At 45.0% G+C, this 70606-nt stretch overlaps 5 protein-coding genes across 8 annotated transcripts; 1 reads left to right on the plus strand and 4 right to left on the minus strand.

Annotated features, from left to right (window-relative positions):
* Window positions 1–10684: 10684 nt before the first annotated feature.
* Window positions 10685–32328, plus strand: ncam3 (neural cell adhesion molecule 3). Of its 4 annotated transcripts, none has more exons than XM_046315638.1 (16): window positions 10686–10886; window positions 12758–12829; window positions 16014–16208; window positions 16787–16924; window positions 17357–17494; window positions 17636–17753; window positions 18092–18246; window positions 21626–21768; window positions 21900–22038; window positions 24100–24267; window positions 24514–24634; window positions 26509–26638; window positions 26765–26930; window positions 30456–30660; window positions 30792–30917; window positions 31340–32328. In XM_046315638.1, exons 1-16 carry the CDS (start codon window positions 10826–10828, stop codon window positions 31377–31379), a joined length of 2115 nt encoding a protein of 704 aa, XP_046171594.1. In that variant the 5' UTR covers window positions 10686–10825; the 3' UTR covers window positions 31380–32328. The 4 variants fall into 4 exon arrangements, with proteins under 4 accessions (XP_046171595.1, XP_046171594.1, XP_046171592.1 ...); XM_046315636.1 differs by having other exon boundaries at window positions 10688–10886; window positions 17354–17494; window positions 30459–30660; XM_046315637.1 differs by having other exon boundaries at window positions 10690–10886; window positions 17354–17494; window positions 24514–24633; window positions 26511–26638.
* Window positions 32329–45313: 12985 nt separating this feature from the next.
* LOC124005196 (IgGFc-binding protein-like) lies at window positions 45314–53691 on the minus strand. The gene is made up of 12 exons (XM_046314199.1): window positions 53644–53691; window positions 51924–53150; window positions 51395–51735; window positions 50703–51276; window positions 50006–50610; window positions 49273–49843; window positions 48525–49123; window positions 47888–48431; window positions 47530–47726; window positions 47180–47318; window positions 46704–47032; window positions 45314–46583 (listed from the first exon to the last, which is right to left on the minus strand). The coding sequence occupies exons 1-12, from the start codon at window positions 53687–53689 to the stop codon at window positions 46005–46007; spliced, it is 5751 nt and encodes a 1916-aa protein (XP_046170155.1). The 5' UTR covers window positions 53690–53691; the 3' UTR covers window positions 45314–46004.
* Window positions 53692–63942: 10251 nt separating this feature from the next.
* Window positions 63943–64748, minus strand: LOC124005197 (IgGFc-binding protein-like). Its single transcript, XM_046314200.1, has 2 exons — window positions 64543–64748; window positions 63943–64404 (listed from the first exon to the last, which is right to left on the minus strand). The coding sequence occupies exons 1-2, from the start codon at window positions 64739–64741 to the stop codon at window positions 64226–64228; spliced, it is 378 nt and encodes a 125-aa protein (XP_046170156.1). The 5' UTR covers window positions 64742–64748; the 3' UTR covers window positions 63943–64225.
* On the minus strand, window positions 64741–65246 carry LOC124005991 (alpha-tectorin-like). Its single transcript, XM_046315642.1, has 3 exons — window positions 65064–65246; window positions 64792–64943; window positions 64741–64753 (listed from the first exon to the last, which is right to left on the minus strand). The coding sequence occupies exons 1-3, from the start codon at window positions 65244–65246 to the stop codon at window positions 64741–64743; spliced, it is 348 nt and encodes a 115-aa protein (XP_046171598.1).
* Window positions 65247–67259: 2013 nt separating this feature from the next.
* Window positions 67260–68024, minus strand: LOC124005992 (IgGFc-binding protein-like). The gene is made up of 2 exons (XM_046315643.1): window positions 67663–68024; window positions 67260–67513 (listed from the first exon to the last, which is right to left on the minus strand). The coding sequence occupies exons 1-2, from the start codon at window positions 67775–67777 to the stop codon at window positions 67260–67262; spliced, it is 369 nt and encodes a 122-aa protein (XP_046171599.1). The 5' UTR covers window positions 67778–68024.
* Window positions 68025–70606: the final 2582 nt, after the last annotated feature.

Consider the following 70606-nt stretch of genomic DNA (forward strand, 5'->3'; position numbering starts at 1 on the left):
CCTAGTTCTACATGTTTTGAACGGAGCATGCTTATTGAAGATGGTGAGGAAGGCACTTTTAAAGAATAACCAGGCATCCTCTACTGACGGGATGAGGTCCTTCTGTAGCTCAGTTGGTAGAGCATGGCGCTTGTAACGCCAGGGTAGTGGGTTCGATCCCCGGGACCATCCATACGTAGAATGTATGCACACATGGCATATATTAGGATACCCCGGCCACGTCAATTGGTGGCAGAAGTGTTTTCGGGAGCGTTTGACAGTGATGAGGGGTGGTCGTTTGACCACAGACCCATTATGGATGCAGGCAATGAGGCAGTGATCACTGAGATCTTGGTTGAAAACAGCAGAGGTGTATTTGGAGGGTGTGTTAGTTAGGATGATATCTATGAGGTTGCCCGTGTTTACGGATTTGGGGTTGTACCTGGTAGGTTCATTGATAATTTGTGTGAGATAGTGGGCATCAAGTTTAGATTGTAGGATGGCCGGGGTGTTAAGCATGTCCCAGTTTAGGTCACCTAGCAGCACGAGCTCAGAAGATAGATGGGGGGGGCAATCAATTCACATGTGGTGTCCAGTGCACAGCTAGGGGCAGAGGGTGGTCTATAGCAAGCGGCAACGGTGAGAGACTTGTTTCTGGAAAGGTAAATTTTTAGAAGTAGAAGCTCGAATTGTTGTCGTACAGACCTGGATAGTAAGATAGCCTGCAGAGTTCTATCTCTGCAGTAGATTGCAACACCGCCCCCTTTAGCAGTTCTATCTTGGCGGAAAATGTTATAGTTAGGGATGGAAATTTCTGGGTTTTTGGTGGTTTTCCTGAGCCAGGATTCAGACATGGCTAAGACATCCGGGTTGGCAGAATGTGCTAAAGCAGTGAATAAAGCAAACTTAGGGCGTAGGCTTCTAATGTTATTAACATCCATGAAACAGAGGCTTTTACGATTACAGAAGTCAACAAATGAGAGCACCTGGGGAGTAGGAGTGGAGCTAGGCACTACAGGTCCTGGATTAACCGCTACATCACCAGAGGAACAGAGGAGAAGTAGGATAAGGGTATGGCTAAAGTGTCATGTTTTGTCATATATTGTCTTGTCCTTGTGCTTTCCCTTCTGTTCGTTTCCCCCTGCTGGTCTTATTAGGTTCGTTCCCTTTTTCTATCCCTCTCTCTCCCCCTCCCTCTCTCTCTTCTCTCTATCGTTCCGTTCCTGCTCCCAGCTGTTCCTCATTCTCCTAACTCACTCATTTACTCTTTTCACACCTGTCCCCTATTTTGCCCTCTGATTAGAGCCCCTATTTCTCCCCTTGTTTTCCGCTTCTGTCCTTGTCGGATCCTTGTATGATGTTCGCTGTTCTGTGTCCTTGTCTCGCCCTGTCGTGTTTTGTCTTCTTCAGATGCTGCGTGTGAGCAGGTGTCTTAGTCTGCTACGGTCGGTGCCTTCCCGAAGCAACCTGCAGTCAATGGTCGAGTCTCCAGTCAGTCCTCGTTACTACGAGTGGATTTAATTTTTTTCCTGTTTTGTTTTCTTCTTGATTTATCCAGGATTATTACTTTTGTCATATACTGGAATAAAGACTCTGTTTTCGTTAAGTCGCTTTTGGGTCCTCATTCACCAGCATAACATAAAGGCTATAAGAACTGTCCGTCTAGCACGTTCAGAACATAGAGTAAAGGGAGCAGGTTTCTGGGCACGATAGCATAGATTCAAGGCATAATGTACAGACAAAGGTATGGTAGGAAGAGAGTACATTGGAGGTAAACCTAGGCATTGAGTAATGAAGAGAGAGAGATAGTCTCTAGACATGTTTAAACCAGGTGATGTCATCGCATATGTGGGAGGTGGAACAACATGGTTGGTTAAAGCATATTGAGCAGGACTATAGGCTCTACAGTGAAATAAGACAGTAATCACTAACCAGGACAGTAATGGACATATTGATACTAGGGAGAGGCATGCGTAGCCAAGTGATCGTATGGGTCCAGTGAGTGGTTGGGCTGGCTGGGGACACGGCGATTCAGACAGTTAGCAGGCCAGGGCTAGCAAGCTAGCATAAGTGTCATGCTCGTCGTAATGAACAGAAACTCAGCAAAACAAACAAGCACAACCATATCAGGCCAACATAGACATACAAAAAACCTTGATGACCCACCCTAGTCACTATCACGCTCCAACCAACATAGAGAATAAACAGCTTACTATGGTCAGGACGTGACAGTACCCCCCCAAAGGTGCGGACTCCGGCCGCAAAACCTGACTCAATAGGGAAGGGTCCGGGTGGGCATCTACCGTCTGTGGCGGTTCCGGTGCGGGACGAAGTACCCATTCCACTCGCAGATCCGACGTCTTCCTCCATGGTGGCTCTGGTGCGGGGATCATCGCAGGAGGAACCGGACCGTGTTTTGTCGCTGGGGGCACTGGACCATGGCTAGGAGCCGGAGGTACTGGACCGTGGATCGTCGCCGGAAGAACCAAACCATGGATCGTCGCAGGAGGCTCTGGACTGAGAACCCCTGCTGTTGGCTCTGGACTGAGAAACTCTGCTGTTGGCTCCGGACCGCCGACCGTCGCAGGAAGCTCTGGACTAGGAACTGTCACCGGAAGCTCTGGACTGTGAAGGCGCACTGGAGGCCTGATGCGTGGGACCGGTACAGGTGGCACCGGGCTGATGACACGCACCTCAGGGCGAGTGCGGGGGGAGGCACAGGACGCACTGGATTATGGAGGTGCACTGGAGGTCTAGAGTGCAGAGCTGGCACAACTCTTCCTGACTGGATGCTCACTCCAGCCCGGCAAGTGCGGGAAGCTGGCACAGGATGCACTGGGCTGTGAAGGCGCACTGGCGACACAGTGCGTAGAACCGGCGCAGGATATCCTGGACCGAGGAGACGTACTAGAGACCAGGAGCGCTGAGCCGGCACAATCCGTCCTGGCTGAATGCCCAGTCTAGCACGGCATCTGCGGGAAGCTGGAACAGAGCGCACCGGTCACACGCTTTCCACGGTAAGCACGGGGAGTTGCCTCAGGTCTGAACCCTGACTCCACCAATCTCCCTGTGTTCCCCCCAAAAAACATTTTTTTGTGCTGCCTCTCGTGCTTGCTTCCTTGAGCTATCTCCTCGTATCGTCGCCGTTCCGCTTTCGCTGCCTCTATCTCCTCCTTCGGACAGCAATACTCCCCGGCCAGCATCAAGGGTCCTTTACCATCCAGGATCTCTTCCCAAGTCCACTCCTCCTGTACACGCTGCTTGGTCCATATTTGGTGGGATGTTCTGTCACGCTCGTCATAATGAGTGGACCAAGGCGCAGTGTGAGTAGCTCCACATATTTGTAATATACCGAAACTCAGCAAAACAAAACAAACAAGCACAAACGAACCATGAAGCTACTGGTGCACACAGGCAACTATCCATAGACAAGATCCCACAAACACAAATGAGGAAATGGCTACCTAAATATGATCCCCAATCAGAGACAAGGATAAACAGCTGTCTCTGATTGGGAACCATCTCAGGCCAATATAGACATACAAAAAACATAGATGACCCACCCTATTCACTATCACGCCCCAACCAACATAGAGAATAAGCAGCTTACTATGGTCAGGGCGTGACAATAAGGGCCTTAGAGAGACGTCGCAATGGGGGGAAAGTCTGTTTTTGCCTCCTCGTGAGGTGACGTCAATAGAACGGTTGTGGAATTAGTAGGGTTCCAAGTAGCAGAGGGGTCCAAGTCCAATTGGCAAAATGGGTATAGTGGTCCAAGAAACTGCCAGGTGGATCAGCTAAGTCCAATATGCTATAGATAGCTAGCTGGCCGCGGTTACCAGAATGGGCCTTCAGGGGACGTCGTGCCTGAAGGGCCTGTTGGGATCCTTGGCAAGATTATGTTGGTATTCCAGTCGTGAAGGATCGGCGGGGTTCCGTGCCCCGTACCGGCAGTAGAAGGGGTCTGGATATTTTAGCCGAGGATTGGGCTTCAGGAGTAGCCCAGGAGCCCTAGCCGGGAGATGGGTCTAGCATGGGCTAGCCCCAGGCTAGTTGGTGCTTGCTCCGGGACGGAAACGTTAGCCAGGAGTAGTCAACACGGGTTGCGGTTAGCTAGCTGCCGTGATCCAGATAAAAGGGTTCAGAGTTTGCGGTAGGAATCCGGAGATATGGAGAGAAAAATAGGTCCGGTATGCTCTGGTATGAAACGTGTTGAACGAACTGGTGAGAGCTTTCCGAGCTAAAGGTTAGCTGACTGATAGCTGATAGCTGGTAGCTAGTTAGCTTGCTGCGGAACCAGGACCATGAGGTATATGGAACTCAACTAGTGACAAGGTCAACAGTTGAAGAGAGAAGATACTGTTAGAAGGTGGTCAGCAGGGGCCCACATTGAAGAACATCTGATTACAGTCCTATCTCACACATACATACTCACTTCCACGATCATGAGGGTCCTAAAATTAGACAGGGCCATGACAATACCAGTAAGAGGAACCTACTGTGTTTCTGCCTAACACCAAAGAAGGATTGGTTATCTTAGACATGCGAGGAGGTGACTCCACCTAGTTGGAAGGTATAAAGATGTGATTGTGTGACTTGTATGTTGTCTTTGCAGCTGTATGTGTCACGCGGGATTAGGTGTGTGTGCAGGAATCAGACGCAGAGAGAGAGAGTAACGGAGAAAAGTGCTTTACTATTGCACACCAAACTGATAAGCCCAATAAAATACAGGGCACAGGACACTATACCAGACAACCCAAAACCACAGGGTGTCCAGTATAGAAAACAAAATACACCACGACCTAATATGTACACACGTAACAAAAGACAATCCCGCACAAAACAAGGACGGGTCAAACTACTACATATAGGGAAGCTAATTAAACCAAAATACACACAGGTGAAAGTAATAAGACAAAACCAACAGACAAACAAAAAAGGGATCGGTAGCGGCTAGTAGGACGGTGACGGCGACCGCCGAGCACCACCCGAACAGGCAGGGGAGCCAACTTCGGCAGAAGTCGTGACAGTATGGGTTGAATAAACTTGGTTTGAGCTTTTTCTCTGTTCGTTCAGAACAACCTAATAATACAATTCAATAAGACACATGCAATACTATGTTCTCTGCTGTTCACAATCCACATTTAAATACTTTGACTCTGTATGTGGTGCCATGTCCCTACATGAAAAAGCATCCATCATTTTGGCAGTCGTTCAATAAAGTCATTACACCCCCATTGTTAGATGACACTCTTTGTCTGTCCTTCTATTAATTGGCGACCTCCATTACCCGTTTGAAGTCCTTGGTTTTTATTTGCACGTGTTTGCTAGTAATTACAGGATACCTTTCCTCCTGTTGATATTGTTTGTAGTCTTAACATGAGAGATCAGACAATACTTAGATCAAGGCCACATCCCTCTATTTAATTAATTGCAACATCCACCTTTGTTTAAGCTAGGAATGGATCGTAATCTCTTCAAAACAATAATATAGATGTAATGTAAGTTCAAGGGGGCATGAACTTAATGCCAACAAAGATTAGGTGTTTTTTTGGTCAAACCTGGACTTCATCCAGGATCTCTATTTCAGTTTGTCAGATGATGTGTAGATCTGAGTTAACAGGGCTTTGCAGCATGTAAGGTTCTGTATTTATTTTCTTAGTCAACCTTGTGTTCTGTTTCTTTGTGTTCTAGAACGTAGCCCTGTCTTCATTGATTTCACCTGTGTTAGTTACTCACCTGGTCTCATCAGCTCCTTATTTTGTTCAGTTTATTCTGTTTGTGCCTTTGTTAGGTTTTGTTCATTTTGACTCTACTAAGCCTTTTCCTAGCTCGATTGTGAGAACCATTTATGGCCCTGAGTCCTAGTTTTGATTCACCTGCCTGTTTCCCTACATGTGTATGACAATTGCCTGCCTGTGACCATGATTCCTGCCTTCTGTGAAGGCAAAATAAACACCTGCTGCGCTCTCCTTGACTATTCATTACCCAGCAGTGCTACCAGCCGTCCACTACCTAGGATTCTCTCCAAGCTACTATGTGAACCTAACAATTTAGAAACGTTATTGTTGCATGTAAACAGTCTTACACTATTTGTTTTATGTTGTGTCTGTATATTGTATGCATTTGTCTATGGACCAATATAAACAGTCCCCTTCTATTCTTGTCCTATCCCCTAGGTCTCCATACCTCTTTTTTTCTTTAAGAGATTTCTGGCTCACAAGGGGGACTCTTTCCTTCCTCTCAAATGTATAAATATCTTACTATCTGAATATAACTAACAATATTCACATGAACCAAGCCAAGAATGAAGACAAAGGACTGTGAAATGTTCCTTTGTGATTGTTGCCCATAGATTTGCTGATGTGACAGAGGATGAAAGCTGTGCTTTTACACCTGCATTGTTTGCTGTTTGGGGTTTTAGGCTGGGTTTCTGTACAGCACTTTGAGATATCAGCTGATGTACGAAGGGCTATATAAATAAATTTGATTTGATTTGATTTGATTTGTTTGCTCTATCAAGATACATTTTTAAGAATAACCTAAATCTTCCCAGTGTCAAGTCAAAGTACGTATAATAGTCTAGTCCAGAGAGTCTGAGATAATACATTTCTATATGTCACTCACCCACACAAATAGCATCTAAGAATAAAGAGGAGTGATGTTTTTCTTGAATTCAACAATAACATGATTTAATTACCTTGTCTATTATTAACAGGAATGTGGTTGGAGTTGCCAAAGCCTGTGGTCGGTCTCAAGGTTCAATCCAGTTTATTGTTATGATGCTTGGGCTATAAAGTCATTTTCTGCTGGAAAACCTTTTATACATGTTCATTCATTAACCTCAGTATTAGAGTTGTCCCTACTCGTTACATATTTCATTCTAATAGGTTCTAATTTTCACAGTAAATAACTCACGGACACTAGAGAAGTTGAACCAAGTTTAATTCTTCCCAAAGGGTCTATACAGCTGTAATTCAGACACAGACATGGCTTCCCCTGTGGTAGTATTCATACCCCACTTTGGGTGGAGTCTCCTCCTTATCGCTAAACATTGCATCATTATTGCTAAGCAGGGGGCTAAGTAACATGAGCCTTCAAGGGTTTCTCCCCTTCCAAGTACAGCCAAATGCCATCGTGTTCCCTGCACTCTGCCCCTCCCAAGCTTCATTATGGCACCCCTCATGTCTCTTTTGGAACTAATGTTTCTATACTTCTGAGTATAACAATGTTCAAAGTTTCACCCAGAATCCAACAATGCCCATGGAGGACTGTAACACACACCCTACCCTCAGCAAGTCAAGGCATGTTATGCTACACATTCCTATAATTTTATCTGATCGAAAGGGATCCAACGGGGCAAAACCAAAGCCCCATAGCCTCCTTAGATCCTTTCAAAGACTTATTTGACATTGTAATTGTAATATAAATCATTTCAGAGTTCATTCACAGGCTGACAGACAAGTGAGAGCAAGCAACAAGGGGGAAAAAGGAAAACTACCAGCTGTTATGTTTCTCCAGACTCTCCTAAGTTCCTTAACCCTGACTCAACTTTGTAGTTACAGAATTGTTCATAAGCATAATTATGACTCTACATGGGAGATATCTTCCACCCCAGCCTCCAACCCCCAATCCAGTCCAGCCATCTACAAGGCAACAGGAGGGTGTGTGGCAGAAAATGTAATGTAAATGTAAAAGGCTGGTTGGAGGTGCTATAGGAAGACAGGCTCATTTTAATGGCTGGAATGGAGTCAATGGAACAGAGTCAAACGTGGTTTCCATATATTTAATGTGTTTGATAACGTTAAATGTATTCCATTCCAGCATTACAATGAGCCCGTCCTCCAATAGTTCCTCCCACCAGTCTCCTCTGGTGTGTAGCTCTTAAATGTCACGAGAGCCCTTTGGCGTCTGTCCCAATTTCCTGCAGTGTCTCTTCACATCTGGGATTTCTGTTTAAGAATGTGTGTGTGTGCAGTGTACAGTATGTGAGTGGTGGTATTTATGTTTTTATTATCTAAACCAGCGCTGCAATTCTGGCACCAAAACAACACCCCATTGTTCATCTGGCCATTGTTTGTTTACCAGTATGAGAGGAGGACAAAGAAGGGAACGGTGGCTGGTCTACACTTTGGGGACTGGCGTCATGTGGCATCCCAAAAACATGAGGGTGTGGGGTCCTTGTTTTGGGGAGTGTGCCTTGACTAGCCATTGTCACCTGAGACTGATGGTATTTTACTTATTCATCAACAAAGATCTGGACCCAAGATAATTCAGCTAAACATATTTATATTTGCATATATTTCTCTTCTCAGTCAGTGCTAGTTCATATTCCTTTTCACCTAAAAGGATAGTGGTTTTGGTAGCTAGCTGCATTACCAAATGTCCCTGTACTTCTCTGAATCAAGGGATGAACATGACAGGAAGGAGGAGTGAGAAAAGAAGAGAGAGGAGGAGGGAACAAAGATAATCACAGCTGGGACCGCCACTTTTTCCCCATTGTGTGCCAACTTTCATAAAGAGCACGCTCCCCTATAATGAGAGAAAATGAGAGGCTGTTGATAATCGCTGTGATAGGCAGCCCTGATGGAAGGGCTGTGTCTCCATTGGCTGAGTGGACCACAGTCCGGAGCCTGCGATTGATTCACTATCAGCGTTGTGGTGCTGGGAAGGGCTGGCTAGCACTGGGGCCCCATGGCTGATATGATGATATGGCTTCAGAGGTGTGGCGGCCTGGTTGAGAACACGAGTGATACTGAGCTCCTACTGGGTGGCGGGACAGATAAAAGGAGGGTGATGATGCTGTGTATGTGTGTGTGTGGGGGGGGTTGTGTGTGGACGTGGATAACTATACTTGTGGGGACCAGATGTCCCCACAAGAAAAGTAAACAAACCAAAATTTGACAAAGTGGGGACATTTTGTTTGTCCTCACAAGGTCAAATGCCTACCTAGAGGGTTTGGGGTTAAGGTTAGAATTAGTGTTAGGGTTAGAATTAGGTTAAGGGCTAGGAATTAATGTTAGGTTTAGTGTTACGGTTAGGTTTTCGGGTTAAGGTTAGGGTAAGGGGTTAGGGAAAATATGAATTTAAATTGGACTGAATTGTGAGTCCCCACAAGGTTAATAGTACACGTGTGTGTGTGTGTGTGTGTGTGTGTGTGTGTGTGTGTGTGTGTGTGTGTGTGTGTGTGTGTGTGTGTGTGTGTGTGTGTGTGTGTGTGTGTGTGTGTGTGTGTGTGTGTGTGTGTGTGTGTGTGTGTGTGTGTGTGTGTGTGTGTGTGTGTGTGTGTGTGTGTGTGTGTAGCTCAGATATTGCTTGCTAAACTGTGATTACATCACCTACCACATTTTTTTAGATAGCTGTCATGCCAGAGTGACAGGCCAATGCTTTAACCTATATGAGTATGTGAGTGTGCACCTTAAATAGACAAGTCTTGTACCAAGATGAAAAGTAGGTAGGTTTCCAGCTTGGCTTGAAACTGAATTGTGTTTTCATAGGATTCTGTGGAAAAATACTTAATTTGCGTCCCAAATGACCTTCATGCTCATTTTACGATAAACACCATGCCCTAGTTTCCAGGATGTTCACAATCAAAGGGGCAGATGCGGTGCCGGAGTTCGCAGATTGTTAATTTGATTGCAAGATTTATACTGAAATGTGTGTACATAATCTCCTCTTAACTCTACATTTGAAGTGAGGGATCCCACTGGGCACAGACGTCAGATCAAAGTCTAGTTCTGATTTACATTTGGTTGAGTTGTCAACTAACGTGAATCCAACGTGAAATCACCATGTCATTGGTTAAAAGTTTGGTGAAAAGAAGATGAAATGCCCTCACGTTGATGACTTTTTATTTGGAAATGTAGTTGTTTGTTAACCAATTAAAAACATTTTATTTTACTTTTTTTACGTCCCCGGAGAAACCTTATTGTTGCTCTCCCTAAAAAAGTATTAAATACGACCTATGGTCAATTAATCACGTCTCATACTGCATCTCTCAGCTATGTCAGAATTACTGTAATGTGAAACGAATATATACCTTGTGCAGCGCACAAGTAACAGTTTATTTTGGAGTTGGATAATTAAATAAGTGCTCTCCATAAAATAAGTGCTCTCCATAAAATAAGTGCAACTATGTACAATCCCTGCATCTTGAATATTTTTATTCTGAGACATTATTTTTCCATTTATAGCACACTGTAATTTCGGCTACTTTGATTTTATTGTTTTCTCTTTTTTTACCTAGTAATTTATGCTGAAAACATAAATTATCAACACTTTACATGAGCTTTCCAGAGAAATCGGACACAAATTGTGACATTTTCTACAAACAGAAATTATGGGAACAGAAAAAAGTCAAGAAATGAAAAAGCTTTATTAAATCAAGAATACAGGTTTTATTTGCATAGCTTAATTTCATCACATTATGAATTCAGATGAACTTGCTCTTTAACTAAAACTGATGGAGTCGAGTGATAAAAATATCTTCTTCCATCTCGTCCCTGGGGGAGTGCAGAGTTCCTTTTATCCGGTGTTTTGGAGCGGAGGCAGGGGCCTGCGGTGGCGCCTGATAGGGTAGGGAAGGCTACTTTCCAGCATTATTTTTCCCCGGTGCATGATCTGAACCGAAAATGTTAAGGGGTGTGGATTTGAGCAGGGGAGGGCAGCATGCAGAGATTTTAGAGATTGTGGGGTCCCTGTCTGCCTCCCTGGTTCTCTCCTCTTGCCTATAAAAGCATGAAATATATGTTTCCACCACTGTTGTTTTCGCGCGCAATTGCATGCAGCAGGTGTCAAGGACTACCTCGATCCATTCATTGAGGATAGTGACAACATTGAAGTAGAAATGGCTGAATCGATGCTCATCTTGAGAATGTGTTCCATAATGCTGGTCCTTGGTTTTTCAGGTGAGAATACAAAATCCTAAACACTTCAAGGTTTGAATATTTCTGTAAATAATCATATTAATTAGGCCTACTTTTATATTTGTTGAGAGTGGGACTATTTTTTGCTTTTAATTGTATTTATTCGATTATTTATTTGTTTATTTGTTCATTATTTGTCAATATGCATTTGCCTATAGTTTAAATAATATAGACACATATAGACAAAACATGTAACTGTTGGAGTTCATTTCTTTGAATATGTGGTATTTATGCTTCAGTGTAATGACTTTCTTCATTAAAACCCTTAAAATCAGTATATCAGAGCTGGTATAGCCTATATCTGATGATCATATCACTGCTACAGATGTAGAATCTTAATTTGATCAACCTGTTGCAGGAGAACTTTCCTGTGATGTAGGACATTTAAAACTTGGTGTGTGTTTAAAAATCCTTCTGAAGTTTGTAATTTCGACTTTGACATTTCAGACTTGATTTTCCCTTAAAATACATTTATCAACCCACAAAAATGTAAATTCATTATAATCCACATAATAATGCACATTTCCTGTTGCTGCAGGAAATTATTTTCATTTAGCAAACTGGCTCAAATTAAGATCCTGCATCTGTAGGGTTCTCCTCACAGGGAACATGGTAAACATGTTCACAGAACACAGAACACAGTTTGTGTTCTGTCATGAGATGCACTGTGCTTGTTTCTTTTACTTTTCATTAACATGTATTTAATCTTACCTAAGGGATTCAATCCAACTTTACAGAGCTAACTAAAGTGAACATTTTCCTTGCCAACTTTCCCTACATGTACAATATATAGCACTTTCAACACATTCCTCAAATACATGAATGTGGTGCTACAGCTATACAGCATCCCGAATGCTAGGACATAGGGGAAAATACTGAGTTTGTTTATCTCTTATGTTAAAAAATAGATTTCCTTTATTCTATCTCTCAGTGTGATGTGTACCCAGAGCAATGTCCAAGCTCATCTGTTCCTGAGGCTAAATTGTAATAGGAGATAAATGCTTTTTGAATCCATCCCAGCCCATAATTTGGCAGTGATCTTTAAAATGCCAAAAAAGAGATGCCAACTAACTACTCTTATTCTAATTCCACCACATCTAAACTCATCCTAATGAACCCAGCCGTGATTGTTAAGGCTACATCATCCCTCTGCTGTAATTTGTTTTAGGCTCCAAGAGCCCCCTGACCTTGTTTTACAACAACATTGATGATAGGGGAAAGGAAAGCAAAAGGTTGGAAGTATATCCAACCATTTCAACTTTCAGTGGCCAACAAAGACAAAAGACAGAAAGAAAGTAAGTTATGAGGGGAAGGAGATGTGGCCATATAAGAGCATTGGGACGCAGACATAGAGCCTGTCTCAGCCTCAGTACAGGAAGGAATAGTGTGCTGCTCAGGAAGTCCATCACTGCCAAGGTCCCTGCTTGTTTTTTCCTGGCCGCCTGTCGGCATGCTGCAATTAGTCCCCAGGAGCCTATTTGAAGGCCTAACTTACTATCTCCAGATTGATGTCTATCTGCAGGGCTTCAGCGTTGACAGGTGCAATTGAGACCTCTCTCCTTCTGCAGGTGTCCCAGGTCAACTGATCTCTCTTATAAATGTATAGTGTTGATGAGTGCATCGTTACAGTCTGTTCTAGAGATACAGTGTAGAAAATACATGACAGTTGTGGTTTGGTGGTATTTGATTAATCACACTAATATATTCTTAGTCAAGTCGATAAGCATGCCCAAAGTTTGGGCTCTAGGTTCTCCATTTCAATAGATATTCCAGAATATAGAAGTTTCAAGTGGTGTTACTGTTAGGTGTCTAAAAGGTTGTTCTAATATTGCTCTTCTTCCTCACTGTGTCAGAGGCCAAAATGGAAATCATCACCAGCAAACCAGATTTGTTGCTGGGTGAGAATGCCATGCTCCTCTGCAAAGGTTGGTACAATGTTCTAGAAATATATATACGTATATACAGTTGAAGTCGGAAGTTCACATACACTTAGGTTGGAGTCATTAAAACTCGTTTTTCAACCACTGCACAAATGTCTTGTTAACAAACTATAGTCTTGGCAAGTCGGTTAGGACATCTACTTTGTACATGACACAAGTAATTTTTCCAACAATTGTTTACAGAGATTATTTCACTTCTAATTCACCATATCACAATTCCAGTGGGTCAGAAGTTAAAGTGCCTTTAAACAGCTGGGAAAATTCCAGAAAATTATGTCATGGCTTTAGAAGCTTCTGATAGGCTAATTGACATCATTTGAGTCGATTGGAGGTGTACCTGTGGATGTATTTCAAGGACTACCTTCAAACTCAGTGCCTCTTTGCTTGACATCATGGGAAAATCAAAAGAAATTAGCCAAGACCTCACAAAAACATTGTAGACCTCCACAAGTCTGATTCATCCTTGGGAGCAATTTCCAAATCCCTGAAGGTACCACGTTCATCTGTACAAACAATAGTACGCAAGTATAAACACCATGGGACCATTCAGCCGTCATACCGCTCAGGAAGGAGACACGTTCTGTCTCCTAAAAATGAACGGACTTTGGTGTGAAAAGTGCAAATCAATCCCAGAGCAATAGCAAAGGACCTTGTGAAGATGCTGGAGGAAACAGGTCAAACGAGTCCTATATCGACATAACCTGAATGGCCGCTCAGCAAGGAAAACCCACTGCTCCAAAACCGCCATAAAAAAGCCAGACCACGGTTTGGAACTGTACATGGGGACAAAGATCGTACTTTTTGGAGAAATGTCCTCTAGTCTGATGAAACAAAAATAGAACTGTTTGGCCATAATGACCATCATTATGTTTGGAGGAAAAAGGGGGAGGCTTGCAAGCCGAAGAACACCATCCCAACCGTGAAGCACAGGGGTGGCAGCATCATGTTTTGGGGGTGCTTTGCTGCAGGACTGGTGCACTTCACAAAATAGATGGCATCATGAGGGAGAAAAATTATGTGGATATATTGAAGCAACATCTCAAGGCATCAGTCAAGAAGTGTCACATCCTGGCCTTAGTTCCTTTTTTATGTCTCTATTTTAGATTCGTCAGGTCGTGAGTTGGGGTGGGCATTCTATGTTTTGTTCTGTGTGTTATATTTCTAGGTGTTTGGCCTGGTATGGTTCCCAATCAGAGGCAGCTGTCAATCGTTGTCTCTGATTGAGACCCATACTTAGGCAGCCTGTTTTCCCACAATGGGTTGTGGGTAGTTTTTTTCTAATTTGTGTTTCTGTTTTGTGTTTCTGCACCTGACACCTCATTTATTCTCTTTGTTATTTTGTTGTGTTCAGTTTAAATAAAAATAACATGAACACTTACCACGCTGCGCTTTGGTCCTACTCATCATCAGACGGAGAAGAAGTTTGTTACAAGAAGTTAAAGCTTGGTCACAAATGGGTCTTTCAAATGGACAATGACCCCAAGCATACTTCCAAAGTTGTGGCAAAATTGCTTAAGGACAACAAAGTCAAGGTATTGGAGTGGCCATCACAAAGCCCACAAATCCCATAGAAAATTTGTGGGCAGAACTGAAAAAGTGTGTGCGATCAAGGAGGCCTACATACCTGACTTAGTTAGACCAGCTCTGTCAGGAGGAATGGGCCAAAATTCACCCAACTTATTGGGGATCTTGTGGAAGGCTACCCGAAACGTTTGACCCAAGTTAAACAATTTAAAGGCAATGCTACCAAATACTAATTGAGTGAATGTAAACTTCTGACCCACTGGGAATGTGAGCTGAAATAAATAATTCTCTCTACTTTATTCTGACGTTCACATTCTTAAAATAAAGGGTGATCCTAACTGGCCTAAGACAGGCAATTCTTACTAGGATTGAATGTCAGGAATTGTGAAATACTGAGTTTAAATGTATTTGGCTAAGGTGTATGTAAACGTCTGACTTCAACAGTATATTCAGTATATTCTTAAAACTTCTTAAGGACGTGGTACCGAGGTGAGAACCACAATCAGCGGAAATGTTAAAGAGCGCCACCTATAGAGGTTGATAAACCTCAAACTTTCATTAAAATTGACATACAATATACTGAATTAAAGCTACACTATCCACCAAGTCAGATTTGTAAAATGCTTTTCGGCGAAAGCATGAGAAGCTATTATCTGATACCATGCACCCTCAAAATACTGCAACGTCACCTAACACGACAGATTTTGCGTTAGCCGGCGCAAACCAAAAACGCTGAAATAAAATATTAAATATTCATTACTTTTGACGAGCTTCTTTCTTGGCACTCCTAGATGTCCCATAAACATCATTTAGGGTCTTTTTTCGATTAAATCGGTCCATATATAGCCTAGATATCGATCTAAGAATACTGTGTGATAAACGGAAAAAAATAGCGTTTCATAACGTAACGTCATTTTTTTTAATTCAAAAAGTCGACGATAAACTTTCACAAAACACTTCGAAATACTTTTGTAATGCAACTTTAGGTATTAGTACACGTTAATAAGCGATAAAATTCATCAGGAGGCGATGTAAATTCATTAGCTGTCCGTGTCCAAAACATGTATATATATGTATATATATGCCATTTAGCAGACGCTTTTTTTATCCAAAGCGACTTACAGTCATGTGTGCATACATTCTACGTATGGGTGGTCCCGGGGATAGAACCCACTACCCTGGCGTTACAAGCGCCATGCTCTACCAACTGAGCTACATGTCCGAAGAGAGCTGTAGGGAAGGAGTTCCCTTGATTCGGTTAGACCAAGAATCAATTGCGAATCAAATGACAAGACTCTAGACAACGTGTGGAAGCTGTAGGCACTGCAACCTCGGCCTACTTTAATTTGGTTCACTTGATCCTGGATATTTTTTTCAATTTTCAGTGATCATATTTTCATGCACTTTTCGATGAAACACACGTTCTGTTATAGTCACAGCCGTGATTTAACCAGTTTTAGAAACGTCTGAGTGTTTTCTATCCACACATACTAATCATATGCATATACTATATTCCTGGCATGAATAGCAGGGCGCTGAAATGTTGCGCGATTTTTAACAAAAAGCTGCGAAAAGCTGCTTGAATTCTCAACTTCCTTAACATTTTTAAAATATGATACATATAATCACACATAACCCCTCTTAGCTGGTGGGGAAGGAGACATCACCTGGCAGAAAGATGGAGAGGATGCTGAAGAAGACCAGATTGAGAAAGTGGATGAGACATCGTCAAAACTGTTAATCAGGAATGCCAAGATGGAGGATGCAGGACGGTACACATGCTTATGTGATTTTGACACCGGTCACAGAGATCATACATCTTATATCATCTTTGTCTATGGTAAGATGTTTAAAGTAAAACTTTTCACCTGGCTAACATGACCAAGAGTTAGTGTTGAAGGGTTTACTCGTATTATTTGAGTATAAAGCTAATTAGTGTTGTCTTGCAAGATCAAAGACGCCACATAGCTCATATCTCTGTCACACACACACACGTTTGTTTTAGTATCGTTGTGGGGACCAAAACATGTTTTCCCATTCAAAATCCTATGTTCCCTCACCCCTAACCCTGACCCTTAAATCTAACCTTAACCCCAAACCCCCAACTCTATTCCTAACCCTAAACTCTAACCCTATTTCTAACCCTAACCCTAAACCTAACCCCTAAACCTAAAATAGCCTTTTTCCTTGTGGGGAAGAGTGAAATGTTCCTTAATCCTAACCTTAGCCCCAAATCTCAAATCCCCAACCCAACTCCTAACCCTAACCCTTAACCCTTATTATAACCCTAAACCCTAAGCCTGAGATATCCTTTTTCCTTGTTGGGACCGGTGAAATTTTCCTTGAGGATAGTAAAACCAAAAACACACACACACAATGACCCTTTCGCTCTCTCCATCCCTCTCTCAACTCATCCAGAGCGGCCATCCTTCGGGGAAACACTGGCCTACCATGAGTTCCTGGAGGGTCAAGATGTGGTCATCACCTGCATGGTCACTGGCAAGCCGGTGGTGGAAGTCAACTGGGAGAGGGACCATGAGAAACTGCACTCTGAAGGTAGGAGGGGTACCCTCGGTTCTGATTGTTCATGTGGTATGGGGGTCTCTTAGCTTCCTAGCTCCTCACACTAGCTGCTGCCTGCCTGCCTGTGACCGATGGAGAGGTGGCGATGGTGGACAGGCTGTTGAGGGACAGAAGGCGTCACGTAGCTCATAGGCTAATCCGATTTGCCGTCAAATCGAGGGATGTTTCCCGGACTCTTCCCTGGGAAACATCTGATTCAATCTATCTTTTTCCAGAGGGACAAAACACACTAAAAATAACCATCAGACAAGCCCTGACCCTGTTTCATTTGAACACCACCATTGCCAACCTTAAAGAGAGAGCTTGATTGCTTTTTGAAGCTTGGTTATATTGATGATTAAGCAGACAGAACGTGTTCCTGGGCTGATCTTTCTTTTTCCTGTTGCCGTCTTTTGCTCCCAGCAGGTCGGATCATAAGACTAAAAGACAACTCTCTACAGATCAACAACATCAACAGGAAGGATCGAGGAACATATACCTGTGAGGCTAAAATCAAGGACCGGCCCATTTTTGAAAAGCTCGACATCTCCATCTCCGTCAACGGTGGGTTTACTCAAAGTGCAGTAGGGAATAAGGGATGTTTTAGGATATTTATTTCGTACAATCTCTGTATAAACCAGAGGATTAGGTGTGTGTTGTTGTTGACTACAATAAATAATGTCTCCTCTGACCCTCCTGCTGTAGTTCCTCCCACAGCGAAGATCCATGAGGAGGTGAAGAAAGTCACGGCCGGACCAGAGACCAATGTCTCCCTCAGCTGCCTGGTCGAGGGAGTCCCCCAACCGAGCATCATCTGGACAGTGTGAGTGTGTGTGTGTTTGTTCACACTGATGTGCATGTGTGTAAAGCCAGAGTATCCTGCTCAAAGCAGTTTGCAATAACACACAGAGAGAGAGAGAGAGCGAGAGAGAGAAAAACTAGTGTGTATTGGAAAGTGTATGTTTGGGTGAAGGCCTCCAGTGTGTCTATATTTATGTGGTCATTTATGTCTCAGTACACCACTAATGTGGCATGCCATCCTGTCTGTGTGGTTGACTGTGTGTCTTACTTCCTGTCAACTTCCTTATCAGCAGCGTGCTAATGTTCTGTAGCACCAGGCCTCACTTCTGTCTGTCTGTCTGTTGGCGCTTCCCTCCTCAGCCCAGACTCTTCAAATGAGTCCCGCTACAAGTACAACTCAGACAAGAGCGAGCTCATTATCTCGTCCGTTGTCAGGAGCGACTACGGAGAGTACATCTGCACGGCCAAGAATAAGATCTCAGAGAGCAGTGCCATGATCATGCTGGATGTCTCAGGTGTGGTTTGTTAGAGAACATCAGGGAACACACTCCTCCTGGAAACAAACAGCTGTAGCTTCCTAAGACCAAGTTTTCTCCAAAATAACAGATAAAAAATGGCTTGTTATTTGAATACGTCCTTCCAGATGTTTATGTTCCTGATATACAGAGATATCATGGAGAATTTGATTCTGTGTAAGCAACCATTTTCTGTCAGACAGTCTAGTGAGCCTGAGCCACTAGAAGCTGTTTCAGAAAACAAACCCCTTGATCCCATTCAAACCCATTACCCGTGTAACATTTTCAACCAGGGAAAAGCAGCATTGTGTGTCTCTCATCAGGTAATTTATTTTTAATCTTCAGGTGTTTTCAGAAAGATTTGAGGAAAATGGAGAAGGTTCATGATTTTTCAATTTCAGTCAAGTTCTAGGTTTAGTATTTTTTTCTGGGGAGGGTCATGTAATTTGTAATTGATGAAATTCCAATATTTCTTAGTGTTTTAAAATTAGTTGATTATAAGGCTATATATCGATGTGTGCCCGATGCCGCACCTCATCTCTGATTCTCCACTGGTTACACAATATCAGGTATTTTGTGTGGTCTCAATCACAAGATCCATAGCCTATAGGCTACAGGCTATGAAATGCATGCTTGCAGAAGCACAGAGCAAAGTTATATTTCTACGATAGAAGCTGATTAAACAGCATGATCATTAAACAGGTGCACCTTGTGCTGGGACCATAAAAGACCACTCTAAAATATGCAGTTTTGTCACACAACACAATGCCACAGATGTCTCAAGTTTTGAGGGAGTGTACAATTGGCATGCTGACTGCAGGAATGTCCAACAGAGCTTTTGCTAGAGAATTTAATGTTAATTTCTCTACCATAAGCCATTGTCTTAGAGAAGTTGGCAGTACATCCAACCGGCCTCACAACCGCACACCATGTGTAAGTAACCACGCTAGACCAGGACCTCCACATCCAGATTCTTCACCTGCGAGATAGTCTGAGGAGGGGAAGGGTTGGTGTTGAGGAGTATTTCTGTCTTTATTAAAGCCATTTTGTGGGGAAAAATTCATTCTGATTTGCTGGGTCTAGCTTGCCAGTGGGTGGACCTGGCACCCAAGTATGTGTGCCTATGCCCTCCCAGGCCCACCCATGGCTGCTCCCCTGCCCAGTCATGTGAAATCCATAGATTAGGGCCTAATCAATTTATTTCAAATAACTGATTTCCTATGAACTATGAACTGTAACTTACTAAAATCTTTGAAATTGTTGCATGTTGTGTTTATATTTTTGTTCGTATAATTCTATCAATATCGATTGATTAATCTATTCACGTTCGGTGCAACAGAAGATGTTTAAACCCAGACAGCTTTTAGGGAAACACTTGTGACCTTCTCTCGCTATGTTAAGCCATTGAAGAAGAGTAGCCAGCAGTTAAAACTTACATTTTTGTCTGTGTCGGTAGTCCTACTCTGTCTGGGGTGGAAAGGTAGTCCTACTCTGTCTAGGGGGGAAAGGTAGTCCTACTCTGTCTAGGGGAAAGGTAGTCCTACTCTGTCTAGGGGGAAAGGTAGTCCTACTCTGTCTAGGGGGAAAGGTAGTCCTACTCTGTCTGGGGGAAAGGTAGTCCTACTCTGTCTGGGGGTAAAGGTAGTCCTACTCTGTCTGAGGTGGAAAGGTAGTCCTACTCTGTCTGGGGTGGAAAGGTAGTCCTACTCTGTCTAGGGGGGAAGGTAGTCCTACTCTGTCTGGGGTGGAAAGGTAGTCCTACTCTGTCTGAGGTGGAAAGGTAGTCCTACTCTAATGGGGTGGAAAGGTAGTCCTACTCTGTCTGGGGTGGAAAGGTAGTCCTACTCTGTCTAGGGGGAAAGGTAGTCCTACTCTGTCTGGGGGAAAGGTAGTCCTACTCTGTCTGAGGTGGAAAGGTAGTCCTACTCTAATGGGGGGAAAGGTAGTCCTACTCTGTCTGAGGTGGAAAGGTAGTCCTACTCTGTCTGGGGTGGAAAGGTAGTCCTACTCTGTCTAGGGGGAAAGGTAGTCCTACTCTGTCTGGGGGAAAGGTAGTCCTACTCTGTCTGGGGTGGAAAGGTAGTCCTACTCTGTCTAGGGGGAAAGGTAGTCCTACTCTGTCTGGGGGAAAGGTAGTCCTACTCTGTCTGAGGTGGAAAGGTAGTCCTACTCTAATGGGGGGAAAGGTAGTCCTACTCTGTCTGAGGTGGAAAGGTAGTCCTACTCTGTCTAGGGGGAAAGGTAGTCCTACTCTGTCTGGGGTGGAAAGGTAGTCCTACTCTGTCTAGGGGGAAAGGTAGTCCTACTCTGTCTGAGGTGGAAAGGTAGTCCTACTCTAATGGGGGGGAAAGGTAGTCCTACTCTGTCTGAGGTGGAAAGGTAGTCCTACTCTGTCTAGGGGGGAAATGTAGTCCTACTCTGTCTAGGGGGGAAAGGTAGTCCTACTCTGTCTAGGGGGGAAAGGTAGTCCTACTCTGTCTGGGGTGAAAAGGTAGGCCTAACTTCAAGATTCCTCATGATGTCAGAGATGTAATAATTTGCAAACAAGGACAGTTTCATTTAAAACAAGACATTTGGCATAAAATAAATATGATAAGATAAACATATAGGGACAACTCTCTGTCCATTCTTAGCCTGTAATTTCGGTAGTTTGTGTGTTATTAAAAAATATTCTGCTAATATGTAAAATTACGTAGAATTGCATGAAAGGTTCATAAAAGGCAATTTTTTTCTCGGACCTGCAAATACGATTATAGATTTATGCAATGCTTTTACTATAAAGGAAATCTTTCCACCCATATTCTTGTCCACGGTGGTCTGCGAACCCACAACCTTCTGGTCCCGGGCCGCAGCCCTGTGTGAAATAAAAATTCCTGTGCTGTCATGTAATGCTTACAGGACATAGAACAGTTTCTAAAACTTCATATCTAAGGATCTGGTCTGTCAAAGAAGTGAGTATAAATGGTAGACAATGTTCCCTGCCATCCACTTTATGTTTTCATGATTATTTGGGGTATAGGGGAGGGTCACTTGTTTTTTTTTTCAAGCGTTCAGGGAGGGTTTAGGTCAAATATATTTTGCTGAAGGGAGGCCAATCCATTTTCATTTCAGAGAGGTCCGTTTTTCTCCATGTAACCCTTAGAATCACTTTCACTCCCTAACCAGACACAATGGCAATATCTTGCTGGCTTAACCATACCTATACCTTGCTGGTCTTCGAAGCCATCTGAACCCCACAACAAAATCATTTTTCCTATTTAACAGAAGATGTACATATATTGTTAATAATTTACACATATTCTTATCTATTATAATTTGTTTGTTATTGTCACACAAAGCACTCAGTTTGTCCTGCCTCTTGTTCTGCGCGTGTTGACAGAGCATCCTGTAGCAGTGCTGAGCCAGGTGAAGATGGAGCTGGAGCCAGGCCAGACTCTCTCAGTGTCCTGTAACGTCTCAGGACACCCTATGCCCGCGCTGCAGTGGGTCAGGAAGACCAACAATGACCACCTGCTAACAGTTGTAAGACAGACGATGCATTCACACAGTGGCAATAATTACAACAAATATTGGGGGAGAATCAGGCAGAGAATACATTTTTGTTATATTTCTCTCCTCCGAGTTCCTGTCTGGTTGTGTTTGTGTGGATACAGGACACTGGTGGAGGTCGAGTGAGAATGGAGGATGGCTATGTCCTGGTCGTTGACAATGTGACGTCCTCAGATGGAGGGCTGTACAGCTGCATGGCTATCAGTCCTGCTGGCAACGCCTCCACAGACTTCAGCCTGCAGAGTAAGGCCACCCTTGACCTTCCTACTCTGTTATGATAATACATAGCGCTAACACAACATTCCACTGGACAGAGACGTCAGCTCAATGTGAATTCAACGTGAAATCAACAAAAAAAGTCATTGGATTTTAGGTGAAATAAATATGAAAAAATATGAAATATGAATATGAAATATGAAATTCCCTAAGATGATTAATTTTCGCAAATCCAATAAGTTTTCCACGTTGATTCAACGTCATTGCATTCCATTTTTTGGTTTAAATGACATGGAAACAACATTGATTCAATCAGTTTTTACCTTTCTATAAAGGGACAAGCAGCCACAAACCACTATAAAATTCTAAAATAACTGAAAACAGTGGGCGATTTTAGCTAAAGTGTAGGTACTCTAAACTCAGCAAAAAAAGAAACGTCCCTTTTCCAGGACCCTGTCTTTCAAAGGTAATTCATAAAAATCCAAAAAGCTTCACAGATCTTCATTGTAAAGGATTTTAACACTGTTTCCCATGTTGTTCAATGAACCATAAACAATTAATAAGCATGCACATGTGGAATGGTCGTTAAGACACTAACAGCTTACAGACGGTAGGCAATTAAGGTCACAGTTATGAAAATTTAGGACACTAAAGAGGCCTTTCTACTGACTCTGAAAAACACCAAAAGAAAGATGCCCAGGGACCCTGCTCATCTGCGTGAACGTGCCTTAGGCATGCTGCAAGGAGGCATGAGGACTGCAGATGTGACCAGGGCAATAAATTGCAATGTCCGTACTGTGAGATGCCTAAGACAGCACTACAGGGAGACAGGACGGACAGCTGATCATCCTCACAGTGGGAGACCACGTGTAAAAACACCTGCACAGGATCGGTACATCCGAACATCACACCTGCGGGACAGGTACAGAATGGCAACAACAACTGCCCGAGTTACACCAGGAACGCACAATCCCTCCATCAGTGCTCAGACTGTCCGCAATAGACTGAGAGAGGCTGGACTGAGGGCTTGTAGGCCTGTTGTAAGGCAGGTCCTCACCAGACCTCACCGGCAACAATGTAGCCTATGGGCACAAACCTACAGTTGCTGGACCAGACAGGACGGGCAAAAAAAGTGCTATTCACTGAAGAGCCACAGTTTTGTCTCACTAGGTGTGATGGTCGGATTCGTGTGTATCGTCAAAGGAACGAGCATTACACCGAGGCCTGTACTCTGGAGCGGGATTAATTTGGATGTGGAGGGTCCGTCATGGTCTGGGGCGGTGTGTCACAGCATCATCGGACTGAGCTTGTTGTCATTGCAGGCAATATCAACGCTGCGCGTTACAGGGAAGACATCCCCCTCCCTCATGTGGTACACTTCCTGCAGGCTCATCCTGACATGACCCTCCAGCATGACAATGCCACCAGCCATACTGCTCGTTCTGTGCGTGATTTCCTGCAAGACAGGAATGTCAGTGTTCTGCCATGGCCAGCGAAGAGCCTGGATCTCAATCCCATTGAGCACGTCTGGGACCTGTTGGATCAGAGGGTGAGGGCTAGGGCCATTCCCCCCATAAATGTCCGGGAACTTGCCTTGGTGGAAGAGTGGGGTAACATCTCACAGCAAGAACTGACAAATCTGGTGCAGTCCATTAGGAGGAGATGCACGGCAGTACTTAATGCAGCTGGGGGCCACACCAGATACTGACTGTTACTTTTGACCCCTTTTTTGTTCAGGGACACATTATTCCATTTCTGTTAGTCACATGTCTGTGGAACTTGTTCAGTTTATGTCTCAGTTGTTGAATCTTGTTATGTTCATACAAATATTTACACATGTTAAGTTTGCTGAATATAAACGCAGTTGACAGTGAGAGGACGTTTCTTTTTTTGGTGAGTTTATTTACATTTACAGTGTTCACCGTTTTTTATTTCTAATGACAATGTTCTTATTCTTTCATCTCTGACATTCTAATTCCCTCTTCACCTCTCTGTCTTTGAACTGCTCTGCACCTCCCTCTTTTTTCCCTATTTCCCCCTCATTCAATCCTCTTGTTCTCCATGTTTCTCTCATCTCTCCTCTCCCAGCCTGGCCAGGTAAAGCATCCCAGGTAAGTGGCACCCCAGGGCCCACATCGGTCCACTTCACCCTGGGGGCTTCCCTGGTGGACGGGGGTTCTCCCATCACCCACTTCACCCTCCAGTGGAAGACAGGACATGAGAACAATTGGCAGGAGAGAGTCATCCAGTCCACAGGTAAATACCTGGCTCTCAGTGCCCAATCTATTTCATACTGTAGATGATGTTTTAGACAGTTAGGATGAAGCCAATGAATACACTGAGGACTAGAAGTCGTATCTGAACACTGATTTCCCTAAAACCAGGGGAGGCCTCTGATGACCATTTTAGTGATATGACTAGTTATGAGTAGTCTGATTAGTTTGAGTGTATACATATATAAAAGTAATATGTGTGTTCATGTACCCTGTTGTTTGTGTACAGACCCCCTGGTTATCAAAGATCTGAATCCCTACACCACCTACTCTGTCCGGTTTGCCCCACAGAATCACCTGGGTCAGGGAGGCTTCTCCGAAGAGATCACCGTCCGCACACAGGGCATACGTGAGTGCCACCCTCCTCTTCCTCCTCTCTCTCTCCTCACTCCCAATCACATCATATCTAGGCAAATGCAGTATAATTATTACTAATTGTCACCAACTATCATTGTTCAAACTGCATTACTTGTGTCAACAAGCTACAGTATATCCATATTACCTATTGTTTTGAGTGTCTATCTACAGTTGGAGTCGGAAGTTTACATACACTTAGGTTAATTAAGTCATTAAACCACTCCACAAATTTCTTGTCAACAAACTAGAGTTTGGCAAGTCGGTTAGGACATCTACTTTGTGCATGACACAGGTCATTTTTCCAACAATTGTTTACGGCAGGGTAGCCTAGTGGTTAGAGTGTTGGACTAGTAATCGAAAGGTTGCAAGTTCGAATCCCCGAGCTGACGAGGTACAAATCTGTCGTTCTGCCCCTGAACAGGCAGTTAACCCACTGTTCCTAGGCCGTCATTGAAAATAAGAATTTGTTCTTAACTGACTTGCCTAGTAAAATAAAGGTAAAATAAAAAATAAAAAAAAACAGACAGATTATTTAACCTATAATTCACTGTATCACAAAAGTATCTATATCCACAGTAAAACGAGTCCTATATCGACATAACCTGAAAGGCCGCTCAGCAAGGAAGAAACCACTGCTCCAAAACCGCCATAAAAAAAGCCAGACCATGGTTTGCAACTGCACATGGGGACAAAGATCGTACTTTTCGGAGAAATGTCCTCTGGTCTGATGAAACAAAAATATAACTGTTTGGTGATAATGACCATTGTTATGTTTGGAGGAAAAAGGGGGAGGCTTGCAAGCCGAAGAACACCATCCCAACCATGAAGCACGGGGGTGGCAGCATCATGTTGTGGGGGTGCTTTGCTGCAGGAGGGACTGGTGCACTTCACAAAATAGATGGAATCATAAGGGAGGAAAATTATGTGGATATATTGAAGCAGCATCTCAAGACATCGGTTAGGAAGTTAAAGCTTGGGTGCAAATGGGTCTTCCGAATGGACAATGACCCCAAGCATACTTCCAAAGTTGTGGCAAAATGGCTTAAGGACAACAAAGTCAAGGTATTGGAGAGGCCATCACAAAGCCCTGACCTCAATCCTATAGAACATTTGTGGGCAGAACTGAAAAATTGTGTGTGAGCAAGGAGGCCTACAAACCTAATTCAGTTACAACAGCTTTGTCAGGAGGAATGGGCCAAAATTCACACAACTTATTGTGGGAAGCTTGTGGAAGTCTACCCAAAACATTTGACCCAAGTTTAACAATTTATTGACAATGCTACCAAATACTAATTGAGTGTATGTAAACTTCTGACCCACTGGGAATGTGATGATAGAAATAAAAGCTGAAATTAATCATTCTCTCTACTATTATTCTGACATTTCATATTCTTAAAATAAAGTGGTGATCCTAACTGAACTAAAACAGCACATTTTTACTTCAATTAAATGTCAGGAATTGTGAAAAACTGAGTTAAATGTATTTGGCTAAGGTCTATGTAAACTTCCGACTTCAGCTGTATATTGGCTCGAAGAAAGATTAATCTGCCATAATTCACTCATTCCACTATCACATGATCATCTACATGACATCATCACCTGCTCGCTGACGGCTATTCATGCTCCATTATTGCCCCGCACCTGATGACATCCTCCCATTCCATCGTCATTTGGGCCCGCAGGAGGTAAAGTACTGACGTGACAACTCTGAAAAGTCAGTTTTTCACGGATAACCAACCTCCCTAACATGACAGTAGATTTTACTACAACAGTTTCACACACTGTGAAATAAACTGGCTGATGCATGAACACCCCTGACCTCTGTACCTACTGTACCAACACACTGCCTCTACCTGCCTCCCTCCCCAGGGGAACCAGACAGCCCGGTCCTGGTGGCCAGCGAGGGGAATGTTGAGGGCAATATGTTCTCAATCCCTTTAACACAGTTGGACAGCGGAGGCTCCCCCATTACCCACTACACCGTCCGCTACAGAGTGGTGAGTATGCATGCGTTTTTGTTTTTCAGTGAAGAGAAAAGATCAAGACATTACAGAGTATGCAAGACCTTACACTCCCTCCCCCCTCACCCACCCACACACACCCCTCTCCTCTCTCTTTCTTAGAATAAGGTGGACGAGGACTGGAGGGAGAAGGACCTGCCGCCCAACTCGACAGTGATCAACCTCCATGACCTGCAGTATAAATCAGACTACCAGGTGGAGGTGCTCGCCGTCAACCCCTACGGCTCCTCCAGCTCCGCCAAGTTGAACTTCAATGTCCCACAGCCTGGTAAGCTGCTATGGCATACTGTAGTACTGAAATAAAGCTTGAGACCTTCCGAGAGGTGGGACAAATACTGGATTGAGCAGAGTAACGTAGTGCTACCACCACCTTTCGATTAACCGGTATGTCAGAGTGAAGGACACACCAGAACTCAACAAAAGTATAACAAACAATTACATACTTTATTAAACATTTTATTTCAAAAGACAACGTGGAGTAGCTCACATAGGAGCCCTACTATATTTCTGTTGTCTATGCAAATGAGCCTGAGTAGAAAGAAGAAAACTATGGTGTAAGGCACACACAAAACTGTGGCGTTCTGCATTAGCATCGAACAGCCCCCGTTATATGCAACTTTTCAGGGAAGTTAGAAGCCAATATACACAGGCAGTTAGAAAAGCCAAGGCTAGCTTTTTCAAAAGAAAATTTGCTTCCTGCAACACAAACTCAAAAACGTTCTGGGACACTGTAAAGTACATGGTGAAAAAGAACACCTCCTCCCAGCTGCCCACTGCACTGAGGATAAGAATCTCTGTCACCACAGATAAATCCACTATAATTGAGAATTTCAATAAGCATTTTGTCTGGCCATGCTTTCCACCTGGCTACCCCTATCCCGGTCAACAGCACTGCACCCCCCACAGCGACTCGCCTAATCCTTCCCCATTCTCCTTCACCCAAATCCAGTCAGCTGATGTTCTGAAAGAGCTGCAAAATCTGGACCCCTACAAATCGTCTGGGCTAGACAATCTGGACCCTTTCTTTCTAAAATTGTTGCAACCCCTATTACTAGCCTGTTCAACCTCTCTTTCGTGTTGTCTGAAATTCCCAAAAGATTGGAAAGCAGCTGTGATCATCCCCTCTTCAAAGGGGTGGACACTCTTGACCCAAACTGCTACAGACCTATACCTATCCTACCCTTCCTTTCTAAGGTCTTCGAAAGCCAAGTCAAGAAACAGATTACCGACCATTTCGAATCCCACCGCACCTTCTACGCTATGCAATATGGTTACAGAGCTGGTCATGGGTGCAGCTCAGCCACGCTCAAGGTCCTAAACGATATCTTAACCGCCATCGATAAGAAACAATACTGTGCAGTCGTATTCAACGACCTGGCCAAGGCTTTCAACTCTGTCAATCACCACATCCTCATTGGCAGACTCGATAGCCTCAAATGATTGCCTCGCCTGTTTCACCAACTACTTCTCTGATAGAGTTCAGTGTGTCAAATCGGAGGGCCTGTTGTCCAAGCCTCTGGCAGTCTCTAAGGGTGCCATAGGGTTCAATTCTTGGGCCGACTCTCTTCTCATTATACATCAATGATGTCGCTCTTGCTGCTGGTGAGTCTCTGATCCACCTCTACGCAGACGACACCATTCTGTATACCTCTGGCCCTTCTTTGGACACTGTTAACAACCCTCCAGACGAGCTTCAATGCCATACAACTCTCCTTCCGTGGCCTCCAACTGCTCTTAAATACAAGTAAAACTAAATGCATGCTCTTCAACCGATTGCTGCCTGCACCTTCCCGCCCGTCTAGCATTACTACTCTAGACGGTTCTGACTTAGAATATGTGGACAACTACAAATACCCAGGTGTCTGGTTAGGCTGTAAACTCTCCTTCCAGACTCACATCAAACATCTCCAATCTGAAGTTAAATCTAGAATTGGCTTCCTATTTTGCAACAAAGCATCCTTCAATCATGCTGCCAAACATACCCTCATAAAACTGACCATCCTACCGATCCTCGAATTCAGCAATGTAATTGACAAAAAAGCCTCCAATACCCTACTTAATCAATTGGATGCAGTCTATCACAGTGCCATCCGTTTTGTCACCAAAGCCCCATATATTACCCACCACTGCGACCTGTACGCTCTCGTTGGCTGGCCCTCGCTTCGCTTCATACTCATCGCCAAACCCACTGGCTCAAGGTCATCTACAAGACCCTGCTAGGTAAAGTCCCCCTTTATCTCAGTTCGCTGGTCACCATAGCAGCACCCACCTGTAGCACGCGCTCTAGCAGGTATATCTCTCTGGTCACCCCCAAAGCCAATTCCTCCTTTGGCCGCCTCTCCTTCCAGTTCTCTGCTGCCAATGACTGGAACGAACTACAAAAATCTCTGAAACTGGAAACAATTATCTCCCTCACTAGCTTTAAGCACCAGCTGTCAGAGCAGCTCACAGATTACTGCACCTGTACATAACCCATTTATAATTTAACCCAAACAACTACCTCTTCCCCTACGGTGTTTATTTATTTAGCTCCTTTGCACCCCATTATTTCTATTTCTACATTGCACATTTTTCCACTGCAAATCTACCATACCAGTGTTTAACTTGCTATATTGTATTTACTTCGCCACCATGGCCTTTTTTGCCTTTACCTCCCTTATCTCACCTCATTTGCTCACATTGCATATATACTTATTTTTCTACTGTATTATTGAACTGTATGTTTGTTTTACTCCATGTGTAACTCTGTGTTGTTGTTTGTGTCGAACTGCTTTGCTTTATCTTGGCCAGGCCGCAATTGTAAATGAGAACTTGTTCTCAACTTGCCTGGTTAAATAAAGGTTAAATAAAATTAAAATAAAAAAAACATAGGCTTTGAGCTTAATTACACACTAGTAGGTGACACTGCACACAAAGGTGGGAACATGTGGTTACACAACAAACTGGACATCAAATACTCTTAAAGCATGTGACTTCACTGCAGACAGGAGCTTGGACCAATTCAAACAGTCAAAAGACCCACATGATAGTGATGAAGGTACATATAGGACCCAGCACTACAATAACTGTTCTGTCCTCCCTTCATAACCCACACTGTAATTTAAAAAGGTACTCCTAAAAACTAAACAAATTTAACAGGACTCAGCCAACAGAATAGGACACGGACATGACACTAAAAACATTTAAAAACATTTCGCTTGTCTAGCTGACGAGATGCTCCCGTGGGGTCTGAGCGTGTGCACCCTTGCTGAGCCGGCAGGCATGGCAAGTTGCAGGCCGACAGTAGGTACATATCTAAGGTGCACTGAGTAGCCTTAAGCAACAACCCCCCCAAAAAGCTTTCTTATCTGGTTGTGGTCGGCAACCCTACATAGCAGTGAATGACACCCTCCCACCATTATAGGGTGAGTGCAATATAATTGCAAGGGCTACGGAGCCTCACGTTCATCGATGGATCAGCTCCTCCGCTACCACCTTTCTGCGCTCTCACCTTATAATAGTTTTTCCAGACTCCTGGGCAGAGCTGGCGAACAGGCACAGGTGCCAGCAATTAGTTCATTATTTGGTGATGTCATTCCTTACAAGCTTTACCACAGTCCCATACTGGAAAACGGACTATTGCCCAATAGAGAGGAAAATATCTCTGAAATAAAACAGTTACAGAACAGAATTCCAGGTCAGGATAAAATGTTTTACTGAGTTTAAATAGGATTATCTCTCCCTCTCTGTGTCTTTCTCCTCTCCATCTCTTTCATCCCCTCCCTCACCCCTTCCCTCCCTTCTTCCCTTTCAGTAGCCAAGATGAATAAGGGTGGGATGGGGAAAGGGGCTGTGGCAGGCATTGTCATAGCCATCTTCTTGGCGCTATTGATCGCTGTGGACGCCACCTGTTGCTATACCAACCGCTGCGGCATGCTGATGTTCCTGGCTGTCAAGCTGTTTGGGCAGAAGGTCCCTGGGATGAAGACTGTGGAAGAGGGTGACGGCACCTCTAATGGGTAACGCTGTTCTCTAGCCTACTGTCTGCCTGTTCCTCAATGTAACATATTCAGAGGGTTGTAGTGTGGTTATGTGTGTTTCTCTATATGAACCCTCCTGAGCCTCAGTTTATGTGTGTCCTTCAATGCAGAGACTTGAAGTTGAATGGGCTAGGACTACCGAGGGATAGCATCCCAAATCTGCAGACCCAAAATGGGGAAAAGAATGGGTTGCAGGCGGAGGTCACGTGCGACAAAGCGCCCCTCACCAAATTCGAGTAGGTGGCCCATGATGATGTCAGAGGGGTGGACACAGCCCACCCTCGCCCTAAACGGGTTGTGAGCCATAAGAAATGGCAAAAAGAGTCACCTCTGCACTTATAAGTCAGCAAGTGTGTTCGATCACTGACTAATTAAATTATAACTAATATACCCATGTGAAAAGTGACACCCTTACCCATTTTTTGATACCCATGTTAATTGTTAGGTAGCCACCACCCACTTGCCACTGCTAGAGTCTTTGTTGACTTGAGCTGACGAACACGGGAATGCCCTATCAGAATTAGTAGGCACACAGTCTCATTTTTCTGTATTTGCATGTGCATATTTAGTCACTGAGCTAATGACTCATTCAATATTTGCATGGCTAGTTGTATTGAGTTGTATTTTATTTCTAACCTGACCTATTATTTCCTTTCAGGAAGGCGTCCCCCAATGGAGATCCTGCCACTGAGGCCTGAGTTACTGAACAGGAAGTGACATCCTAGTATCTGAAGAATGGAACCTGTAAATGTCAAAGTAGAAAGGATGAAGTATTGTGAGTTGAGGGGTCTTAGTTAAATGTTTTTGGAGAGTTCCCAGGACAGTCCATGTTGAGAAAGGATAAGGATTAGGAAAGTTATCTGTGAACTGTAATGTCTAACATTGACAGATTGTTGTAATTTCATGCAGCCTTGTGTAATCTCATGTTAAGTGTTACATTTCCTTGCTTTTATGTTTCAGTACATTCATGTTATATTTCAGTACATTAAGGCGGCTGTAAATTGTCAGGGAGACCTTCTTAGTTCATTAATTGAATCATAACTCGTTATTTATTGAAGTCTATATTCACTAATCTGCAAAAAAATCTGTAAGTGACATATCATTATTTAATAAGGACATTTTATCCTAACATATTAACAATTTACAGCAGGGCTGCCCAACCCTCTTACTGGAGATTTGTTGTCCTGTAGGTTTTCAGTCCAACCCTAATTTAGCATATCTTCAGCTAGTTAAGGTCTTGTTGAGCAGCTAATTAGTAGAATCAGGTGTGTTAAATCAGGGTTGGACTGACAGTAGATCTCCAGGAAGAGGGTGGGCAGCCCTGATATACAGTATACAGCATAATCACATTAACAAATAACAACGTGTCAAAATGACATCTCTTCAAGTGTTGTAATCATGTGGAATATACAGAGCTCATATATTACAGAGCTATATGATGTGCTTATTTTTAACCTAATCTGTTGTTAAATTGCAAATTGCTCATATAATAATTTTATGTTTGTATTTGTTTAATTATCCACTTTTTTACAGTTTATTTTGTACATTGTACACTGTACATTGTTTGTACATACACATACAGTATAACAGCTATGCATTTTGCTATTTAAAAAAAATGTGAAATAAAAACATGCTGTTTTTCATTAACTTTTCTTGAGTTTACCATACTGTAGGACTTGTGGTCTAGAAATCAAAGTTCTCTGACCACCTCAGCGTGTTTGCAGTTGGCTGTAGTTAACTGCATCGTCATCCACTGCCTCCTTTTAAGGGGAACAAGTTTTAGTGCAGAGCTATATTTGTATTTACCTAGTAGTTATTACTAAATTACAGATACTACGTAATGTAAGCCTGTTGTTGAATTGTTGGGGACACATTTTTTGCAAGTTATTATGCAATTGTTTTGATACACATTATTTTCCTTGTGAAATTTACTTTGTGTCTCACTCACTCTGGTTATTTACCTGGGTGAAGGAGCAAGGCTGACATGGAGCTTGTGTAGTTGCGTACTTGAGTAGTTCATGTCAACAGGATCATGTCATCAGGATCAGTGATCGGCTTGGCTGACCGTCTCATGTTTTCATAGATGTCCTCTGGTGTACACAACGTTGCTTTCTGTATCTAACAGTCAGAATACAGTCAAAATACTGAGCACTGGCCCAGGGCATAGAATGACTCTCTTGCTACTCATCGGCATACTTTAACTTTAACTTTAACTAACTCAAAGTTCAATGGGATTGATTTACATATTTACCATTCACTTTCATGCGAGCTGGTTTTTATTATCTAAGAAAAACAGAACAATAAATGACATGTGTAAGGTTTGTTTCGAAATGACAACATAGCCCATTCGCAATGACAACCAGATTTGCAATGACAACCAGAGTAAGGCCACTGTCAGTGCTGTACTTTCATCTGATCACCGAACTGGGGGTCTGGTTTGGTAGGAAGCTTCTTCTCTGCCGTGTTCCACTTCTGTCTGTGGATGATAAAACAAAGAGAGAATTCACCCATAAAGGCCAACTAAATAGCCTGTTGTGCTTTTTTAGTAATTTTCTACTGTGGGACAACCAAATCAGCAGTTGGCGGTTGTCGATGCCAGTATGGTATCTCTTTTGAAAGAACATTTGGAAAGAAAGAAGTTGTGTAAGTCTCAGTTGTGACATGATTATGACATCAAGCCTGTAGACAGCGTATTTTAATTTGTATACAAAGCTAGAGGGAGGGGAATGGAATTATGTACATTTCTAAAGAAGATAGGGGAGAGGGGGCCCTTCAATGCACTATAATATATGTTTAGTTCTTTATTACGCATTTTCAAAACACACACCTTTTTATGTGACAAGGAAGAGAGCCCCAAATGCTGCCAGGACCACCATTAAATGGGCTGATTCTGGAACACAAGAGAAAATACACTACTAAAACTGATCAGACTATGGTTTTGTATATAAAATATTAACTCCAAGATATTCCACAGATGACATGCAACATCATATACTGTATACTTCATATCCCTGTCTGCATGCCATTGTTTTGTTGTGATACACAGGACAGACATCACAACAGCGTGACATAAAATAAGTGCAGAAGTGTTGCAGTACCTTTAACTTTCACCTCCAGGTCTGTGATCCAAGGGCTTTCTGGGCCATACAGAAGTACAGTCCACTGTCATCAGAATCGATTTCGTTGAAGGTGTGTTCTTTCCCCGTCCCTAATCTTAGTGTAGCATCCTACCTCGGCCAACAGCTCCGCCCCCCCCCCCCCCCCGCGGCTCCTCGCCCAAGCCTCTCCAGGTTCTCCTTTACCCAAATCCAGATAGCAGATGTTCTGAAAGAGCTGCAAAACCTGGACCCGTTTAAATCAGCTGGGCTTGACAATCTGGACCCTCTATTTCTGAAACTATCCGCCGCCATTGTCGCAACCCCTATTACCAGCCTGTTCAACCTCTCTTTCATATCGTCTGAGATCCCCAAGGATTGGAAAGCTGCCGCAGTCATCCCCCTCTTCAAAGGGGGAGACACCCTGGACCCAAACTGTTACAGACCTATATCCATTCTGCCCTGCCTATCTAAGGTCTTCGACAGCTAAGTCAACAGACAGGTCACTGACCATTTCGAATCCCACTGCACCTTCTCCGCTATGCAATCTGGTTTCCGAGCCGGTCACGGGTGCACCTCAGCCACACGCAAGGTACTAAACGATATCATAACCGCCATCGATAAAAGACAGTACTGTGTAGCCGTCTTCATCGACCTTGCCAAGGCTTTCGACTCTGTCAATCACCATATTCTTATTGGCAGACTCAGTAGCCTCGGTTTTTTGAATGACTGCCTTGCCTGGTTCACCAATTACTTTGCAGACAGAGTTCAGTGTGTCAAATCGGAGGGCATGCTGTCCGGTCCACTGGCAGTCTCTATGGGGGTGCCACAGGGTTCAATTCTCGGGCCGACTCTTTTCTCTGTATATATCAATGATGTTGCTCTTGCTGCGGGCGATTCCCTGATCCACCTCTACGCAGACGACACCATTCTATATACTTTTGGCCCGTCATTGGACACTGTGCTATCTAACCTCCAAACGAGCTTCAATGCCATACAACACTCCTTCCGTGGCCTCCAACTGCTCTTAAACGCTAGTAAAACCAAATGCATGCTTTTCAACCGATCGGTGCCTGCACCCGCATGCCCGACTAGCATCACCACCCTGGATGGTTCCGACCTTGAATATGTGGACACCTATAAGTACCTAGGTGTCTGGCTAGACTGCAAACTCTCCTTCCAGACTCATATCAAACATCTCCAATCGAAAATCAAATCTAGAGTCGGCTTTCTATTCCGCAACAAAGCCTCCTTCACTCACGCTGCCAAGCTTACCCTAGTAAAACTGACTATCCTACCGATCCTCGACTTCGGCGATGTCATCTACAAAATTGCTTCCAACACTCTACTCAGCAAACTGGATGCAGTTTATCACAGTGCCATCCGTTTTGTCACTAAAGCACCTTATACTACCCACCACTGCGACTTGTATGCTCTAGTCGGCTGGCCCTCGCTACATATTCGTCGCCAGACCCACTGGCTCTAGGTCATCTACAAGGCCATGCTAGGTAAAGCTCCGCCTTATCTCAGTATACTGGTCATGATGGCAACACCCATCCGTAGCACGCGCACAAGCAGGTGTATCTCACTGATCATCCCTAAAGCCAACACCACATTCGGCCGCCTTTCGTTTCCAGTACTCTGCTGCCTGTGACTGGAACGAATTGCAAAAATCGCTGAAGTTGGAGACTTTTATCTCCCTCACCAACTTCAAACATCAGCTATCTGAGCAGCTAACCGATCGCTGCAGCTGTACATAGTCTATTGGTAAATAGCCCACCCATTTTCACCAACCTCATCCCCACAGTTTTTATTTATTTACTTTTCTGCTCTTTTGCACACCAATATCTCTACCTGTACATGATCATCTGATTATTTATCACTCCAGTGTTAATCTGCAATATTGTAATTATTCGCCTACCTCCTCATGCCTTTTGCACACATTGTATATAGACTCCCCTTTTTTCTACTGTGTTATTGACTTGTTAATTGTTTACTCCATGTGTAACTCTGTGTTGTCTGTTCACACTGCTATGCTTTATCTTGGCCAGGTCGCAGTTGCAAATGAGAACTTGTTCTCAACTAGCCTACCTGGTTAAATAAAGGTGAAATAAAAATAAATAAATAAATAAATAAATAAATTAAGAGGCAGCAGGTGCAGTAGAGAGAGAGAGTCGAAAACAGCAGGTCAGAGAGATCCATAGCCGCAGGCAAAACAGTTGAAACTGGAGCAGCAGCACGACCAGGTAGACTGGGGAGAGCAAGGAGTCATCAGACCAGGTAGTCCTGAGGCATGGTCCTGGTGCTCAGGTCCTCCAAGAGAAGAGAAATAGAAAGAGAAAGGGAAAGAGAAAGAGAGAGAATTAGAGGGAATATACTTGAATTCACACAGTACACCGGATAAGACAGGAGAAATATTCCAGATATAACAGACTGACCCTAGCCCCCGACACATAAACTATTGTAGCATAATTACTGGAGGCTGAGACAGGAGGGGTCGGGAGACACTGTGGCCCCATCCGACTGTACCCCCAGACAGTGCCAACCAGGCGGGATAGAACCCCACACACTTTGCCAAAGCACAGCCCCCACACCACCAGAGGGATATCTTCAACCACCAACGTACTACCCTGAGACAAGGCAGAGTACAGCCCACAAAGATCTCCCCCACGGCATGAACCAGAAGGGGGAGCCAACCCGGACAGGAACATCACGTCAGAGACTCAACCCACTCAAGTGATGCACCCCTCCTAGGGACGGCATGGAAGAGCACCAGTAAGCCAATGACTCAGCTTCTATAATAGGGTTAGAGGCAGAGAATCCCAGTGGAGAGAGGGGAAGGGGCCAGGCAGAGACAGCAAGGGCGGTTCGTCGTTCCAGTGCCTTTCCATTCACCTTCACACCCCTCGGCCAGACTACACTCAATCAACAGACCTACTAAAGACATGAGTCTTCAATAAAGACTTAAAGGAGAAGGACTTCAAATGGAGCTCTTTTAGAGAAAGCCCTTTCTCCAGCTGTTTTTTACTTAGAAATTCTAGGGACAATAAGGAGGCGTCTTTTGACCGTAGCGTACATGTAGGTATGTACGGCAGGACCAAATCGGAAATATAGATAGGAGAAAGCCCATGTAATGCTTTATAGGTTAGGAGTAAAACCTTGATATCAGCCCTAGCCTTAACAAGAAGCCAGTGTAGAGAGGCTAGCACTGGAGTAATATGATCAAATAGTTTGGTTCTAGTCAAGATTCTAGCAGCCGTGTTTAGTAGAGCATTGCAGTGGTCTAATCTAGAAGTGATAAAAGCATGGATACATTTTTCTGCATAATTTTTGGACAGAAAGTTTCAGATTTTTGCAATATCACATAGATGGAAAAAAGCTGTCCTTGAATGTCATGTTTTGTCTTAGATTGTCTTGTCATTTTGCTTTTCCCTCTGTTCATTTTCCCCCTGCTGGTCTTTTTAGGTTCGTTCTCCTTTTTCTCTCTCCCTTCCTCTCTCTCTTCTCTCTATCGTTCCGTTCCTGCTCCCAGCTGTTCCTATTCCCCTAATCAATCATTTAGTCTTCCCACACCTGTTCCCGATCCTTTTCCCTGATTAGAGTCCCTATTTCTCTCCTTGTTTTCCGTTCCTGCCCTGTCGGATCCTTGTCTATTGTTCACCGTGCTGTGTCTATGTATCGCCCTGTCGTGTCGTGTTTCCCTCAGATGCTGCGTGGTGAGCAGGTGTCTGAGTCTGCTACGTTCAAGTGCCTTCCCGAGGCAACCTGCAGTTCTTGATCAAGTCTCCAGTCTGTTCTCGTCATTACGAGTAGAATTATGCCTTTTGATTGTAAAGTTACTTTACTGGATTAAAGACTCTGTTTTCGCCAAGTCGCTTTTGGGTCCTCATTCACCTGCATAACAGAAGGATCCGACCAAGGAATGGACCCAGCGACTACAGATGCTCGTAACACTGCCGTGGAGAACCTGGCCGCTCAGGTTTCCGACCTCTCTGGACAGTTCCAGAGTCTTCGTCTCGTGCCACCTGTTACTTCCTGGCCTGCCGAACCTCCGGAACCTAGGGTTAATAACCCACCTTGCTACTCCGGGCAGCCCACGGAGTGCCGCTCCTTTCTCACCCAGTGTGATATTGTGTTCTCTCTCCAACCCAACACATACTCTAGCGAGAGAGCTCGGGTTGCTTACGTCATTTCACTCCTTACTGGCCGGGCTCGAGAGTGGGGCACAACTATCTGGGAGGCAAGGGCTGATTGTTCAAACAATTACCAGAACTTTAAAGAGGAGATGATTCGGGTTTTTGACCGTTCAGTTTTTGGTAGGGAGGCTTCTAGGGCCCTGGCTTCCCTATGCCAAGGTGATCGATCCATAACGGATTACTCTATAGAGTTTCGCACTCTTGCTGCCTCTAGTGACTGGAACGAGCCGGCGCTGCTCGCTCGTTTTCTGGAGGGACTCCACGCAGTGGTCAAAGATGAGATTCTCTCTCGGGAGGTTCCTTCCAGTGTGGACTCTTTGATTGCTCTCGCCATCCGCATAGAACGACGGGTAGATCTTCGTCACCAAGCTCGTGGAAGAGAGCTCGCGTCAACGGTGTTTCCCTGCTCCGCATCGCAACCATCTCCCTCCTCTGGCTCAGAGACTGAGCCCATGCAGCTGGGAGGTATTCGCATCTCGACCAAGGAGAGGGAACGGAGGATCACCAACCGCCTGTGCCTCTATTGCGGATTTGATGGACATTTTGTCAATTCATGTCCAGTAAAGGCCAGAGCTCATCAGTAGGCGGAGGGCTACTGGTGAGCGCTACTACTCAGGTCTCTTCATCTAGATCCTGTACTACTATGTCGGTCCATCTACGCTGGACCGGTTCGGGTGCTACATGCAGTGCCTTGATTGACTCTGGGGCTGAGGGTTGTTTCATGGACGAAGCATGGGCTCGGAAACATGACATTCCTTTCAGACAGTTAGACAAGCCTACGCCCATGTTTGCCTTAGATGGTAGTCATCTTCCCAGTATCAGATTTGAGACACTACCTTTAACTCTCACAGTATCTGGTAACCACAGTGAGACTATTTCTTTTTGATTTTTCGTTCACCTTTTACACCTGTTGTTTTGGGTCATCCCTGGCTAGTATGTCATAATCCTTCTATTAATTGGTCTAGTAATTCTATCCTATCCTGGAACGTTTCTTGTCATGTGAAGTGTTTAATGTCTGCCATCCCTCCCATTTCTTCTGTCCCCACTTCTCAGGAGGAACCTGGCGATTTGACAGGAGTGCCGGAGGAATATCATGATCTGCGCACGGTCTTCAGTCGGTCCCGAGCCAACTCCCTTCCTCCTCACCGGTCGTATGATTGTAGTATTGATCTCCTTCCGGGGACCACTCCTCCTCGGGGTAGACTATACTCTCTGTCGGCTCCCGAACGTAAGGCTCTCGAGGATTATTTATCTGTGTCTCTTGACGCCGGTACCATAGTGCCTTCTTCCTCTCCGGCCGGGGCGGGGTTCTTTTTGTTAAGAAGAAGGACGGTACTCTGCGCCCCTGCGTGGATTATCGAGGGCTGAATGACATAACGGTTAAGAATCGTTATCCGCTTCCCCTTATGTCATCAGCCTTCGAGATTCTGCAGGGAGCCAGGTGCTTTACTAAGTTGGACCTTCGTAACGCTTACCATCTCGTGCGCATCAGAGAGGGGGACGAGTGGAAAACGGCGTTTAACACTCCGTTAGGGCATTTTGAGTACCGGGTTCTGCCGTTTGGTCTCGCCAATGCGCCAGCTGTTTTTCAGGCATTAGTTAATGATGTTCTGAGAGACATGCTGAACATCTTTGTTTTTGTCTATCTTGACGATATCCTGATTTTTTCACCGTCACTCGAGATTCATGTTCAGCACGTTCGACGTGTTCTACAGCGCCTTTTAGAGAATTGTCTCTACGTGAAGGCTGAGAAGTGCTCTTTTCATGTCTCCTCCGTTACTTTTCTCGGTTCCGTTATTTCCGCTGAAGGCATTCAGATGGATTCCGCTAAGGTCCAAGCTGTCAGTGATTGGCCCGTTCCAAGGTCACGTGTCGAGTTGCAGCGCTTTTTAGGTTTCGCTAATTTCTATCGGCGTTTCATTCGTAATTTCGGTCAAGTTGCTGCCCCTCTCACAGCTCTTACTTCTGTCAAGACGTGTTTTAAGTGGTCCGGTTCCGCCCAGGGAGCTTTTGATCTTCTAAAGGAACGTTTTACGTCCGCTCCTATCCTCGTTACTCCTGACGTCACTAGACAATTCATTGTCGAGGTTGACGCTTCAGAGGTAGGCGTGGGAGCCATTCTATCCCAGCGCTTCCAGTCTGACGATAAGGTTCATCCTTGCGCTTATTTTTCTCATCGCCTGTCGCCATCTGAGCGCAACTATGATGTGGGTAATCGCGAACTGCTCGCCATCCGCTTAGCCCTAGGCGAATGGCGACAGTGGTTGGAGGGGGCGACCGTTCCTTTTGTCGTTTGGACAGACCATAAGAACCTTGAGTACATCCGTTCTGCCAAACGACTTAATGCCCGTCAAGCTCGTTGGGCGTTGTTTTTCGCTCGTTTCGAGTTTGTGATTTCTTACCGTCCGGGTAGCAAAAACACCAAGCCTGATGCCTTATCCCGTCTGTTTAGTTCTTCTGTGGCTTCTACTGATCCCGAGGGGATTCTTCCTTATGGGCGTGTTGTCGGGTTGACAGTCTGGGGAATTGAAAGACAGGTTAAGCAAGCACTCACGCACACTGCGTCGCCGCGCGCTTGTCCTAGTAACCTCCTTTTCGTTCCTGTTTCCACTCGTCTGGCTGTTCTTCAGTGGGCTCACTCTGCCAAGTTAGCTGGTCATCCCGGTGTTCGAGGCACTCTTGCGTCTATTCGCCAGCGCTTTTGGTGGCCGACTCAGGAGCGTGACACGCGCCGTTTCGTGGCTGCTTGTTCGGACTGCGCGCAGACTAAGTCGGGTAACTCTCCTCCTGCCGGTCGTCTCAGACCGCTCCCCATTCCTTCTCGATCATGGTCTCACATCGCCCTAGACTTCATTACCGGTCTGCCTTTGTCTGCGGGGAAGACTGTGATTCTTACGGTTGTCGATAGGTTCTCTAAGGCGGCACATTTCATTCCCCTCGCTAAACTTCCTTCCGCTAAGGAGACGGCACAAATCATCATCGAGAATGTGTTCAGAATTCATGGCCTCCCGTTAGACGCCGTTTCAGACAGAGGCCCGCAATTCACGTCACAGTTTTGGAGGGAGTTCTGTCGTTTGATTGGTGCGTCCGTCAGTCTCTCTTCCGGGTTTCATCCCCAGTCTAACGGTCAAGCAGAGGGGCCAATCAGACGATTGGTCGCATACTACGCAGCCTTTCTTTCAGAAACCCTGCGTCTTGGGCAGAACAGCTCCCCTGGGCAGAATACGCTCACAACTCGCTTCCTTCGTCTGCTACCGGGTTATCTCCGTTTCAGAGTAGTCTGGGTTACCAGCCTCCTCTGTTCTCATCCCAGCTTGCCGAGTCCAGCGTTCCCTCCGCTCAAGCGTTTGTCCAACGTTGTGAGCGCACCTGGAGGAGGGTGAGGTCTGCACTTTGCCGTTACAGGGCACAGACTGTGAGAGCCGCCAATAAACGCAGGATTAAGAGTCCAAGGTATTGTTGCGGCCAGAGAGTGTGGCTTTCCACCCGCAACCTTCCTCTTACGACAGCTTCTCGTAAGTTGACTCCGCGGTTCATTGGTCCGTTCCGTGTCTCCCAGGTCGTCAATCCTGTCGCTGTGCGACTGCTTCTTCCGCGACATCTTCGTCGCGTCCATCCTGTCTTCCATGTCTCCTGTGTCAAGCCCTTTCTTCGCACCCCCGTTCGTCTTCCCTCCCCCTCCCGTCCTTGTCGAGAGCGCACCTATTTACAAGGTACGTAGGATCATGGACATGCGTTCTCGGGGACGGGGTCACCAATACTTAGTGGATTGGGAGGGTTACGGTCCTGAGGAGAGGAGTTGGGTTCCGTCTCGGGACGTGCTGGACCGTTCACTTATTGATGATTTCCTCCGTTGCCGCCAGGATTCCTCCTCGAGTGCGCCAGGAGGCGCTCGGTGAGTGGGGGGTACTGTCATGTTTTGTCTTAGATTGTCTTGTCATTTTGCTTTTCCCTCTGTTCATTTTCCCCTGCTGGTCTTTTTAGGTTCGTTCCCCTTTTTCTCTCTCCCTTCCTCTCTCTCTTCTCTCTATCGTTCCGTTCCTGCTCCCAGCTGTTCCTATTCCCCTAATCAATCATTTAGTCTTCCCACACCTGTTCCCGATCCTTTTCCCTGATTAGAGTCCCTATTTCTCTCCTTGTTTTCCGTTCCTGCCCTGTCGGATCCTTGTCTATTGTTCACCGTGCTGTGTCTATGTATCGCCCTGTCGTGTCGTGTTTCCCTCAGATGCTGCGTGGTGAGCAGGTGTCTGAGTCTGCTACGTTCAAGTGCCTTTCCGAGGCAACCTGCAGTTCTTGATCAAGTCTCCAGTCTGTTCTCGTCATTACGAGTAGAATTATGCCTTTTGATTGTAAAGTTACTTTACTGGATTAAAGACTCTGTTTTCGCCAAGTCGCTTTTGGGTCCTCATTCACCTGCATAACATTGAAACAGTCTTGATATGTTCGTCAAAAGACTGTACAACCATCAAGATTAATTGTCGGATCCAACAGAAGATCTCTTTGTTTCTTGGGACCTATAACTAGCATTTCTGTTTTGTCCGAGTTTAAAAGCAAAACATTTGCCACCATCCACTTCCTTATGTCAAAAACACTGGCATCCAGGATGGGCAATTTTGGGGCTTCACCATGTTTCATCGAAATGTACAGCTATGTATCGTCTGCAGAGCAGTGAAAGTTAACATAATATTTCCGAATGACATCACCAAGAGGTCAAATATATAGTGAAAACAATTGAGGTCCTAAAACGGAACCTTGAGGAACACAGAAATGTACAGTTGATTTGTCAGAGGACACACCATCCACAGAGACAAACTGATATCTTTCTGACAGATAAGATCTGAACCAGGCCAGAATTTGTCTGTGTAGTCCAATCTCTAAAAGAATGTGGTGATCAATGGTATCAAAAGCAGCACTAAGGTCTCGGAGCACGAGGACAGATGCAGAGCTTCGGTCTGACTCCATTAAAAGGTCATTTACCACCTTCACGAGTGCAGTCTTAGTGCTATGATGGGGTCTAAAACCAGACTGAAGCACTTTGTGTACGTTGTTAGTCTTCAGGAAGGCAGTGAGTTGCAGTGCAACCGCTTTTTCATTTTTTTGAGAGGAATGGGAGATCTGATATAGGCTGATAGTTGTTTATATTTTCTGGGTCAAGGTTTGGCTTTTTCAAGAAAGGCTTTATTACTGCCACTTTTAGTGAGTTTGGTACACATCCGGTGGATAGGGAGCCATTTATTGTGTTCAACATAGGAGGGCCAAGCACAGGAAACAGCTCTTTCAGTAGTTTAGTTGGAAAGGGGTCCAGTATGCAGCTTGAAGGTTTAGAGGCCATGACTATTTTCATCAATGTGTCAAGAGACATAGTGTTAAAAAATGTGAGTGTCTCCCTTGATCCTAGGTCCTCCCAGTGTTGTGCAGATTCAGGACAACTGAGCTTTGGAGAAATATGCAGATTTAAAGATGAGTCCGTAATTTGCTATCTAATGATCATGATCTTTTCATCAAAGAAGTTCATGAATGTATCACTGCTGAAGTGAAAGCCATCTTCTCCTGGGGAATGTTGCTTTTTAGATAGTTTTGCGACAGTATAAAAATAAATGTAGGACTGTTCTTATTCTCTACAATTAAGTTGGAAAATTAGGATGAAGAAGCGGCAGTGAGGGCTCTTCGATAGTGCATGGTACTATATTTCCAAGTTCATCGGAAGACTTCCAGTTTGGTGTTGCGCCATTCTACTCCGTTCCAATTTTCTGGAAGCTTGCTTCAGGGCTGTTCTCCAGGAGGAGAAGCCTCGTTTAACACAGTCAATTCATCAGGCCTAAAACATGTTTCAGTCAGGCCGATCACATCAAGATTATAGTTCATTGACTATAACTGCCTTGGAAGTGAGCGATTAAGTAGCACTATTTTGAGATGTGAGATATCACAATTTCTTTCAATAATGACAGGAATGAAGGAGGTCTTTATTCCAGTGAGATTGCTAAGGCGAACACCGCCATGTTTAGTTTTGCCCAACCTAGATCAAGGCACAGACACAGTCTCAATGGGGATAGATGAGCTGACTACACTGACTGTGCTAGTGGCAGACTACACTAAGCTGATTTATTCATTTTCCACTGATGGATATAATTAACTGAAGCAAAATAAAATGTACCTGGCAGGGAGAGTAGAGTTAACATAGATAACTAGACTGTACTGACAGTGCATAGCGACTTTAGCCCTGTAGGAAGGAGAGTAGTATTCCAGAAAATATATAATTAATACAATCTTTGATCCAAGAACGTAGTACCAACATCTCTGCTGTGTTATCTGACCAGCAGTGACTGGGAAAATTATTCTTATTGAAGACTGGAAGGTTGTGGAGAAGTACTGATGTCAACATAAAACATCTATTTCGCTGAAATTTCTGTCAAACTTCTGCTTTTTGGAGAGTTAAAAATTCCACCGGCCACAACAATATAATAGCTTAACCATCTAACTGATTTCTGTTATTTTGCAATATGACCCACTGGCAAAAACCTGTTGAATCAATGTTGTTTCCATGTAATTTCCACCCCCCAAAATCAATACTATTGTCACGACTTCTGCCGATTTCGTTGCCTCTCCTTGTTCGGGCGGTGCTCGGCGTTCGACCTCACCGGTCTTCTAGCCATCATTGATCCTTTTTTCCTTTTCCATTGGTTTTGTCTTGTCTTCCCACACACCTGTTTTCAATCCCATTCATTACCTGTTGTGTATTTAACCCTCTGTTTCCCCTCATGTCTTTGTCAGAGATTGATTTGTTGTCAGTGTAGTGTTATTGTTTGTATAGGTGCGTTTTGGGTCCTCATACCCATGTTTTGTTTGTTTGTACATTTATTGTTATGCAGCATACTGGTGGAACTTTATTAAAAGACTCCATATTTACACTCTATTTGACTCTCCTGCGCCTGACTTCCCTGCCACCTATTACACCTATGCTTGACAACTATGATATTGAATCAACGTGAAGAACGGATTGGATTTGCAAAAAGTAATCAATGTAAGGAGATTGTCTTTTTTCACCAAACTTTTAACCTAAATCCAATGACATGGTGACGTGTTGTTGATTTCACGTTGAATTAACATCAGTTGACAACTCAATACCTCACAAGTAATAATTCAAAACTAGATGTTGAACTGACATCTGTGCCCAGTGAGCAGGGGCAGTATATAATATGGCATGGCATATACAAGATTAATATACTCAACCGTTTTGTTTGAATTAATTACTTGAGAGGTTTTGAGTTATCTGACTAAATCAAAACTGTTGTATTTCCAACTAAATGCTTGATAAACAGATGACACATTCATTTTGCTGCAATATGTTTATTATTAGGCTTTTGAAAGTTGTAAAGGATAGACAGAGATACACGCGTACAGAGATAATCTCAGTTTTAGTAATACACAACTCTGGGATTATATTTGAATTTTAATGAATATAGAGTTCAATAACAATTCCATGCATGAATACTCATAATCCCTCACAACATTATATAGTTTGGAATATGTTATCAAATACAGAAGGTCATTTTAAGATACTTTTACGATTTTATGTCGAAATGCTCTAGCCAACAACCAGGACATGGAAGGAACATTTAAATTTTTAAAGGATATTTTGGAGCCATGAGAGTTTAGTTGAAAATTAAGCCTCCAAACTTGATATGTACAGGTTTTACGTATTTGTTCAGGAGTTTTTCATTCAGCCACACCCTGACACCTTGATGACACATTGTTCACCGCTGAGCATGTAACCTTTGTTGCACAGGCAGCCCTCCACGCAGACTTTGGAACAGATCTCTGGGACATTGGGATCGGCACAGGTAGCAGGGCAGGCTGTGCCACATAACTCATAGTGGCTGTGGTATGGGCAGTCCAGGGCTGTTCGAGTTAAGAATAAACAAACATCACAAATGTAGTCCAAATACATTCTGCAAATGCACAAGTGGTTCTATCGTGTCATTATACACATTTAAGACTGTTCCTAAATGTGATGTTTTGTTATAGCTGAGTACTAACGGCAGTTGGAGGCCTTTCTCCACAGTGGTGAGACAACAGCCCCAGCCTGCTGACATTCGGCCACGTAGTTAGCCAAGGCCTCACACAACACCTCCTGTCGACCCTCATTCACACACACATCATAGAGGCATTTTGAGGCAAACTCCTTCACCGGCACTTTCTTATGACACTGTTCAAATGGGCCCCCTCTGTCTGTCATCACACCACAGTACTCTGGTCCAGTGTAAAGTGCCCGGTCTGAATCTGAGCATGTGGGGCAGTTGCTGTTACAGACGTGCCAGCAGAATGGGTCACCGTCAGCAACACTCCAGGATGCCACCCACGCTGTGGTATTTGATGAAAGCACACCTGTGGGAGTGGTGAAGTCATCTGCTTTGTTACCATTGTAGTTGCCACAGATACCACCGAGGTTGTCGTAGTAACTGCTGCTGATGGTCACCATGAAGAAGGCTGTCCAGTCAAAAGTGACCTTCAGGCCGACATCTGTCTGGATGGTCCCTTGGATACCAGACTCTGTGATTCTGATGCTGTCAGACTCCAAACTCAAAGGGAGGGCAGACCTAATGCCATCAATCTGAGACGATAGAGAGATGAGGATTTAAAGAGGACTTAAAGCGGATGGAGAGCATTGAGGATTCTTACATTCAACTTCAACATGTAAAATCTGTATCAAGTATAACTGGAAGCCACCCACCTCCACTGTCCCTCTTTGGCCACTGAGAATGGTGATCCTGTGACCACTCAGGTCTATGTTGGCTGACTTGAGGAAGGAGCCTTTGGAGTTGACGCGCAGCTCGTTCTTGGTCAGGATGCTGAACTGAGGCAGGGATTGATCTTTGCCGGTCGTATTCACCAGAATGTAGGAGCAGGTGCCCATGAAGGAGAATGGCTGGCCGTCGAACGTGCTGTAATGAGGGTCACCGAACAACCAGCAGGTGGCCTTGGACTGGGCCACACATACCGCCTTGTTGTTCATCACTGCACAGTTTTCCTTCTCACGGCATTCAGTATCTTCACAGGGGTCTGACAAAATGTGCATTAGAGACATTAGCAAATCCTGATCATAGTAATATGAAAATAAGAACATTAACAAAGTTCATAATTCCACATCCAAATTCACTAACACAAAGCCATATCTGTTTGGTAGCATTATTATTCATGTTTTTTTACCTGTGCTGTAGCAGTCCATGACTCCATTCTTCAACCCACATTGCTGACCCTCTTTGCACTGTGAGTTCTTGCAGGTGAATACTCCTGCTGCACAGCTGCAGGTCTCAGAACAGTTGCCCAGCATCACAGACTGGCCAGACTGAAAACCAGCAAGACATGTAAATGATATCATTGAGTTTACACTATGGTGGAAACCATAGGACGACAGTAAACAATAAATATTTACCGAGGATAGTGATTGATTATATTCTTTAAGGTCTTTAATTGTAATAATCCCTTTAGGATACCATTGAATTTTTGAGATATGAAAAAACAATTTACTTGTCAATACACAATAAATCAGTATTCACCTTGTAATAGTGTCCATCAACCACACAGCCACAGTTCTCCAGTAGGACACACTTGCCACCATCAAACACAAAGCCGTCATCACACTGGCAGCCCTCCTGGCATAGTGGGCATTTGGGAGACTCACTCAGAGAGTCACAGGTGGAAGAACAGGTGTTGGCACACAACTCATAGTGACTGTTAGCTGGACACGTCAGAGCTGGAGGACAGATGGAAATGTGAGGAGATGCATGTTATCAAAAAAATTAAATCAGCTTCAGCTTCAATTGTTTTTCAGCAGAGCATTAGGTCAGAGAAATATTATACACTAAGATAAACCAGGATAAGGTAAATCAACTTTCAATATCAAAATTTACTCACGACAAAACTGGTCAGATCTCCAGCTGCTGACAAGGCCACCAGATGCCTGACAGAAAGTCACATACGTCTGTAAGTGGCGGCACAGGGCATCCCCACCCTCTCCCTCCTTCGTGCACTCCTCAAAGTGCTCTTGTGGTGGCACAACAGCATGGCATTGGGCAAATGGACCCTTGGGTGACTTTATGATGCTACAAGCCGGCGGGGGTCCACTGGTGGGAGGACACTTCAAGCCACCGTCACATCCTGTCTGACATTTGACCCCTTCCTGAACCACTAACCACCCCGCTGCAAACTTCTCCACAGACGACTCCTGCAGCCCACTGGGCAGCAGGAAGTCATCCTCCTTCTTGTCATTATAGTTGCCACAGAGACCACCGGTAACACCTTTGAAGGTGGATGGAAGCTGTATGATGGCGCCAGCAACGGTGTCGTAGGTCACCATCAAGCCAAAGTCTGTTACCACGATGATGTTAATGCCGTTCTGGTAGGCGCTGACCTTTCCATCTCCGAGTGACAGTGGGAGATTTGTTGCAACGTCATCCACCTGTGAAAGGAGGAAAGATTGAAAACATCCGTTTTTTTCGAATCAAGTGTTGCTTTTTAATACTGAAATGAGTAGATCAAGACAGAAAACTACCATTATTTCCCATATAACTCTGGGAGACATAGATATCTTGTATTTGTAGGCCTGTATTTCAACCCTCCTGGTGACCATTGCATCACCAATCTTGGTCAACTGCTGCACTGATACAACAAATGGAGCCATCGATCCGTCTTTCTCCACAACCTCCGACATTTTGTACACACAGTCCCCATGTAGGTTGAAGCAGCTGCCATCGAACGAGTGGAATCTCCTGGCCCCGCTCACATGGCAGGTGCCCGTACTCATGGGTATACAAGCCTGCACCCCGTCTTGGACCTGGCACTTCTCATTGGGACCGCAGGCAAACTTCACATTACACTCCACGTGTCCATCCTTGTTACACACACAGCGCTCTTTGCACTGGCCACTGGGGAAGAACACCTGGCCCATCTGGTAGTACTGGCCTTGGTGAATGCAGCCACATTCAGCCAGCGGCACACACTCGCTGTCGCTCTGTATGAAGCCGTCGTCACAGACACAGCCCTCGGTGCACAGGGAGTTCCAACAGCTCTCAGGCTCATCGAGGCCGCTGCAGGTCTGGGGGCAGCCTGAGGCACACACCTCATAGTGGCTGTTGACCTTGCAGGAAGATGCTACAACACATTGGGTCAAATTTAGAATTACATTTTGGTACCAGGAGCTGCTAGCTAGACAAACCACTTCTGACTTATTGTAATGATCATAATTGTTAGTCATTGTTTTGAAACACACATCTGATAAGGTGTGTCTGTGCACTACTTACGACAGAAGCTGTCTGACCTCCACTGTTCCACCTTGGCCGGGGCATCCTGGCAGGCAGTGGTGTAGGTGCTGAGGGCGTTACAGAGGGCAGAGGCATGGCCACGGTACATACACATATCAAACACACAGTCCTCATAGTACTCTGTGGGGTCCACCTTGGCGTGGCAGTGCTTGAACGGACCGTTTTTGTCTGTGATTCTGCCGCAGTACTTCCCTGTTTGGTAATGAAGCATCAAGCTGTGGTCACAGGTGGGGCACTTCTTGCCGTCGCAGTCGCTTGAGCAGCCAGGGTCGTTCCCCACTTTCCAGCTGTCCCCAAATACTGTTGGGGTGTTGGCAGGGCTCTTGTCTGGTTTGAGGAGGTCGTCGTTCCGTTGGCCGTTCCAGTTTCCGCAGAGCCCTCCGATGAGGTTTGAGTAGGTGCTGGGGAGGGTTAGGGAGACGTGGCTGTTCCAGTTGAACTTCAGTGTCAGGCCAAATTTGGTCTTCACCACCCCGAAATACCCACTGCGGAAGATGGACAGTTGGCCATCTTCTACATCAAATGGCAAGTTCACATACTGGTTGTTGACCTGGGAAGAGAGAAAGAAATGTTGATGAAACACGAAGGATGATACTGTCCTGATATTTCCTCTTACATTAAGTAGTATAATCATAAAAGCTCATTGACCAAGTAAACCCAGAGTGCAATTATGTCGTTCATTTGGAATGGATAACATTTTAAGGTAGCTTACCAATACTTTGCCAGGGTTGTCCCTACTCATGGTGATGATGTTTTTGAAGACAATGACGGTGACTGTCTTTGTGTAAGACACTGCCGTGTTCCTCCCCCTATTCTGATTCTTTACAAGCACCTCAAAAGACGCCAGAGACTTGTCATCTTTGCTGACCAATTTGGAGAGAACGTAAGTACACGTTCCCTGGAAGTCGAACCTCTTGCCATCAAACGTGCGGTAGTGGGGGTCGCCTGAACCTTGGCAAGAGGCATATGATGTTGGGTAGCAATCTCTCTTACCAATCTGCAGGCCACACACCTCTGATTTCTTGCATGCTGTTGCTTTGCATTCAACCTTGGCTGTTCCTGGATTGCATTCACACTGCTTTGTGCATTTGTCATCTTCCCAGAACTTCATTCCAGACGGGTAGTATCGTCCTTCATAAGAGCAGCCACAGCTCTCCTTGGAGACACATTTGTCTCCACTGAGGACAAAGCCCTTGTTGCATTGACAAGTCTCCACACAGGGTTCCTTGCACTTTGCTTCGGCATCTAGATCTGAACAAGAGGCAGGGCAAGCTGTGCCACACGCCTCGTAGTAGCTGTTTGACGGACATTCCAGTGCTGCAAATGTGAAATTAGAAAATATATTTAAATAATTGTGAAATGTACAATCTAAAAATCTTTATGAAATGTTTGGAAAGAAGAAAACTCACAGCATCCAGTGATTGTCCTCCACTCAGGGCTAATTTTGACCCCCTCGGCCAAACAGGCATCAGTGTAGCTTTTCATGTTCTCACAGAGGAACTGATAGATGCCTTTATTGATGCAGACGTCATAGACACAGTTGTCCATGAACATGCCTGGGTCCAGGACCTTGTGGCAGCTGGCGAATGGGCCGTCTTTTTTGGCCAAGAGACCACATGACTTCTCTCCCTTATATTTCTGTTGGAGAGCCAGAATGCAGCTAGGACATTCCCCTTGGCAGTCATCATGACAGAACAAGTCGCCGTCTTCAGTTCTCCAGCTCTGGGCAAACTTCACCACTGTGGGTTCCTTGTTACCTTTGGGGTTAGTGAACTCGTCATTGCGATCCCCGTTGTAGTTCCCACAGAGCCCACCCAGGGTGCGGAAGTAGCTGCTGGGGACAGTGATGTAGAACTTCATGTTCCAGTCGTACATAACCTTCAGGCCAAAGTTTGTCTTCAGAACAGCATAGCTGCCACTATACACCACCGTTAGGTTTCCTCCGGCCAGGGTCACAGGCAGGTAGACATTCTCACCGTTCACCTAAGAAAAGATCAATAAGCATATGGAAAAACCATTCAGTTCACCTCCTGGGTTGACCAAATTTACCATCGAACCGACCCCAGTCCTGATAATTTCTCTCTGGTCTCTTGTTACTTACCTCAACCTTCCCTTTATGTGTGCTCATCACCACAGTCAGCCCATAGACTGTGACTGAGACTTTCCTTACGAAAGACACCCTCTTGTTCCCTCTGTGGTTGTTCTTGGTCAGGACAGTGAACGGGATGAGGCCAGGATCAGATTTAACAACCGTGGCCATGACATATGAGCAGGTGCCCTGGAAGTCAAATCTCTCCCCATCAAAGGTGAGGTAGTGGGGGTCGCCCACGGCCCTGCAGGTTGCTTTGGAGATGTGGGCACAAACTCCCTTTGTACATTCTTCCTTTTCTCTGCATTTGACTTTCTCACATGGGTCTGGTGGTGGAGTGGGTGGTGCAGTGCCTGAGTGAGAACAGAAGCAACATTCAAGATAACTCTAGTTTTCATGCAGTGCATTTGTTGTTGTTGATTAGAATTGCAATGTGTTGCGTTGCATTGGGGTTGTTGAAGAGTTGTCCTCTTTAACAGGGGGAGGTATTGAGGGGCAGTTGATAGGCCATTTAAGTGTATGTGTCAAATAAACATCTTACCTTTGGTACATACTCCTGTTGTAGCGTAGCCGTCTCTTGGCATGCCACCATAAACGTAAACAGCCATGAGGGAGTCGCCTTTGATGGAGAAATGCTGTTGCTGCTCTCCCAATGGAACATTTACCCACATGTACTTAGGGTCTGAGTTGAATGATGTCCATTGGAGAGATTTCACACAATTATTTTTTTCACAGACTTTAACGGTTTTGATCCCTTCCCCCTCGGAGACAATGACCAATGTGCTCTCGAATTTGCTCTGCGTGTCCACCGACCACTCTTTGGCTAGATTAGACGTTGGGAGGATGTTGGTGAGGAACGGATCATAGGGCTTGTTGTTGCTGAAGTACATCACCATGACCTTCTTATCACTTTTGATGATCAGCGGATATTTGGGTTGGACAGATATCACATACACCTGCCCCTCATTCAGCTCTTTAGCAGTGGATACCTTTCCCTCAAAGATCTTCACTAGAGTGTTGTCCTCTGAGGCCACAATGTTGACAAAGTCTGTTGATTCGGTCATGTGCATGGAAGGAACCAAGTAGTTGGTGGAGAGGCTCTGTACTGGTAGCAGTTGTTCGTATACGTGATTGCAGCGGCCTCCATCTGCAATGCACTCGTGTCCCCCCAGGACTGCCACAGGGTGCTTAGCTTTTACCCTGGTCCCAGTGAAAGTGGTGTAGCTTTGGTAGAGGTAGACCTGGTATGGTTCCATGGTAACAATCATTGCCTTTCTTTGCTTCCAGGAATCCACACCACTGAGATTCATGTTGGAGACAGGGATGATCGTGATCTTGTTGGGCTCTTTGCCGTTGATAATAGACATAAGCTTGTGCATGTTGCTTGGACCCCCTACAGGGGTGAAGGCCACATAGTCAGTACCCAGCTGGTCAGTCGGGAAGACCACACTGCTGTCTCCGGTCGAGAACTTGTAGTTGAAGGCCACCACCGAGATGTCAGAGTTGGAGGTGACCTGCACTGTTTTGGTGGAAGCTCCTGGACCCCCAATTTCAGCGGTACCAGGTATGCCGATCCATTTGGTGTTCTGTTTTTCTATTTTCACTGAGGTCGAGAAGCCGATTGCATTGACCTGAATTTGAACAATGGCTGGATAATCCTGTGTGGTTATGGCCAGTTTAAGACTCTGATCATCTTGGAAGCTCAGCAAATAGTTCGGCATAAAGGCAGTAATGAACTCCCGCCCCACTGGGCATGATCCACTGACTACTAAACATAAAGGAAGAAAGACAATTTCACAGATGAGTACCTGCATTCTTTTCGCAACCATTTGACTAACGTAATATCAGTTTAATAAGGAAACATATACTATAGCTTAATTAAGTACAGTACAATTGTCTTGTTCCGACTGCTCTTGCTGAATTCACTGACTGTGAAGTGTCATTTTAGTAAGGCACAAAATAATTTGTTTTTGCTTGAATGACATGACCTTATACAAATGTTTGTGTACATAACAATACACATGCTGTCGCTTCCCCCTGCATAGCTTTATAACCAGTATTACATGTCTATATAGTGTGCCTTGCAGAACAAACTACATGAATGTACTTTCTAATTAGAGGAGTCTAGAAATATTTAATGTGCCAAGCTACTGTATGTTTATGTTTACCCATAATGTTAGATAATAATAAATGATCAATTTGCTCAATTCTGGTAGTGATTACATGACATGTCATATTGAAAGGTAAACTGTGATTCTTACCTCTGAATAGGGTGACAGCCACACAAAGCAGGAAAGTTGTCCCCATGGCTACTGACAGGAGAGAAGACAAGTGTAATTAACAGTAAAGGCATTTACTTTCATTAATTAATATCCATCAATAAATTACATTCACAAAAATAATGTGATTACTATGCATTAGTACATTGTACATGCATCTACGAAGACAGGAAATAGTTTATTTCAAATCACTTTCAGCTCCGTAATAATTTGGTCTTCAACTGATACTTTTCACCAATATTTCTAATGCAATATACTGACTTAATGTCCATACTTTACCTGTTGGTGGGACCATGAAGGATATAACAGACAGACAGGGATGAGAGGGTGTCTTATATTGTGAAGAGGATGGATAAAAAATAACACATCCTTGCCAAAGTATTTAATTACCGTTCTTATTAAGTCAACATAGCGTATATATGACTGTAATGCATATATTGACAACTTTGCGTCTTTAGATTCCATCTAACCAAAACATTTACATAGGCTTTGTCACGTCTACTCCCACTCCTTCCCTCTGGCGTTTGAAGTCGCCAGTATACTAACCACTGGTCCTGGGATCCTTCATTATGCACACCTGGCATCCATCATTATGTGCACTTCCAGATCATTAGGATACTCACCTGGACCCAATACCTGGCATTGTTCCTGTGTTCATGCCTTATTGCCACTGTTATGCTTTCTCATTTCATGTTTCTTGTTTTATTAAATGTTTCACCTGCACCTGCTTCTCGACTCACAACGTCTACTTTTGTCGCACACACCCTGATCTGTTTCACCTGTCTTTGTGCTTGTCTCCACTCCCCTCCAGGGGTCACCCATCTTCCCTGTTATCCCCAGTGTATTTATACATATGTTCGTTAGTTGCCTGTTTTTCTTGTTTCGTGAAACCAGCGTTTTTCCCCTTGCTCCTGTCTGTTCTAGTTCCGGTTTTCTAGTTTTCACGATTTGACCTTTCTGCCTGCCCTGACCCTGAGCCTACCTGCCGTTCTGTACCTTTCCACACCACACTGGATTACTGATCCCTGCCTCCTCTGATCCGGAGACTGCCTTCCGTTGTGTATCTTTTGCACCCTGTCTGGATTACTGACCTATGCCTGCCCCTGTACTAGTAATACACTTTTTTTCTGACAATGTCTGCATCTGGGTCTTACCTGAAACGTGATGGTACCAACTGGCCATGACCGACCCAGCAGACTCAGACCAGCTCCACAATACTGTCTCCCTGCAAGGAGCCACCATTGGACGACACGAGAAGTTACTGCAATGTCTTTTGGAGGGGCTCCATACCCTGGCAGAATGCCATGACCAGGCAATCAATACTTTGCTGGAGCAATTCCGCGGGTCACACCCATAATAAACAAGCAAGCATTGTTCCTTCACGGATTATCGGAGGAGGTCAAAGATGAGCTTGCAGCCCGGGAGCTGCCCATGCACCTTGACTCCCTCATAGCCTTTACCATCCTGTGACCTGTCGTGCTCGATTCCCACCTCGCCTCCGAAGAATCCCAGAGACCCCCAAATTCTACATGTCCGAGTGAACCCGACCAGCCGTGTTTAGTAGAGCATTGCAGTGGTCTAATCTAGAAGTGATAAAAGCATGTATACATTTTTCTGCATCATTTCTGCATCATTTTTGGACAGAAAGTTTCAGATTTTTGCAATGTTACATAGATGGAAAAAAGCTGTCCTTGAAACAGTCTTGATATGTTCATCAAAATACTGTACAACCATCAAGATTAATTGTCGGATCCAACAGAAGATCTCTTTGTTTCTTGGGACCTATAACTAGCATTTCTGTTTTGTCCGAGTTTAAAAGCAAAACACTTGCCACCATCCATTTCCTTATGTCAAAAACACTGGCATCCAGGATGGGCAATTTTGGGGCTTCACCATGTTTCATCGAAATGTACAGCTATGTATCGTCTGCAGAGCAGTGAAAGTTAACATAATATTTCCGAATGACATCACCAAGAGGTCAAATATATAGTGAAAACAATTGAGGTCCTAAAACGGAACCTTGAGGAACACAGAAATGTACAGTTGATTTGTCAGAGGACACACCATCCACAGAGACAAACTGATATCTTTCTGACAGATAAGATCTGAACCAGGCCAGAATTTGTCTGTGTAGTCCAATCTCTAAAAGAATGTGGTGATCAATGGTATCAAAAGCAGCACTAAGGTCTAGGAGCACGAGGACAGATGCAGAGCTTCGGTCTGACTCCATTAAAAGGTAATTTACCACCTTCACGAGTGCAGTCTTAGTGCTATGATGGGGTCTAAAACCAGACTGAAGCATTTCGTGTACGTTGTTAGTCGTTGTTAGTCTTCAGGAAGGCAGTGAGTTGCAGTGCAACCGCTTTTTCATTTTTTTGAGAGGAATGGGAGATCTGATATAGGCTGATAGTTGTTTATATTTTCTGGGTCAAGGTTTGGCTTTTTCAAGAAAGGCTTTATTACTGCCACTTTTAGTGAGTTTGGTACACATCCGGTGGATAGGGAGCCATTTATTGTGTTCAACATAGGAGGGCCAAGCACAGGAAACAGCTCTTTCAGTAGTTTAGTTGGAAAGGGGTCCAGTATGCAGCTTGAAGGTTTAGAGGCCATGACTATTTTCATCAATGTGTCAAGAGACATAGTGTTAAAAAATGTGAGTGTCTCCCTTGATCCTAGGTCCTCCCAGTGTTGTGCAGATTCAGGACAACTGAGCTTTGGAGAAATATGCAGATTTAAAGATGAGTCCGTAATTTGCTGTCTAATGATCATGATCTTTTCATCAAAGAAGTTCATGAATGTATCACTGCTGAAGTGAAAGCCATCTTCTCCTGGGGAATGTTGCTTTTTAGATAGTTTTGCGACAGTATAAAAAATAAATGTAGGACTGTTCTTATTCTCTACAATTAAGATGGAAAATTAGGATGATGAAGCAGCAGTGAGGGCTCTTCGATACCGCACGGTACTATATTTCCAAGTTCATCGGAAGACTTCCAGCTTGGTGTTGCGCTATTCCATTCCGTTCCAATTTTCTGGAAGCTTGCTTGAGGGTTCGGGTATTTTCTGTATACCAGGGAGCTAGTTTCTTTTGACAACTGTTTTTTGGTTTTAGGGGTGCATCTAGTGTATTACGCAAGGTTAAATTAAGTTCCTCAGTTAGGTGGTTAACCGATTGTTGTACTCTGACATCCTTGAGTAAGTGGAGGGAGTCTGGAAGGGCATCTAGGAATCTTTGGTTTGTCTGAGAATTTATAGCATGGCTTTTGATGATCCTTGGTTGGGGTCTGAGCATATTATTTGTTGCTATTGCAAACATAATAAAATGATGGTCCGATAGTCCAGGATTATGAGGAAAAGCATTAAGATCCACCATATTTATTCCACGGGACAAAACTAGGTCAAGAGTTTGACTGTGGCAGTGAGTAGTTCCAAGGACATGTTGGACAAAACCCACTGAGTCTATGATGGCTCCGAAAGCCTTTTGGAGTGGGTCTGTGGACTTTACCATGTGAATATTAAAGTCACCAAAATGTTTATTATTATCTGCCTTGACTACAAGGTCTGATAGGAGTTCAGGGAACTCAGTGAGGAACGCTGTATATGGCCCAGGAGGCCTGTAAACAGTAGCTATAAAAAGTGATTTAGTAGGCTGCATAGATTTCTTGACTAGAAGCTCAAAAGAAGAAAATGCAGTCATTTCTTTTTTTGTAAATTTAATTTTGGTATCGTAAATGTTAGTAACTACTCCTCCTTTGCGGGATGCGTGAGGGATATGGTCACTAGTGTAACCAGAAGGAGAAGCCTCCTTTAACACAGTAAATTCATCAGGCCTAAGACATGTTTCAGTCAGGCCAATCACATCAAGATTATAGTTCATTGACTATAACTGCCTTGGAAGGGAGCGATTAAGTAGCACTATTTTGAGATGTGAGATATCACAATTTCTTTCAATAATGACAGGAATGAAGGAGGTCTTTATTCCAGTGAGATTGCTAAGGCGAACACCGCCATGTTTAGTTTTGCCCAACCTAGATCAAGGCACAGACACAGTCTCAATGGGGATAGATGAGCTGACTACACTGACTGTGCTAGCGGCAGACTTTAGCCCGATAGGAAGGAGAGTAGTATTCCAGAAAATATATAATTAATACAATCTTTGATCCAAGAACGTAGTACCAACATCTCTGCTGTGTTATCTGACCAGCAGTGACTGGGAAAATTATTCTTATTGAAGACTTGAAGGTTGTGGAGAAGTACTGATGTCAACATAAAACATCTATTTCGCTGAAATTTCTGTCAAACTTCTGCTTTTTGGAGAGTTAAAAATTCCACCGGCCACAACAATATAATAGCTTAACCATCAAACTGATTTCTGTTATTTTGCAATATGACCCACTGGCAAAAACCTGTTGAATCAATGTTGTTTCCATGTCATTTCCACCCCCCAAAATCAATACTATGATATTGAATCAACGTGAAGAACGGATTGGATTTGCAAAAAGTAATCAATGTAAGGGGATTGTCTTTTTTCACCAAACTTTTAACCTAAATCCAATGACATGGTGACGTGTTGTTGATTTCACGTTGAATTCACATCAGTTGACAACTCAATACCTCACAAGTAATAATTCAAAACTAGATGTTGAACTGACATCTGTGCCCAGTGGGCAGGGGCAGTATATAATATGGCATGGCATATACTGTCATGTTTTGTCATTGATTGTCATGTCTTGTCCCTGTGCTTCCCCTTCTATTCGTTTCCCTCTGCTGGTCTTATTAGGTTCTTTCCCTCTTTCTATCCCTCTCTCTCCCCCTCCCTCTCTCACTCTCTCGCTCTCTCTTCTCTCTATCGTTCCGTTCCTGCTCCCAGCTGTTCCTATTCCCCTAATCATCATTTAGTCTTCCCACACCTGTTCCCGATCCTTTTCCCTGATTAGAGTCCCTATTTCTCTCCTTGTTTTCCGTTCCTGCCCTGTCGGATCCTTATCTATAATTCACCGTGCTGTGTCTATGTTTTGCCCTGTCGTGTCGTGTTTCCCTCAGATGCTGCGTGGTGAGCAGGTGTCTGAGTCTGCTAGGTTCAAGTGCCTTCCCGAGGCAACCTGCAGTTCTTGATCATGTCTCCAGTCTGTTCTCGTCTTTACGAGTAGTATTATGCCTTTTGTTTTGTTAAGCATCTTACTGGATTAAAGACTCTGTTTTCGCCAAGTCGCTTTTGGGTCCTCATTCACCTGCATGACAGAAGGATCCGACCACAGAATGGACCCAGCGACTACAGACGCTCGTAACACTGCCGTCGAGATCCAAGGAGCCATGCTCGGCAGACACGAGCAGGAATTGTCTGCTGCTCGCCATGCCGTGGAGAACCTGGCCGCTCAGGTTTCCGACCTCTCTGGACAGTTCCAGAGTCTTCGTCTCGTGCCACCTGTTACTTCCTGGCCTGCCGAGCCTCCAGAACCTAGGGTTAATAACCCACCTTGCTACTCCGGGCAGCCCACTGAGTGCCGCTCCTTTCTCACCCAGTGTGAGATTGTGTTCTCTCTCCAACCCAACACATACTCTAGAGAGAGAGCTCGGGTTGCTTACGTCATTTCACTCCTTACTGGCCGGGCTCGAGAGTGGGGCACAGCTATCTGGGAGGCAAGGGCTGATTGCTCTAACAAATACCAGAACTTTAAAGAGGAGATGATTCGGGTTTTTGACCGTTCAGTTTTTGGTAGGGAGGCTTCTAGGGCCCTGGCTTCCCTATGCCAATGTGATCGATCCATAACGGATTACTCTATTGAGTTTCGCACTCTTGCTGCCTCTAGTGAGTGGAACGAGCCGGCGCTGCTCGCTCGTTTTCTGGAGGGACTCCACGCAGTGGTTAAGGATGAGATTCTCTCCCGGGAGGTTCCTTCAGATGTGGACTCTTTGATTGCTCTCGCCATCCGCATAGAACGACGGGTAGATCTTCGTCACCGGGCTCGTGGAAGAGAGCTCGCATCAACGGTGTTTCCCTGCTCCGCATCGCAACCATCTCCCTCCTCTGGCTCAGAGACTGAGCCCATGCAGCTGGGAGGGATTCGCATCTCGACTAAGGAGAGGGAACGGAGGATCACCAACCGCCTGTGCCTCTATTGCGGATTTGATGGACATTTTTTCAATTCATGTCCAGTAAAAGGCCAGAGCTCATCAGTAAGCGGAGGGCTACTGGTGAGCGCTACTACTCAGGTCTCTTCATCTAGATCATGTACTACTATGTCGGTCCATCTACGCTGGACCGGTTCGGGTGCTACATGCAGTGCCTTGATTGACTCTGGGGCTGAGGGTTGTTTCATGGACGAAGCATGGGCTCGGAAACATGACATTCCTTTCAGACAGTTAGACAAGCCTACGCCCATGTTTGCCTTAGATGGTAGTCATCTTCCCAGTATCAGATTTGAGACACTACCTTTAACTCTCACAGTATCTGGTAACCACAGTGAGACTATTTCTTTTTTGATTTTTCGTTCACCTTTTACACCTGTTGTTTTGGGTCATCCCTGGCTAGTATGTCATAATCCTTCTATTAATTGGTCTAGTAATTCTATCCTATCCTGGAACGTTTCTTGTCATGTGAAGTGTTTAATGTCTGCCATCCCTCCCATTTCTTCTGTCCCCACTTCTCAGGAGGAACCTGGCGATTTGACAGGAGTGCCGGAGGAATATCATGATCTGCGCACGGTCTTCAGTCGGTCCCGAGCCAACTCCCTTCCTCCTCACCGGTCGTATGATTGTAGTATTGATCTCCTTCCGGGGACCACTCCTCCTCGGGGTAGACTATACTCTCTGTCGGCTCCCGAACGTAAGGCTCTCGAGGATTATTTATCTGTGTCTCTTGACGCCGGTACCATAGTGCCTTCTTCCTCTCCGGCCGGGGCGGGGTTCTTTTTTGTTAAGAAGAAGGACGGTACTCTGCGCCCCTGCGTGGATTATCGAGGGCTGAATGACATAACGGTTAAGAATCGTTATCCGCTTCCCCTTATGTCATCAGCCTTCGAGATTCTGCAGGGAGCCAGGTGCTTTACTAACTTGGACCTTCGTAACGCTTACCATCTCGTGTGCATCAGAGAGGGGGACGAGTGGAAAACGGCGTTTAACACTCCGTTAGGGCATTTTGAGTACCGGGTTCTGCCGTTTGGTCTCGCCAATGCGCCAGCTGTTTTTCAGGCATTAGTTAATGATGTTCTGAGAGACATGCTGAACATCTTTGTTTTTGTCTATCTTGACGATATCCTGATTTTTTCACCGTCACTCGAGATTCATGTTCAGCACGTTCGACGTGTTCTACAGCGGCTTTTAGAGAATTGTCTCTACGTAAAGGCTGAGAAGTGCTCTTTTCATGTCTCCTCCGTTACTTTTCTCGGTTCCGTTATTTCCGCTGAAGGCATTCAGATGGATTCCGCTAAGGTCCAAGCTGTCAGTGATTGGCCCGTTCCAAGGTCACGTGTCGAGTTGCAGCGCTTTTTAGGTTTCGCTAATTTCTATCGGCGTTTCATTCGTAATTTCGGTCAAGTTGCTGCCCCTCTCACAGCTCTTACTTCTGTCAAGACGTGTTTTAAGTGGTCCGGTTCCGCCCAGGGAGCTTTTGATCTTCTAAAAGAACGTTTTACGTCCGCTCCTATCCTCGTTACTCCTGACGTCACTAGACAATTCATTGTCGAGGTTGACGCTTCAGAGGTAGGCGTGGGAGCCATTCTATCCCAGCGCTTCCAGTCTGACGATAAGGTTCATCCTTGCGCTTATTTTTCTCATCGCCTGTCGCCATCTGAGCGCAACTATGATGTGGGTAACCGTGAACTGCTCGCCATCCGCTTAGCCCTAGGCGAATGGCGACAGTGGTTGGAGGGGGCGACCGTTCCTTTTGTCGTTTGGACAGACCATAAGAACCTTGAGTACATCCGTTCTGCCAAACGACTTAATGCCCGTCAAGCTCGTTGGGCGTTGTTTTTCGCTCGTTTCGAGTTTGTGATTTCTTACCGTCCGGGTAGCAAGAACACCAAGCCTGATGCCTTATCCCGTCTGTTTAGTTCTTCTGTGGCTTCTACTGATCCCGAGGGGATTCTTCCTTATGGGCGTGTTGTCGGGTTGACAGTCTGGGGAATTGAAAGACAGGTTAAGCAAGCACTCACGCACACTGCGTCGCCGCGCGCTTGTCCTAGTAACCTCCTTTTCGTTCCTGTTTCCACTCGTCTGGCTGTTCTTCAGTGGGCTCACTCTGCCAAGTTAGCTGGTCATCCCGGTGTTCGAGGCACTCTTGCGTCTATTCGCCAGCGCTTTTGGTGGCCGACTCAGGAGCGTGACACGCGCCGTTTCGTGGCTGCTTGTTCGGACTGCGCGCAGACTAAGTCGGGTAACTCTCCTCCTGCCAGTCGTCTCAGACCGCTCCCCATTCCTTCTCGACCATGGTCTCACATCGCCCTAGACTTCATTACCGGTCTGCCTTTGTCTGCGGGGAAGACTGTGATTCTTACGGTTGTCGATAGGTTCTCTAAGGCGGCACATTTCATTCCCCTCGCTAAACTTCCTTCCGCTAAGGAGACGGCACAAATCATTATCGAGAATGTGTTCAGAATTCATGGCCTCCCGTTAGACGCCGTTTCAGACAGAGGCCCGCAATTCACGTCACAGTTTTGGAGGGAGTTCTGTCGTTTGATTGGTGCGTCCGTCAGTCTCTCTTCCGGGTTTCATCCCCAGTCTAACGGTCAAGCAGAGAGGGCCAATCAGACGATTGGTCGCATACTACGCAGCCTTTCTTTCAGAAACCCTGCGTCTTGGGCAGAACAGCTCCCCTGGGCAGAATACGCTCACAACTCGCTTCCTTCGTCTGCTACCGGGTTATCTCCGTTTCAGAGTAGTCTGGGTTACCAGCCTCCTCTATTCTCTTCCCAGCTTGCCGAGTCCAGCGTTCCCTCCGCTCAAGCGTTTGTCCAACGTTGTGAGCGCACCTGGAGGAGGGTGAGGTCTGCACTTTGCCATTACAGGGCACAGACTGTGAGAGCCGCCAATAAACGCAGGATTAAGAGTCCAAGGTATTGTTGCGGCCAGAGAGTGTGGCTTTCCACTCGCAACCTTCCTCTTACGACAGCTTCTCGTAAGTTGACTCCGCGGTTCATTGGTCCGTTCCGTGTCTCCCAGGTCGTCAATCCTGTCGCTGTGCGACTGCTTCTTCCGCGACATCTTCGTCGCGTCCATCCTGTCTTCCATGTCTCCTGTGTCAAGCCCTTTCTTCGCACCCCGTTCGTCTTCCCTCCCCCCCTCCCGTCCTTGTCGAGAGCGCACCTATTTACAAGGTACATAAGATCATGGACATGCGTTCTCGGGGACGGGGTCACCAATACTTAGTGGATTGGGAGGGTTACGGTCCTGAGGAGAGGAGTTGGGTTCCGTCTCGGGACGTGCTGGACCGTTCACTCATTGATGATTTCCTCCGTTGCCGCCAGGATTCCTCCTCGAGTGCGCCAGGAGGCGCTCGGTGAGTGGGGGGGTACTGTCATGTTTTGTCATTGATTGTCATGTCTTGTCCCTGTGCTTCCCCTTCTATTCGTTTCCCTCTGCTGGTCTTATTAGGTTCTTTCCCTCTTTCTATCCCTCTCTCTCCCCCTCCCTCTCTCACTCTCTCGCTCTCTCTTCTCTCTATCGTTCCGTTCCTGCTCCCAGCTGTTCCTATTCCCCTAATCATCATTTAGTCTTCCCACACCTGTTCCCGATCCTTTTTCCTGATTAGAGTCCCTATTTCTCTCCTTGTTTTCCGTTCCTGCCCTGTCGGATCCTTATCTATAATTCACCGTGCTGTGTCTATGTTTTGCCCTGTCGTGTCGTGTTTCCCTCAGATGCTGCGTGGTGAGCAGGTGTCTGAGTCTGCTAGGTTCAAGTGCCTTCCCGAGGCAACCTGCAGTTCTTGATCATGTCTCCAGTCTGTTCTCGTCTTTACGAGTAGTATTATGCCTTTTGTTTTGTTAAGCATCTTACTGGATTAAAGACTCTGTTTTCGCCAAGTCGCTTTTGGGTCCTCATTCACCTGCATGACATATACAAGATTGATATACTCAACCGTTTTGTTTGAATGAATTACTTGAGAGGTTTTGAGTTATCTGACTAAATCAAAACTGTTGTATTTCCAACTAAATGCTTGATAAACAGATGACACAGACTCATTTTGCTGCAATATGTTTATTATTAGGCTTTTGAAAGTTGTAAAGGATAGACAGAGATACACGCGTACAGAGATAATCTCAGTTTTAGTAATACACAACTCTGGGATTATATTTGAATTTTAATGAATATAGAGTTCAATAACAATTCCATGCATGAATACTCATAATCCCTCACAACATTATATAGTTTGGAATATGTTATCAAATACAGAAGGTCATTTTAAGGTACTTTTACGATTTTATGTCGAAATGCTCTAGCCTACAACCAGGACATGGAAGGAACATTTAAATTTTTAAAGGATATTTTGGAGCCATGAGAGTTTAGTTGAAAATTAAGCCTCCAAACTTGATATGTACAGGTTTTACGTATTTGTTCAGGAGTTTTTCATTCAGCCACACCCTGACACCTTGATGACACATTGTTCACCGCTGAGCATGTAACCCTTGTTGCACAGGCAGCCCTCCACGCAGACTTTGGAACAGATCTCTGGGACATTGGGATCAGCACAGGTAGCAGGGCAGGCTGTGCCACATAGCTCATAGTGGCTGTGGTATGGGCAGTCCAGGGCTGTTCGAGTTAAGAATAAACAAACATCACAAATGTAGTCCAAATACATTCTGCAAATGCACAAGTGGTTCTATCGTGTCATTATACACATTTAAGACTGTTCCTAAATGTGATGTTTTGTTATAGCTGAGTACTAACGGCAGTTGGAGGCCTTTCTCCACAGTGGTGAGACAACAGCCCCAGCCTGCTGACATTCGGCCACGTAGTTAGCCAAGGCCTCACACAACACCTCCTGTCGACCCTCATTCAGACACACATCATAGAGGCATTTTGAGACAAACTCCTTCACCGGCACTTTCTTATGACACTGTTCAAATGGGCCCCCTCTGTCTGTCATCACACCACAGTACTGTGGTCCAGTGTAAAGTGCCCGGTCTGAATCTGAGCATGCTGCTGATGGTCACCATGAAGAAGGCTGTCCAGTCAAAAGTGACCTTCAGGCCGACATCTGTCTGGATGGTCCCTTGGATACCAGACTCTGTGATTCTGATGCTGTCAGACTCCAAACTCAAAGGGAGGGCAGACCTAATGCCATCAATCTGAGACGATAGAGAGATGAGGATTTAAAGAAGTCTTAAAGCAGATGGAGAGCATAGAGGATACTTACATTCAACTTCAACATGTAAAATCTGTATCAAGTATAACTTGAAGCCACCCACCTCCACTGTCCCTCTTTGGCCACTGAGAATGGTGATCCTGTGACCACTCAGGTCTATGTTGGCTGACTTGAGGAAGGAGCCTTTGGAGTTGATGCGCAGCTCGTTCTTGGTCAGGATGCTGAACTGAGGCAGGGATTGATCTTTGCCGGTCGTATTCACCAGAATGTAGGAGCAGGTGCCCATGAAGGAGAATGGCTGGCCGTCGAACTGCTGTAATGAGGGTCACCGAACAACCAGCAGGTGGCCTTGGACTGGGCCACGCATACCGCCTTATTGTTCATCACCGCACAGTTTTTTTCTCACGGCATTCAGTATCCTCACAGGGGTCTGACAAAATGTGCATTAGAGACATTAGCAAATCCTGATCATAGTAATATGAAATTAAGAAAATTAACAAAGTTCATAACTCCACATCCAAATTCACTAACACAAAGCCATATCTGTTTGGTAGCATTATTATTCATGTTTTTTTACCTGTGCTGTAGCAGTCCATGACTCCATTCTTCAACCCACATTGCTGACCCTCTTTGCACTGTGAGTTCTTGCAGGTGAATACTCCTGCTGCACAGCTGCAGGTCTCAGAACAGTTGCCCAGCATCACAGACTGGCAAGACTGAAAACCAGCAAGACATGTAAATGATATCATTGAGTTTACACTATGGTGGAAACCATAGGACGACAGTAAACAATAAATATTTACCAAGGATAGTGATTGATTATATTATTTGCACTTTATATTTGCATATAGCGTAAGACACATGCAGGTCTTTAATTGTAATAATCACTTTAGGATACCATTGAATTTTTGAGATATGAAAAAACAATTTACTTGTCAATACACAATAAATCAGTATTCACCTTGTAATAGTGTCCATCAACCACACAGCCACAGTTCTCCAGTAGGACACACTTGCCACCATCAAACACAAAGCCGTCATCACACTGGCAGCCCTCCTGGCATAGTGGGCATTTGGGAGACTCACTCAGAGAGTCACAGGTGGAAGAACAGGTGTCGGCACACAACTCATAGTGACTGTTAGCTGGACACGTCAGAGCTGGAGGACAGATGGAAATGTGAGGAGATGCATGTTATCAAAAAAATTAAATCAGCTTCAGCTTCAATTGTTTTTCAGCAGAGCATTAGGTCAGAGAAATATTATACGCTAAGATAAACCAGGATAAGGTAAATTAACTTTCAAAATCAAAATTTACTCACGTCAAAACTGGTCAGATCTCCAGCTGCTGACAAGGCCACCGGATGCCTGACAGAAAGTCACATACGTCTGTAAGTGGCGGCACAGGGCATCCCCACCCTCTCCCTCCTTCGTGCACTCCTCAAAGTGCTCTTGTGGTGGCACAACAGCATGGCATTGGGCAAATGGACCCTTGGTTGACTTTATGATGCTACAAGCCGGCGGGGGTCCACTGGTGGGAAGACACTTCAAGCCACCGTCACATCCTGTCTGACATTTGACCCCTTCCTGAACCACTAACCACCCCGCTGCAAACCTCTCCACAGACGACTCCTGCAGCCCACTGGGCAGCAGGAAGTCATCCTCCTTCTTGTCATTATAGTTGCCACAGAGACCACCGGTAACACCTTTGAAGGTGGATGGAAGCTGTATGATGGTGCCAGCAACGGTGTCGTAGGTCACCATCAAGCCAAAGTCTGTTACCACGATGATGTTAATGCCGTTCTGGTAGGCCCTGACCTTTCCATCTCCGAGTGACAGTGGGAGATTTGTTGCAACATCATCCACCTGTGAAAGGAGGAAAGATTGAAAACATCCGTTTTTTTCGAATCAAGTGTTACTTTTTAATACTGAAATGAGTAGATCAAGACAGAAAACTACCATTATTTCCCATATAACTCTGGGAGACATAGATATCTTGTATTTGTAGGCCTGTATTTCAACCCACCTGGTGACCATTGCATCATCAATCTTGGTCAACTGCTGCACTGATACAACAAACGGAGCCATCGATCCGTCTTTCTCCACAACCTCCGACATTTTGTACACACAGTCCCCGTGTAGGCTGAAGCAGCTGCCATCGAACGAGTCGAATCTTCTGGCCCCGCTCACATGGCAGGTGCCCGTACTCATGGGTATACAAGCCTGCACCCCGTCTTGGACCTGGCACTTCTCATTGGGACCGCAGGCAAACTTCACATTACACTCCATGTGTCCATCCTTGTTACACACAGCGCTCTTTGCACTGGCCACTGGGGAAGAACACCTGGCCCATCTGGTAGTACTGGCCTTGGTGAATGCAGCCACATTCAGCCAGCGGCACACACTCGCTGTCGCTCTGTATGAAGCCGTCGTCACAGACACAGCCCTCGGTGCACAGGGAGTTCCAACAGCTCTCAGGCTCATCGAGGCCACTGCAGGTCTGGGGGCAGCCTGAGGCACACACCTCATAGTGGCTGTTGACCTTGCAGGAAGATGCTACAACACATTGGGTCAAATTTAGAATTACATTTTGGTACCAGGAGCTGCTAGCTAGACAAACCACTTCTGACTTATTGTAATGATCATAATTGTTAGTCATTGTTTTGAAACACACATCTGATAAGGTGTGTCTGTGCACTACTTACGACAGAAGCTGTCCGACCTCCACTGTTCCACCTTGGCAGGGGCATCCTGGCAGGCAGTGGTGTAGGTGCTGAGGGCGTTACAGAGGGCAGAGGCATGGCCACGGTACAGACACATATCAAACACACAGTCCTCATAGTACTCTGTGGGGTCCACCTTGGCGTGGCAGTGCTTGAGCGGACCGTTTTTGTCTGTTATCCTGCCACAATATTTCCCTGTTTAGTAATCAAGCATCAGGCTGTGGTCACAGGTGGGACACTTCTTGCCGTCGCAGTCGCTGGAGCAGCCAGGGTCATTCCCCACTTTCCAGCTGTCCCCAAATACTGTTAGGGTGTTGGCAGGGCTCTTGTCTGGTTTGAGGAGGTCGTCGTTCCGTTGGCCGTTCCAGTTTCCGCAGAGCCCTCCGATGAGGTCTGAGTAGGTGCTGGGGAGGGTTAGGGAGATGTGGCTGTTCCAGTTGAGCTTCAGTGTCAGGCCAAATTTGTTCTTCACCACCCCGAAATACCCACTGCGGAAGATGGACAGTTGGCCATCTTCTACATCAAATGGCAAGTTCACATACTGGTTGTTGACCTGAGAAGTGAGAAAGAAACGTTGATGAAACACGAAGGATGATACTGTCCTGATATGTCCTCTTACATTAAGTAGTATAATCATAAAAGCTCATTGACCAAGTAAACCCAGAGTGCAATTATGTCATTCATTTGGAATGGATAACATTTTAAGGTAGCTTACCAATACTTTGCCAGGGTTGTCCCTACTCATGTTGATGATGTTTTTGAAGACAATGACGGTGACTGTCTTTGTGTAAGACACTGCCGTGTTCCTCCCCCTATTCTGATTCTTTACAAGCACCTCAAAAGACGCCAGAGACTTGTCATCTTTGCTGACCAATTTGGAGAGAACGCAAGTACACGTTCCCTGGAAGTCGAACCTCTTGCTATCAAACGTGCGGTAGTGGGGGTCGCCTGAACCTTGGCAAGAGGCATAAGATGTTGGGTAGCAATCTCTCTTACCAATCTGCAGGCCACACACCTCTGATTTCTTGCATGCTGTTGCTTTGCATTCAACCATGGCTGTTCCTGGATTGCATTCACACTGCTTTGTGCATTTGTCATCTTCCCAGAACTTCATTCCAGACGGGTAGTATCGTCCTTCACAAGAGCAGCCACAGCTCTCCTTGGAGACACATTTGTCTCCCCTGAGGACAAAGCCCTTGTTGCATTGACAAGTCTCCACACAGGGTTCCTTGCACTTTGCTTCGGCATCTAGATCTGAACAAGCGGCAGGGCATGCTGTGCCACACGCCTCGTAGTAGCTGTTTGACGGACATTCCAGTGCTGCAAATGTGAAATGAGAAAATATATTTAAATAATTGTGAAATGTACAATCTAAAAATCTTTATGAAATGTCTGGAAAGAAGAAAACTCACAGCATCCAGTGATTGTCCTCCACTCAGGGCTAATTTTGACCCCTTCGGCCAAACAGGCATCATTGTAGCTTTTCATGTTCTCACAGAGGAACTGATAGATGCCTTTATTGATGCAGACGTCATAGACACAGTTGTCCATGAACATGCCTGGGTCCAGGACCTTGTGGCAGCTGGCGAATGGGCTGTGGTTTTTGGCCAAGAGACCACATGACTTCTCTCCCTTGTATTTCTGTTGGAGAGCCGGAGTGCAGCTAGGACATTCCCCTTGGCAGTCATCATGACAGAACAAGTCGCCGTCTTCAGTTCTCCAGCTCTGGGCAAACTTCACGACTGTGGGTTCCTTGTTACCTTTGGGGTTAGTGAACTCGTCATTGCGATCCCCGTTGTAGTTCCCACAGAGCCCACCCAGGGTGCGGAAGTAGCTGCTGGGGACAGTGATGTAGAACTTCATGTTCCAGTCGTACATAACCTTCAGGCCAAACTTTGTCTTCATAACAGCATAGCTGCCACTATACACCACCGTTAGGTTTCCTCCGGCCAGGGTCACAGGCAGGTAGACATTCTCACCATTCACCTAAGAAAAGATCAATAAGCATATGGAAAAACCATTCAGATTACCTCCTGGGTTGACCAAATTTACCATGGAACCGAACCCAGTCCTGATAATTTCTCTCTGGTCTCTTGTTACTTACCTCAACCTTCCCTTTATGCGTGCTCATTACCACAGTCAGCCCATAGACTGTGACTGAGACTTTCCTTACGAAAGACACCCTCTTGTTCCCTCTGTGGTTGTTCTTGGTCAGGACAGCGAACGGGATGAGGCCAGGTTCAGATTTAACAACCGTGGCCATGATGTAAGAGCAGGTGCCCTGGAAGTCAAATCTCTCCCCATCAAAGGTGAGGTAGTGGGGGTCGCCCACGGCCCTGCAGGTTGCTTTGGAGATGTGGGCACAAACCCCATTTGTACATTCTTCCTTTTCTCTGCATTTGACTTTCTCACATGGGTCTGGTGGTGGAGTGGGTGGTGCAGTGCCTGAGTGAGAACAGAAGCAACATTCAAGACTAACACTAGTTTTCATGCAGTGCATTTGTTGTTGTTGATTAGAATTGCAATGTGTTGCATTGCATTGGGGTTGTTGAAGAGTTGTCCTCTTTAACAGGGGGAGGTATTGAGGGGCAGTTGATAGGCCATTTAAGTGTATGTGTCAAATAAACATCTTACCTTTGGAACATACTCCTGTTGTTGCGTAGCCGTCTCTTGGCATGCCACCATAAACGTAAACAGTCATGAGGGAGTCGCCTTTGATGGAGAAATGTTGTTGCTGCTCTCCCAATGGAACATTTACCCACATGTACTTAGGGTCTGAGTTGAATGATGTCCATTGGAGAGATTTCACACAATAATTTTTTTCACAGACTTTAACGGTTTTGATCCCTTCCCCCTCGGAGACAATGACCAATGTGCTCTCGAATTTGCTCTGCGTATCCACCGACCACTCTTTGGCTAGATTAGA

Source organism: Oncorhynchus gorbuscha, linkage group LG19 (assembly GCF_021184085.1).
Source record: "Oncorhynchus gorbuscha isolate QuinsamMale2020 ecotype Even-year linkage group LG19, OgorEven_v1.0, whole genome shotgun sequence".
Taxonomy (NCBI): domain Eukaryota; kingdom Metazoa; phylum Chordata; class Actinopteri; order Salmoniformes; family Salmonidae; genus Oncorhynchus; species Oncorhynchus gorbuscha.

Bases quoted from the DNA above. Each gene is read 5' to 3' on its own strand.
- ncam3 (XM_046315638.1), top strand. From the start codon at position 10,826: ATGGCTGAATCGATGCTCATCTTGAGAATGTGTTCCATAATGCTGGTC. The intron at 18,247-21,625 runs GTGTGGTTTGTT...GCGTGTTGACAG, and splicing joins GATCATGCTGGATGTCTCAG to AGCATCCTGTAGCAGTGCTG. The intron at 21,769-21,899 runs GTAAGACAGACG...GTGTGGATACAG, and splicing joins ATGACCACCTGCTAACAGTT to GACACTGGTGGAGGTCGAGT.
- LOC124005196 (XM_046314199.1), bottom strand. From the start codon at position 53,689: ATGGGGACAACTTTCCTGCTTTGTGTGGCTGTCACCCTATTCAGAG. The intron at 47,033-47,179 runs GTAAAAAAACAT...ACATTTTGTCAG, and splicing joins CATGGACTGCTACAGCACAG to ACCCCTGTGAAGATACTGAA. The intron at 46,584-46,703 runs GTGGGTGGCTTC...CTATCGTCTCAG, and splicing joins GCCAAAGAGGGACAGTGGAG to ATTGATGGCATTAGGTCTGC.
- LOC124005197 (XM_046314200.1), bottom strand. From the start codon at position 64,741: ATGACAGACAGAGGGGGCCCATTTGAACAGTGTCATAAGAAAGTGCCG. The intron at 64,405-64,542 runs GTTAGTACTCAG...TAACTCGAACAG, and splicing joins GAGAAAGGCCTCCAACTGCC to CCCTGGACTGCCCATACCAC.
- LOC124005991 (XM_046315642.1), bottom strand. From the start codon at position 65,246: ATGGGCACCTGCTCCTACATTCTGGTGAATACGACCGGCAAAGATCAA. The intron at 64,944-65,063 runs GTGGGTGGCTTC...CTATCGTCTCAG, and splicing joins GCCAAAGAGGGACAGTGGAG to ATTGATGGCATTAGGTCTGC.
- LOC124005992 (XM_046315643.1), bottom strand. From the start codon at position 67,777: ATGTGTCTGTACCGTGGCCATGCCTCTGCCCTCTGTAACGCCCTCAGC. The intron at 67,514-67,662 runs GTAAGTAGTGCA...AATGTGTTGTAG, and splicing joins GAGGTCGGACAGCTTCTGTC to CATCTTCCTGCAAGGTCAAC.